The sequence below is a fragment of the Mesocricetus auratus genome, unplaced genomic scaffold (genome assembly GCF_017639785.1).
Source record: "Mesocricetus auratus isolate SY011 unplaced genomic scaffold, BCM_Maur_2.0 Super-Scaffold_6730, whole genome shotgun sequence".
Lineage (NCBI taxonomy): Eukaryota > Metazoa > Chordata > Mammalia > Rodentia > Cricetidae > Mesocricetus > Mesocricetus auratus.
This window is the reverse complement of record NW_024429184.1, coordinates 61,488,887-61,560,975: the sequence shown is the minus strand read 5'-3', so window position 1 is coordinate 61,560,975 and position 72,089 is coordinate 61,488,887. Positions and strand designations below refer to the sequence as shown.

The window sequence follows — 72,089 nt, the reverse complement described above, 5'->3', positions numbered from 1 at the left end:
TTTGCAGTGAGCTCTCTGCTATGCTGTCTCCTTCCCAGTTTCTTTCCTGGAAGCTAAACTCATGCATCCTAAAACCTTGCAGCTGTTCGCCAAAGATAGGGGCTATAAAACTCCAGCCGTAAGATGCAAACCATCACATATTTTCTCCGGCCCAGACTCCTCCAAATATTCTACGTCTTTCTCAGCTCACTAAGAACCTTCATGAGAGCTCATCATGTGTCTTGCTGCTTTGGGGCCTAAAAGTCGGCTTACACATGCTGTGCTTATTTCAAAGGACATCATCTTGCTGAAGCCCATCTTTGAAGTAAGTGGAGCCAGGCCGCCCTTTTGTTTTTACCGGGGAACAAAAGTGCAGCCTTCCTAGTTTTAACATCATCCGTTCTAATGCAGTGTGGAAAAGCAAACAGAGAATACTTTTGTTAAATCAGATTAGACTAATTCTATATGAAGTGCTTTAATGAAAAATGTTTAATGGTTGAAACACTATAACTCTGGAGTTAAAGTACAGGTGCAAGATTGATATTCTACACTCCCCAGAGAGCAAACTGCTGCGCACTGTGAAAAACCAATTAGAGTTTATAGTTGCCTGGGTTGGCTAACCATCTTTTTCATGGGAACTTTTCATTCTTATGAAATAATCATTTTGCATTCTGTTGGTCCTGAATATTGTGGGCATCCTGAGTTACTAAGAAATGGATTTATTTTCCTAAGCATTCTTGGCTGTTTTGCTGAGGTCATTGACATGACTTTTAAATGGGGCTGCAGGCCAACTCTGACTCTCACATCAGTTCATTAATTCACACAGCTGTCTCAAACCAGCACAAGAATAATATATACTGCAGACAGAGGTCCAGCGAGGGGGTGGGCTAGGCCTTCATGCTATATTTCAATCAGGAGCTGCTGCTGACATCATAAACTATGAGAAGACAGCTTACGCTGTGTGGGGAGCAGTGGTGGTGCCCCCCATGCCCCCCCCGACACACACATGGAAATGCGGCTGGTTTAATGGATTCCTTTCAATTTCAGCACATACAGAGTGGTGTACCCAGTCATTTTCGCTTTGAGCAAAGTCAGAACATTAAAGGCAGGCACTGCAAGAGTAGATTATTGGGGGAAACCCAAGCAGCATTAAAGTGTGGGGACAGATTTAATTGTGCTGATGATATATGAGCAAGTCCCACAGAAGTGCCTGGGCCCCTTGACCTTGCAGAGGCTCGGGGGGGGGTTGTTTGATTGGTGACTGTGAACTCATCCCTTCCTGGAGGTGTTTATCCAAGTGAGACGTGACAAGGAGGAGAGGATTGCAGTGTGAGGAAGGCTGGGTAGAATGAGTGTCTACTCGCACATCCTGAGTGATAGCAAACTCAGAATGGAGAGGATATGCCCTCCATGCAACTTCTGGTAGCTTTTTCTTCTTGGTCTGGCTGCAGAACTGCTGAAAACGACATGAAGCCTTATTCTGCCCATGCTGAAGAGTTTGCTACCAAACTGAACTTGGAGCTTTCTTAGACAGAACTGAGGCATCCAAGAAGGTCTGGGTCCTCAGTGCTTCCTCTGGGATATTGTCCAAAAATATATTCGCTAGTTTCACTTAAATTCCCAATTGGTTTTGGTTGCCACGGGGAGGTGAGCTAGAGCCCTCTGAACATACTTTTAGTTTTACAAATAAATCCAGCCATGGTTTTATGTCTTTGGATGTGGGGGAAGTTTATGGAAGGTGACATTTTAAGTGTGGTCCTCAGTAACTCTCTATTACAAACTCACACCGCTTAGCATGTGGCTTGCAGAGATCTCTTGGTCCTTATCTCGTCTGTACAGACAAGTATCTTTTTGTATAAGCCACCTAAAGCTTTGCATGAAACACTGACGAATCTTGACAGAGAATGAGGCTGCCAGGGCTGTCTCTGTCTTTCTCTGTCTCTGTCTCTCTCTGATTTCTTGGACAGATGTCAAACCCCATGGAGATCCTAGGGATACACAGACTGTACTTACAAACCCTCTGACAGTCTCTTAGCTGGTGGAGTTGGCTCTGTAGCTCACCCCACCCTCATCACAGAGTCTCCTACCACAAGGTAGGTGGTGTGGAGACAAAGGGTTAGTCAGTGTGGTGGCTTACAGTTTTAATCCCATTGGGGACAGAAGCAGGTAGATCTCTTTAGTTCAAGGATATCTTGGTCTGCAGAGTGAGTTCCAGGACAGTCTTGGCTACACAGAAAAACCCTGTCTGAAAAAACAACAAAAACAAACAAAGGCTTCCTCGGAAGACCTCCTCCGTCATGCAGAGAATAGAAGCCCCAAGAAGGTAGCTTTGCACTCTGTTAGCCCCCTACTTGGAAATCTGGTTAGCCAGACTGCAATTTGTGTTAAAGGATGTTTTGTGTTATGTTTGTGCACAGAAAGTATGAAGGTTACCCACAAATTGACTTATACTCATGATAGAGACGGTTTTTAAATTTTGCTTGTTAGCAGAAGGGTAGATAAGTAACAGCTTTTGTGAACAAGGAGACCATCATTAAGCAAAATTGGGTAATTTTAATTAAGAAATAGTAACTAATAAATTTAACCAAGAAGCAGGAAAACTTAGCAATAAGAATTTCAAATAGATATACACAGAGTCCATAACCATCAGGAAATTACCAGGATAGTTCTTTATTTTCCATGGATAAAGCTTCCGGAATGGGTGGCTAGCACTTGCTATTGCCCTGAGTGCATCCCTACCTCCTTCGAAGGTCAATAGATTTAGGTGAAGCCATGGGGTGGGGCCCCATGATGAGACTAGCTTTCCTGTCAGAAGAACAGGAAATAGCATCCTTGTACACGATTTCTGCTCCATCCTTTCCTTCTGTTTCCCTCCCTTCTCCTCTCTCTTTCTCTGCCTTCCACTCTCTTATGCCTTATCTCTCTTCCTTATCTCGTTTGTCTCTGTTTCCCTCCCTTCCTCTCTTCTTCCATTATCTGTTCCCTTCCACTTCCTTCTGTTCTCCCCTTCTCTCCCCTCTCTTTCCCCCACTTCCCTCCTCTCTCCTCTCCACTCCACTCCCCTATCTTGATCTCTCCTCCAGTCTTGGAAGGACATTTAAAGAAGTCAGCCCTCTGGAAACTAGGGAAAGACACTCACCAGGCTCTTAGTCCACCCTCATCATGATCTTGGACTCCTCCCCTTTTAGAACTGTAAGAAACATTTGTAGCCAAGCCAGCTGATCTGTGGTATTGTATTATATCAACTTGGAAGCTAAGACAGCAAGCTTTATTTATGGATTTGTTTCAGTGAATGACTCTTTCATAGTTATTGAATATTCTTGTTATGAAGATTTATTTCTTTTATGTATAGATTATAGGTAATCAGGCTCATAACTGAGAAATTTTATCCAAATCTTCTAATTCAGCTCTTTCCAAACTGCTGTTATTGAAAATTCTTTGTTGTTGTTGGTTTTTTTGAGACAGAGTTTTTCTGTGGCTTTGGAGGCTTTATCTTAAACACTTGAAATCACAAAGTTTCAGCTTTCAGATTTTTAAAAAATTTTGTGATATTTGTATAAATGCAATAAGATATCTTAGTAATGGGTGGAAGTCTAAAAAAGTTCACCTGTGTTAGCGCACTCCTTATACACATAACCTAAGGTCATTACATACAATATTCTCAGTGTGCCTGTATTCTGATGGTATTGACCAATCCATGAAGCCGGCTGTAGAATTTTCCAGTTATGATTGTTACATTAGTATTTCTAGTTCCAAATTTGAGAACATTTTAGATACTTACAGTTAGAATTACTCAACTTTTTACAACAGAACTTTTACAACAGAATATCAAACAGTAGAAGAAAAGTTGTAAAGTAGGGAACAATGACCAAGTCACAAAGATTCCCATAAAATGGGAATGTTCTGGGACATACAAATCTTTTATAAGTTCTTCCAATCAAACCAATCAGTGTTTTCCCGGGTTAATTAAAGGTGAAGATATTAATATGTATACTTTTCAGAAAACATGTGGCATTGCAACAATAATGTCTGAAGACCTCTTTGTCTTTTGGAATGTTCTATTTTTGATCAAATGGGAAACAGATTGGGCATGGATCATGTGTGCATTAAAAAAAGCTCATATTATGAATAGTTATTGTTTCATTATTGCAAAGATAGAAAGCCATTAAAAATCTGATTTTAACATTTTTAATAAAAGAATTTTTCTAAAGCTCATTAGGAACCATATTTCCTAATGGTTGGGCATTCTTTTTGAGAGCAGATTGGTGGTTTCTTCTCTTACCCTGGTCAGAACGACAAAGATCAACAAAACAACTCCCAACAAATCCTGGAGGGGATATGGTAAAGGGGACCCTCATTCTCTGCTGGTGAAATTGTAAACTGGTCCGCAATTCTGAAAATTATTGTGAAAAATCATCAAAAAGCTAAAAATAAATCTACCATATGACCTAGCTACAGCACTCATTGGAAAAATGCATAAAGGACCTGACTCCACCAATCCTTCCTCAGCCATGCTCACCATTGTTCTGGTCACAAGAGTACTAGTCACTTCTAGGAAATGGAAACAGCTAAATGTCCTCCATCTGACAAATGGATAATGAAAATGTGTTACATTCTGCTATAAAGAAAAATGTAATAATGAACTAGAAAAAACCGTATTGCGTGAGGAAACTCAAACCCAGATAGGCAAACATGGTAAGTTCTTCTCATTTGAGTCTCCTATTACTCAATTGTGGGTACATATCCTAGAGCAACTGCAGAGACCAGGAAAGTAAAAAGGATCCATTGCATAGGGGAAGGCTGGAGCAAATAGAGAGGGGAATGGCAGGGTACAAGAGATTTTAAGGGGGGAATGTGGAAATTAGTGAAGTGGAGAGATAAATACAGAAGGATGGGAAAGTAGCAGTAAGGATGTCAAAAATGTCGAATCATACTATTAGCTACCTAAAAATACCTGTAATACACATATTTGTATATAGATATACATATATAGTTTAAGTGACATTTCTCATCTGGCCTGACAATGCCTCCCAAGAACCATAGACCATCTATCAAACCCCTAAAAACCAGGCACAAGAAATTCCCTTTTGAGTTGTTAGAGCTGTCCAAGAGACTCTTAAACATTACAAGTTATCATTATTGCCCTTGGGTGCTTCCCAGAGGTAGAAAGTAAATCCTTATTTCTGAGACACTATGTACTTCGGACATAGAACCCTGGGGATCTGGGATGGTTCTGACCCAAAAGTCTTCTCCTGGATAACTCATTTTCACACCAGAAGGTGCCATGCAAGCTTCTAAAGGAGGGAGGTAACCAATGGCCCTGTCCAGGTAAGACACCTATGAACTACCACAACAACCAGCATGGCATGATAATCCTAACTGTACAGTAATGGCATATATATCTTGGTGGTAATTAGCAGTCAGCCAGAAGGACTTAAGACCAACATAAGATCATACATGGTTCTGGAAATAGCCATCTACCCAGGGCTAAAAAAGTCATGGATCTTAGAGGAGAACCTACAACCACCATTTTATTGAGCCAGTATAATCCATAACTGTATTCTAAATATTTTTCCTTATAACAATACCCATTGTCAACGTAACTTCTGTTTGGAACAAACAGAGACCATTACAAAAACAACAACTAATCAAAATGTAGAGTTGTTAGGCCCACTCCCAACTGATGCATAGAAGCTAGTTTGTCAGTTTTGCTTTTTCCCTTAGGGTGACTATAGGATAGGTCAGCTGTCAGAGTCCCAGCACTCTGTAAGTGATGCACATCCTCAGTGACTAAAGTCATTACTTTTGCAAGGAAGGGTTGATATGTTATGAACTACCAAACATTTTCATAGATGTTAATGAATATGTTGTGCTCTTTCTATAAGGATGTATCTGTTGATACATCTAGGGGTAGTAGACTTTCTTGTTTTCCCCCATGTTCTCTCACTGTTGAAATGCCTAAAATGATATCAGGCACAGACTTCAGTTGCTGGGGAAAATATATCCATACAACATGACAGTAGAGCTGCCTGCATAAATATCTGAAATGCAATTAGAGCAATGTATTTCTCTAAGATATTAAGACCATCTGAATGGGGGTCAGTGTTAATTGATGCATTATAATAATTGCAACAAATAATAGAAGATGTATATCACATATAAAATTATACTTGGCTGACTACATATATTAAGATATTATTTTGATTTAAACTTTATTTTTAATTCTATTCTTTACATAAGAATTTTATCCAAACTTTGTTGTCATTGCATGTGTATTTGTGCATCTATGTATTTGTTCCGAGGATAAAACTGAGGTCATCAGGATTGTGTGGCAGGTCACTCTATCCACTGAGCCACCTTGCCAGCCCTTAAATTGTTTGGTTTTGCAAGAACTCTTCATAGTTTTGCACCTTGAGGCATGGGTCTCTCAAATCTCTGTGAACATCCTATATCATCAAGGTATGACTGCCCTCAGGTTGTCCACACATGCTTGTTCCCATAGGATTGCAAATGGCAAAAGAGGGTAATTGGCTTTCATTACCCTCCTGGACAAAACTCTGTTGTCATGGACTAAATAGGCTGTGGGGAGGTGGGTTTTGATACTGAGTGTGTCGTTTCTCTTCAGTTACATTAAGTGGCGCTTGTTCCTTTCAAAGCATGGCCTAATCCGTGCTGTGAAAATGAGTCACACTCTGTCCCTCTTCTAAGTGATCAGTGCTTCTTTTTTGTTTAAACATATCCATCAGGAATTCTACTAGGAGAGGAGATGTGAATGGGGTTTCCTTAGTTTACTTTGAGTTTCACAGGGGCAAACCATTTCAACAAAAAGCCTCAAGCATTGTAGTAGCACAGCCCCGTTTCTAGCTTGAGGGAGAAAGGATATTCTAGAGAAGAAGCATAGGGCAAGGCATGGGACTTTCTGGGTGAAATTAGGGACAAATGAGTACTCAAGTGCTTTGGTGAAATGTATACGTGGGGTGTAGCAGTCATCAGGCTTCGGCTTCCTCTGCTCTTCCACCCCTGACTCCCCCACCTGCAAGGTCAGCTGCTCCAAGGGGCAATTCATAACATTACAGCTCATATTGTGGTTGCAGTTCTAGAATTGACATGAAACTAAATCAGTCTTGAGTGCTGTAGGATAACGCAGCTACCTTCCTAGTTTACTGAGCCCTCCAAGACGCCCAATAAATCTCAGAAAGGTAGCATTCCACCCCTGCCTGCCAGCTTTCTCCCCTCACAAAAGGGCCTTGAAATGGAAACAATGAAGTCCTCTTTAAGGCAGATTTGATGCCAGGAAGAAAAAAGACGTGCATGGAAGCCACGTTCTTAAATTGCCTTTTCGAACCTTGGAGTAAGCACTTTGCAAGACAGCATTAAACGAACCCTCAACCTACTGCACATTTCAAGTTGCTGGGGCCACAGGGCATGAAAACATGCATAAAAAGTTTAGTAGCTGTGCCCACAAAGTTCCTTATTGTTTCTCAAGAGCAGAAGGTGAGGTTTAAATAAAATCTAGGCCACTAATAAACATGTGTTCTCTACAAGCTTGCATTGCTTCAGCTTCTAGGGATACCCAAGGCTCTCTCGAGAACGTTCCCACAATATGGTTGAGAAAGAATCTGAGACAGATACCAACACTGAATTATATCCAAAGATAACTCAGTTTCCAGCACTTTAAAACTTAAATTTCAAATTTTAAATCAGATCCACCCAAAATCTTAGGGTATAGGGTCATCAAGTGCCATGTGTTGTGTTTGCATTTTATAGATATTACTTAATTTTTCCAAAAACTTCTTTGAATAAACTTGTTTAATTGTGGTGTGTACTTTATCCACTGTAATGTCTGTCCAGATTTTGCTACATAAGAATGCTGTAGACATTAAACTTTAGTCAATAAGGGCCAGGGGTGTAAATTTGGGGCAGAACATGTATTTATCACAAGTAAATCCCTGGGCTTGATCCCCACCAAAAAATAAAACCAACAAACAAAACATTTAAGGCAAGTGTTGAAATCAGTCGAGGCTAAATCACAAAGGTGACCATTTTTAATGGGACTGAACCTCTTCTAATCAGTTGGAAGGTCTTGTGGGCAAGACTGAGATACCTCAAAAGGAAAAATCTCTGTCTTTGTGCTGCCTGTGGACTTGAACTGTCATACCAGCTCTTCTCTGATAATCCAGCCTGCAGGCCAGCTCTGTAAATTTCAGATTTGTCAGATCCCTCAACTGCAAGCACTGATTCCTGAATACAGTTTTACTCTCTGTACTGTCCACCACCTGTATCTCCTCCTATAGCTCCTCTTTTTCTGGAGAACCCTAATACACCCCAATTTTATAACCAATAACACAAAGGTTCTTGGATGTGAAGTACTGTGTCATGGCGTTCAGCTCACTGATGTAGGCAGAGCATGGCTGCCCCTTGCTGTCTGCACTCCCATCCCCTTATCAGGCTGGAGCCCTCCCAGCCTGTGGCCAACACACATGGCAGGGGAATGTGGAGAGCGGAGTTGTTTAACCCTCTCATCAGTTTTGTCCCAAAGCTTCTCACAGCAGCGCATGTGAGGGAAGCTGATTTGCTCCGACGAATGTGGCCACCAGTGTGCTATTTCTTTCAGTCTAAACAGAGCCTCACACACACTTCATCGATCATACCTCCGCACTGAAGTGTCCCCTTAATGCCGGCCCACAAATATTATGTGTCTCAGGCAGCCCTGTGCTATCAGCCACATTTCCTGATCTACTCTGATTAGATACATAAACAGCTTCAGTGAAACAGATTCTGAGCTTTGCTGTTAAAAATAGAAGATAAGGCTTCCATAAAGATTCATCAATGGCAGAGGCGCTGTCTAAATTCCGCCTGCACTCTCAGACTCATGCTTTCTTTCTTTTTGCCATGTCAGATGAAAGATCAGTGGGCAAACATCTGCAATACATGATCAACGTGTCCAGTCCACTACTAAAGGGCGATCTTGGGGAGAAGGAAAGGTTAAAATAATTGAGAGGTGTAAGAGCACAAAGTGCTCTTACATTTGTGGCCCAGTACATGGTTGGCACTGCTTACAATGACCTCATCATTTTGTATCTGGTAAACAGTGTCACTGATGCCTACAAGGTGCAAAAGATAACAGAGGCAGTGCCCAGAGTCTCCATGGCAACGAGGAAGGTGCTGCTGCATTCTTTCCATGAAAGTGGTCCCAGGTGATCAACGGTGACAGCCTAGGACTCTGCTTATGGTCTGGGGACAGGAATGCTTTTTAAAGATGTTTCAGTTGGTTGGTCTTGTGCTACTAGTGCTTCTTGGATCACATGCTTTTGCTGGTTTTGTTGAGTGCTGTTTGTTTTATGTGTGGCAGTCAAATATTAAAAGCTCAAGTGATGGCAAGTTGTATTGAAGAGTTCATTTGGAGAGACTAGTCCAGTTTTTCAGGCTTCCAAAATGGCATATACATGTGGATATTTCTTTAGGTTGAATATCTTTCATTTTTGTTTTCACGCACTAGTGACTTCTTGTCTTAGACTGACAGAAATGAGCACCTGGTCACAGTGGAGACCTACTAATGCAGCAGATATCAGGGACCATTGACTAGCTAGGTATTAAAAACAGACACACCCTGAATCTAGAATCAGCAAGCCAGAATCCTGGTCACTCAGGTATGAAGGAGTCCCAAGCACCTTTTGGGGATCACCTTGAGCCTTTATTCCCCCAAGCATCTCCAATGACAGTTTCCTCTTTGCAAGACTCAGAATAGAACAGACAGGGCCAGAGTTTGACTGCCCCTCTCCTGAAGAAAGACAAATTCTTCTTCCAGGATGCAAAAGCAAGTCTCTGAAGGAACCCAGGCATTAGAAGCCCTTGAGAGGAAGCCTTTTGTTCAGACTGCCTTCCCTGACATAATACTGTTGTATAGAACCACAGGTGTGATGAAGTACAGGATGCCCTTACAGTTTGTAAACTGTGTTATCACGAGTTCAGTGTTTTATTGTGAAGTTCACATAACAAAGATTCCCACAGTTCGGAAGGAAAGGAATTTGATATTGCAAATTTACACTCGAGGTCTCGAGTATAATAGTAAATTATTTTCTCCATTCAAATTACTTCCTAAGTGCATGATGATGCTGAGATAACCAGACCTACCGGCAGACTGCTTAAAGCAATGAGGTGTTCACCTGTAGACCTGTAGTGTGCAATCTGGAAACAGCATGAAATGTCTTCCAGTGTATTTCATGACTATAATTTCCTGTTTATTCAAGGTAAGAGTGTTGCTACCAAAGACTGAAATAGGACTTAAGCTGTTTGCATCCACAAGAGCTGATGCTCCAGGGACCTGCTCTGTTTTAAACAAGTGCTGTTTATTCTAACTTCCTCAGAGTTGACCTTGCCAGTTTCCTTCATTAAGTTTGTGCTCTCTTGCTCTATTTACATATTTCTCCCAACACAGATCCTGTGACTAGAGCTTCTTACATTGTCGCTCCTCACCATACTGCTCTACCCTCTCCAATCATGCCACATGGTGCATTTGCTCCCATTTTCTGCAATGCACTGTCTCCTGGTAGCTGAAATAATCTGGCAGTTGCTGAGGTCTGAATTTATAAAATAAATTAGACAACTCTATGCATCCTCAAGTCATCATCTATGACTCATGTCCCTGAATCTAAGTTTAGTCAAACTGAAATGAAATGTCAGTTGCCCTAGCATTTTAGCAATTTAACCAGAGGGGCTGAACCTTGCAGTAACTGCATTCTCCCACCTCACCCCACAACAGCACAGCACCCCTTTCTCCTGTTGGGGCTAGAGAGTGGCTTGTGTTTGTATTATAAAGTCTTTCAGAATGTATCCATGAGTAATGAAGGCTTTTGTCTTCAAAGCAACTACTCAAGAAATGCTCAGTTTTCATTTCTGACTAATCTTGATATTTTTGACATGATGTTGAGTAAACCTTTCTATTTTCAGGTGTCAGAGTGGTCAGGTCTTCAGAAATGCAAAGTAAGGAGGTAGTTTAAGAAGAAACAGAGAGGAATTTGACCTGGCCTGGGGGATATGTTGGTGTGGGCAGCTACCACACATTCTGAGAGTTTCTTGCAGTCTTATGATTAGGTGTATGAGTAAACCAGTGCACAGTAGCAGGAGATAAATAGGTCAGATTGGGTGGAAAGTCTAGAGAACAATTAACTGATGACCTATCACAGTTTCTATTTCTGTGATCCTGTTTTAACCCTTGTAGGACATTACATACTGTATCAAGTCCTGAATTCTGTCCCTCTCTCTGTTCAGTTGCATCAACCTTGGAGCTATTGGCATCATTGCCGTATATTGTCTATTGTAGAAGGCTGCCTCAGATACTGTTGGATATTTAGCATCAGGCTTCCTAGATGCAATTAAAAGCATTCCCTCATCCCTTTGTTACATTCAAGTGGCCTCCACTTTTTGTTCTCCACTGAGTACCACTGCTTTCAAATATACCTCTGAAGTCATAAAGGGCAAAGTACAGAGCAAGCATCATAACTGAGGGCATATACTTCTATGTGCCACACATGGATATTACAGAAGGGAGTCAGACACTTCCTTCTTGAAAGTTGCCTTGCAAGAAGACTTCTGTCCAGTAATGAGACAGAAAACACAAAATAATTCTGGATATAGAACGTTGAATTAAAAAAATTGGTCATCAGTAGAGACATTGCCTACTAACTAGGGAACTCTTTCTCCTCATCTTCCTCCTTTTCTTTTTGAGACAGGTCTCTAGGCCAAGCTGGCTGTATCACTATCTAATTGAACTTCTGATCCTTCTGCCTCCATCTAGTAAGTATTAGGATTACAGTGATGGTGACTGAACCTAGGATCTCATACATTTTAGACAACTACTCTATCACTTAAGCTACATTCCTGACCCTTGCAAGTTTGTTTTGTTTGATTCCTTTGTGCCATATGCCATCACAATGAGATGAACTACTTACTGCCCACTCTTTTCTCTGGATGTTGTGAAGCCATAAAGTTACTATATTGCTGCTTTCAGCTCTTTCAAAGACCTCATTTATAGGTGGGACTAACCCAAGTTTGGAGAGTTCTATATAAAATGTGCCATTTAAAAATGGCAGGAATCTGGGTGTGGCTTCTCAAAGAATGAATAAAATATTTTTTTTAATTAGGAAAATTTTGGCTGCCTGGAGCTATCTTCTTCAGACTTTGTATATGAAGGTGATTAACTGTCTTTGTTAACTAACATATCTTTTTTAGTTGGTTTTCTCTTGCTAGAAGAAAGGGTTATTTTGGTTAACAGCTTCAGAAATTCCAGCCCATGAGCAGCTGACCTGTTGCTTCAGGGCTATAGCAGCAAGAACATCTGAGGAATGCTTGGTGGTCAGGACACAAAGGGAAGGGACAGAAGAGAGCCTGAGGCCTGGAATCCCTTTAAATAGCCTATCTGCTATGACCCGACTTCTTTCCAATAGACATCACATTTTGTAGGCTCCATCATATCCTGGTAGAACCAAAGGATAGAACAAAACGTCCATCACTTGGCCTTTCAGTGACATTCAGAATTCAAACTCCAGCAACAGATGTCTACTAGAAAAATCCTAGAAATGGTTTTAAGCTGGGTAAATGAAAAAATATAAATGTCATTATCATAGTCATATTTGAGGTTCTAGGAGACAGCGGGCCTGGTCTGGAATAACCTTGACACAGACTAGACAATAGGTAAAACAATGCAAAACCAGAAAGAATGGATATGGTAACAGGTTTTTTTTCCTGTGTCCAGAGTAAGGATGTTAAATTTGCATCTATGATGTTATCAATGGCACCCAACATTCATTTCCAAATAATTATCAGTCACTGCCATCTAGTGTTAACCACATGAATGGATTTTCTATATTATTTCAGTTTTGTCAATCCATTGTCCAGACCTGTACATCTGGATTAAAATGGAATATATGAACCAGCTCTATGTCATGGTCAATGTTGTGTTGTGATGTCTGTACCCTGAAAATAAATGTTTTATGCCAAACCAAACACAGTTTGTAGCTCAGGGTCCCCAGTTATTCTCTATTTGTGTTCCATGGGCTGTTGTTACCATTTCCAGACTGGTTCATGACCTTTGTCTTCAGACACCACATTCCCATAGGACCAAATGCAGGAGCTGTCAAATAGAAAGTTTATGATTCAAATTAAAGAAATAATTAAGAAAGGTACTTCTCCATTTTTTTGTAAGAGAGAATAAACAGTGGGGAAAATATAATTGCTGTGGAAGTGCGAGAACCTGAGTTTGGCTCTTCAAAACCACGTAAACCAATAGCAGTGCACATATATAATTCCAATGTGCCTATAGCAAGATGGGAGGCAGAGATGAAGAGTCCCTACAAACTGCTGACCAGTGATAAGAAACCAGAACAAGAAGGGACTGATCTCCAAGGTTGTTCCCTGACATCTACATGTACCTCTCTCTCTCTCTCTGCAGGGAGAGAGGCAGAGACAGAGATAAAGAGAATTTAAAAAGCTATTTGAGCTCCAAAAGAGCTTAGAGAAAGCTTACCCAATTGTCCCCTGTGTCTTCCTTAACTGTAATGAGCTGTTTACCTTAAATCAATAAGAAATGAAGTTTCAAACTTTTCTAGTTACTGAGTTACTCACATTCTACTACAGTTATCTTAGTGAGCTCATTGTACAAAAATATCAACACAGTACTCTTTCAAAAATATCCAGAAATAGACAAAAGAAAAGAATTTACTACTAATAATTAATGTAAGTAATCTGCTCTTGTAGAACAGTATTTTGAGCTCTATCTGACTTCATTTTGAGAAATTGTATAATAACTTCACAGACGTGAAACTAGGATACACGGCACTCAATATCACATCATATAAAAGATAAAAAGTAATTATTGCAGTACTTCTGGATCTTTGGAGTGTTGCAGATTGAGTCCACTTCAATTTTCTGGATACAAAAGGAGTAAACAAATCCATCCCTGGTAGAGAGACATTTTCTATTGTTACCAGAGTTGTTGAATAAGGAAAAGGCCTTGCTTTGTTTAATTAACCTGCTCACACTTCCTCCACATTTTAGCTTCTTAGAAACCAGTCTCATGCACCCTAAAGATAACATTTTCATCCATTCTGATATGAGCTCCCTCCCTCTAAAACTCATGTTAAAATTTCATTTCCTTTGTAACAACACAAAGAGGTGGAACTTTAAAGAGGAGATAAGGCTATGTGGGCCCAACCCTTCAAAGTGGGATAATTGCTGTTGTAAAAGGATGTATTTGGCATCTGCTTGCCCCCTTTCTCACCTGCTCTCCTCTCTATTCATGTCATGATATAGTAAGCAGAACCTTATCAAATGTTGTCACCTTGGTATTGAACTTCCAGTTAAGGCTCCAGAAATATAATTCTGTTTATTAGGAAGTAACCTGTCCCTGGTATCATTCCAGCTGCACAGAATGGATGAAGGCATTATCCAATTTTTTGTTCCAATATTAAAGTTCTCCAGAGAAACATGCCTAAAAGGACATGCATTGGTCCATAAAACATGTCGTAGCATAGCATGAGGTATTGGCTATGGAGACTAAAACTTCTCAGATATTCTGCCCATGGGAAGCCTGGCAGAATTAGGCAAGTGGTTTCATTCCGGACTCAAAGGCCTAGGAACAAGGACACTGGGGATGGACGCTGTGGTTTGAGTCTGAAGCCCTATGTTCTGGGAGCCAATGTTTAAGAGCAGGAAAAATGTTCCAGCTCAAGCAGAGCCGAGTCACCCTCCTATACCCTTCTGTACTATCCAGGCTGTCAATAGGCTAGATAATAGATGCTTATTCACCATGAAATGGTAGTCTTTACTAGTCAGCCCATTGAAATACTGAGCTGCTCTGAAAATACCTCTATAGAGTTTTGTTGGTGATGCTGTAATTGCAATTCAGGTCATTCCAAGCAAGTGCTGTGCCTCTGAGATACAACGTTTGCCATTCATTTTCGGGTTTAATGACTCCCTTGTTAAGTTAGTGTGCATGGGGGAACCATGAGGTTGCAAGGAAGAGAACCGGAAGTGTGTGAGTGTATGGTGGTGGGGGATGGTAAAATGTGACTGTCTCTTGTGTCTGAGAATAGCCATGTCTTGGGTCTTGCTGTCTTATCTCTCTTCAGATTCAGGACCAAGCAGTGCCACTGTGAACTCTCCCTATGAGAGCACTTCTTACACTGAAGTCTGCATATATGTCTGCATTGGGTGACCAGGAGATCTCGATAAATTACAGAGTCTTCTTCTGCAGCTCAAAGTGAGGTCTGAAGTTCTGGATGTCTACCAAGCTCAACGGACATGCTGCCCTTACTAGTCCACCACACAGTTGGAACTGCAAAGTTGAAGAACTATCTGATACCAGGGAAACATAATACATAAACTTTTCTTCTTCATCCTCAGGGTCAATAGTTTAAACGAGTGTGACCTTGAGCTGGAGGTGAGAGGAGGAGGGGAAAAGTCATTTGAAGAGTGGTTTACAGTGAAATAGTGACAAGGTTACATTTAAATAGCTAAGAATGGCAGACCTCATGAAGCTGGACTTTTGGAATGGTGGTTCTCACCCTTCCTAATGTGACCCTTTAATACAGTTCCTCATGCAGAGGTGACTCTCAATTACAAAATTATTTTCATTGTTAACTTCATGATTGTAATTTTGATATTGTTATGAATCATGATGTAATATCTGATATGATATGCAGGATATGATATATGACTGGGTAAAGGGTCATTCAATGACAAAGGGGTCACAACACATAGGTTGTAAACCACTGGTCTAGGTGATCACAAAGGACTCAAGGATGGTGTCACAGCCCTTCATTGCCATTTGGGCCAAGGTAGCTTTACTTTGGGGACTAAAACCCAGGTAACAGGTAAGGAAGACAAGGTAAAATATTGGTTCAGACTAACTATTTTTCTCTATGTACAAGTACAAAGTCCATGGGTTATGACTAAAAAATAAAACCCTCTTTAGTCATTCTAAAGGGATAAAGTGGTAAAAATTGGAAGAGCAAAATGTGAACAGAGATAAAAATTGATAATGGTGATATTGACCTAGGAAATACAATCATCTATTGATCCATGCCACAAGCCCTCCTATCTCAAAGACACCACCTTCCTGGCCAGGCCCTGGTCTGGTTTGGGAACTTCATTTGAGCACCTGTATCAATCTAGCATCTGGCATCCTTTGCTGACTGCCGCATCTTAGCAGGCTCTCCTGGTTCCTCGGCAACTGTGTTTTACTAACCTTTGCAGGTGGAGTGGTGAATAAGCATAGAGCTGGGGTTAGACTAATACAGGTGTGAAAAGACTTTCCATGTTTTTCTCCACAGGATTCATCTCTACCAGCACCATATTTTGATAGTTTACTTAGAACGAAAGGCTGATAACATGAATTCTTTGTCAGCAAAACCCTCCTTAGTGTAAGTAATGTTTTTATCTGAATTTGCACTTTCCCTTAGGTTCTTTGGATCAGATTCCTTCTGCTGGATCCATTTCCTTGTCTACACACTGGCAGTCTGACTCTGGAAACTACTTCTTAACACAAATGGAGAATGTTTTGTCTTCTCCTATTTTGCATTCTTTCTATTTTTTGTCAGAGATGATGATTTTATTCTAGTTTATGCAGTACTATATTTTTTAACTTTTGTCTTAGTTTATTTAGTGATTTGAGTTATTTTATAGTGTGTGTGTATGTATGTACCAGTAGGAGCCTTTTCTGTGTAAATTGTATTCTTGATTATCTAATAATTTTAAGGCATTTCTCTCTATTTTTTATGTTTTTAACTTTGCTTCAAGTAATATTGATCTTTTTTCTTCTAAGAAAAGGGGGGTGGCTTACTATCCTTACCATTGCCTGGTCACCACTTGTAAGTGTGAAATGTGAACAGCTTGACTGTGTGAATGATTGTCAGTGATCAATACAGATAATACAAGCTTCAGGTCTTTGGAACTTGAACTTCAGTGGCAATAATTTGTGAATGTGTGAGTCACTTTCTATGATTTGTCCTTGGATCTTGTGTTATATACCACATTTAACTATACCTGCATTTTTGACTTGGCAGGCTGCCACACACATGTGTACCCAGACACATGTGAACATACACATACAATTAAGATGTTTTAGGCTGTAGTTGTCTGATACAACAAAATGAAGTTTAATCCACCATGAAACTACACAGTAAACTAATGGGAAGAGTCATGCAGTTGGAAACAAATCCTCTGCCATTTGACTTTGCTAGGTAGGGGGGTATCATTTCTGTATGTGATCAGGAAGTTCTTCAGTTCCTGATTCTCCAAGTTTACTCCTGATGACACTCCAGATCCTGAAGCAGAGTTAGATAGAAGAATGGGCATCTGGAACTGAGTCTGGAGTTATGCCCAATTCTCACTGCAAGTGCTAAGTGGGCTATAAATATTTCTTAGTACTTTGATAGTTTAAAAATATTTTCTTATCACAATCGATGGCTAATTGTTTTGGGAGGATGCAAAAATATCTAAACTGTCTTTAAAAATAGCACTGTGCCCACAGAGGCCATTTAAAATAATAAGCCTATGGCTTAAACACATTAGGTCGAAGGCAAGTCATGGTCATCATTACAGGCAGAAGAAGGAGAGGCATGCGTATCAGTCCACAAGAGACCAGGAGCACAATTCAGGGGGATTTCTATGTGGAGGAACCACACAAAGTAAACTTGGGAAGAACCAGAGGAAGAGTAGTAGTAGGAAGTGGGAGATGAAGAATCATGAACTTTTGGGACCAGAAGAGGCTAAATTAGGTTAATAAAGTTGTGTTACTTCTGTGGAGGAAACAAATTTTATGATCTCTGTTCTTTAGTTAGTAATATTGGGGAAGGAATCGGTGCTATATAGATACCATGAAGCCATTTCACTATGGAGATGGTACTCCACTGTGGATATAAAGTCATAGAGCTCTTCTTTAGGAAGAATGCCTCAGCGTACCTTGATGCATGTCAATTTCAGATGTAAGAGCTGGAGAGAATGTTGGAATCTTTGCTGTAAAGTCGAATTTAGACAAGTCAAGATCTGGTCTAAATTCAACATTGTATATGTTTAATTTGAAAAACTATGGAGATGCAAGACTGGGCTTTGGGCGAAGGGGAAAAAAAGACTTGGTGTGTCAACCATGCTATGCAGAGTAACTATGATATTGACATTGTAAGGAGAAAAGTGCATAAGAGATCAGAGTCAAGAATAGCCTCAGGGATGGAAACACCACAGTAGCAGGCAGGCAGGAAGAGGCAGGCAGGGAGAGAGAAGTGAGTAGAAGAAACAGTGTTGGGAGCAGCTGCAGAAGAGAATGCTGGAAGACAAATGATTCACTTAGTTGCAAGCTTTAGGAGTTACAGACTTCTGAGGGTGTGCATGTCACCGTGCATACTTCAGTGTTCCCCATAGCATGAGGCAGTGTTTCACTTGGTGTTGTTCAGGAGCCCTGAAGATCTGTCCTATGCAGAGTTTGAGGACAATGAAGGACTTAGTATTACAATTAGCAGGTGCTTGGTCCATTGGGAATGTCTAGCTTTTGTACTTTAATGGAAAGTAGAGAATATTGCATCAAAGATGAAGACACATAGAACAGTGCCTCTTTGCCTCCATGTTATATGTTCTGTTGGACCGTGAATGTAAAATTGTCTCAGTTTATAATATGACAAGTTGCTATGCAATACCTAGTGTTGAACTTGCACTGTATGTAGTTGGTAGCAATAAGGTGGAGACCATCAAGATATCCATCTCTTAGACCATGTAAGTCCACCTTGGTGGGTGCACAAAATAAGACAGACTGTCAGACATTCTACACTATATGAACATGAGGCACAATTTATCTTGTAAACTAAGCATAACATCCAGTGGAAAAGAATAACATAAAAACCAGGCAAAAAATCAATAACACCTACATATATTGAAACACTTAACACTACCCATATAACATAGGGGCATGAATAGCCAAAGTCATGTTCATGAAGGATATGTCTTCTAGAGTTAGTGAGGGAATAAATATGAGAATGACATTACGAAGTTCAGTGCTAGGTTATGTGAATTCACATTTTCGTATTACACATTAAAAGAATAAAGGTGTGGATCCGATGAAGGCACATTTGCAATTTTCTTTTTTTATTATTTATTTTTAAATTTAGATTTAGATTAGAAACAAGGTTGTTTCACAAGTCACAAAGCTAAATGTAATAAAAATGTATATGGCTGTCTCCAAGGAATGATTGTATAGGTTTTATCCTTCACTAAGACCATTTGTATATAAGTTACTTTCTGTTGCTATGATACAATATTATGACCAAAAACAATTTTAGGGTAAACAGTTTATTTTTTCTTACAGTTCCAGAAAAAGAGTCCATAGTGGAGAAGGCATGGAAGCAGGAACAGGAATCTGACTGAATACATTTCTGGCCACACCCAGAAAGTAGAGTGTAAGCAAGGTTGCAAAGCCTCCTTAAACAGCATCACAAACCGGGGCCCAAGTGTTCAAATGCAAGAACCCATGGGCAGCATTTCTCCTTTAAACCACAACTGGCAAACTAAATAGAGGGGGAACACATAGCGACTGTAACATCATACTTATCACAATCTACTAATTAGGATTTCATTAAAGTGTCTCAGAATGATGCTAATGGGAGGAGGAAGAAGGGTGGGATTATAGGAACTGAAATGACAGTATCCCACCCCAGGTTCTAACATAGGAAGGTTTTATAGGTAGAAGTTTGCATATAATACTTGGGACTATATGCATCTGATGTTATACAGTTATATTACATTACTATATATATATCACTATAGCTATATAATTATATTATATCAATATATATTGAATAGGAATCGAATATTAACATTTGTGTCCTGGCTTAACAGTTACATTTATTCTTGCCCTTTATAATGTGTATTCTAACAACTTTGCTTTCTATTCAGTCAAATGAGATTACTCTTCATTAAAGTGCAACTTGAACATGTCGGAAAGGATATTCTCAAAACATAGTGATTACATTATATATATGCAATATATATATGTATATATATATGATTGCAGAAACTACAGTTTGTCATGCAGTGAAATTTGTTGAACTCTTGTTTCTTTGCTCTTTCCAAACTGACATTCACTGAAGTGAGTCAAGCAGTCTCCCACTTCCATAAGGCACCCCAATAAAAGTCAGGGTGGCTGATATTTAGGACTAATATATTGTTAATGTTTAATATTTAATATTATTTAGTGTGTTTTGGTCTTAACTGCATTCAACACAAAGTTCCATTTGCTCTGCATTTGTTCTAGCCGCTCCTTTTTGAACTTGTCCTGGAAAGAACAATGGTTATCTTCATCTTCTGTCTCTGAGATGATTTCCATCTTCTGGATGATGAGTTTGATAAGTTCATGCTGCTTTTCCAAGAGAGAAGTGAGGTCCTTCAGTCTGTAAGAGAATGCACGTGTCATGAACTTATTCTCAACATTCTCACCCATTTTTAGCCCTTGACTGCAGCAAGGACTAGAGACTAGAAATGTTCTGCACCAAGCACCTGTGCTCAGCTTGTAGCTCCATAGTAACCACCACATTCCTGGGGTTGGAGTGATTTTCCCTAAGTTATTGTACTACTTTGTGACTACTGTTGTTTCCAGTTACTGATATGAAACATGCATAGAAAGGTTAAGCCACCTTCCCATGGACATGGCTGCAAAATAGTTGTTGGGAATCTAAACTCTGCTAAACTGTAGAGCCCTGTTGCAAATCCTCTGTTCACTAGGTAGCTACTCAAGGGATCCTCCAAATCTTTTTATGGTTCTGTTATATGAATCCAGATGACTCATGAATTCAGTTTATGATAATGAACCCAGTACCAAGAAAATCAGCATTTAATTCTCATCCACTTACTCTTTGGAGGGCAAACTGGCTAGTGAATGGTCACAAATAAACTGAGTCCTAAAAAAATGTTTCTCGATTTTCACTGCATGAGCAATGTCCTTCAATAGAACCTAATTTCAAACACAAAATAAATGCCAGTTTCATAATGTAACTGTACCCAGTTTCACATATGAATATATATGGAGAAATACAAACCTGTATTTCTGTTTCAATATTTCCATTTCCAAACACATGTCAGTGTTTTGTACTTCTTGTCGTGTTTCTTGTGTACAAAGAAAGTAATGGAAAAATCTCTGTGGGTAAAACATGGTGGTTATTAAAGGTTAATGAAATTCAGAACTATTTCATGATCATATATGAAAATCCAGTCATCAAGTCTGGCTCAGAAGTATAAATTTTTTTTCTAGACTATCACTACAGCCTCACAAACCTCCTGGTCTACCTTAGAAACCAGCAGGTCAAAAGCTACAGTGAAGTCATCCATAAGAGAAAGATTTAAAAATACAAATGACACGGAAGGCATAAAAGGGGGAGGGAGCTGCTAAGAAAGTGCTTCATTGAACCATTTTACAAATTATCATAAAAATGTGCCCTTTCTGCATTATGTGCAGTGCTGTTCCATGTACAAGGTAGTTATTCTTTGAAATGGCTCTGCCTCGCTATTCATCACAATTCAACAACTGAACAATATTTCACATGTAGGCCTTTTAATTTTAATAAATTTTAAGTTAGTTCCCTTTTTTCTTGGTACTAGGGACAGAACACAGAACCTTGCACACACTGAGGAAGCTCTTTTACACTGAGCTGTACTCCAGCTTAACTGAGTGTCCTTTTAATCATAGTTGACTAGAGAAGGTCAAGAGTAGATGTGAAATGACCAAGAATGAGATAATTCTAGGAGTCCAGGACACAAAGGAATTCAAGTGAACTATGTATAGAAATAGAGTGGACCAGAGGGGAGATGAAGAGGTAAGGGGATATCATATATAACCAGGATGGCTGTCCCACCTAGGCTGATGAATGGTGCATGAACAGCAGTAATGAACCTTCAGGAAACACTGGGACCTTTACCCTGTGGGAAGGAGAGGGTGAAGCATGGCAGAAGTGAAGTGTGGCTTTGGGTGTGCTAAATTTAAAGAAGCTTTGAGACATATGCATGAAAACATAGTCAGTTGAATATAGGGGCCTGGACCTCACAAGTAAGCTCTCAGCTAAAGAAACAAATTACTGGATATTCTGAGTTTAGGTGGTTACTGAAACCATGTACAAGACTAGGGGATAGCATGGAGTTAAAATAAAACCTAACCCGATGTGTAGAGACTGTGATTTTTGTGACCACACAAGGTAAAATTAACCTACAAAGAACTCAGGAAGAGGAGTCATAAGAAGTGAGCAGCCTGGGCACAGCAGAGTTAGGATACAGAGCTTCTGACTTTTAGTATAGCTCTTCTCTCCTGTAGCGCACTGGCTGCCTTGGTCTTTAATCATTTTATATGTCTTCTAGACACTCTCATGTATGTTCTTTATTTTGCATCCTACCTTTGCACTTAGAAACAGTCATCTGAACATAGGTCTACACATAAATGTATGTGGCTAGTGACTAGGAAAAGCAAATGAAGAACCCCTGCCCTGCTAGACAGCTGCTAAGAGGGTATAGCTGGCCCTTCTATCTGCCTGAGCATACAGAGATGTGATGCTGTGCATGAGTAAATGTCTCCCTCCCGACATCCTGATACTTCCATATAATGGCTTGTGCACTTGCAAAAACACAACCACTTCTTTCCCACAGGCAGAGGAGGTCCAAAGCCTTCTTGGAGATTGAATGGATGTCATACAACATCACTTGATATGCCCTTCCTTAAGAATACTTACTAACATCCTGCCATGCCTGGGTCTGTTTGGATACACAATGGTGGACTTCTGATCTACTTTGCGTAGGTACCACAGTGGCAGCTTTTTCTCCAAGTTGGTATGAAGTTCCACCTAAAATGCACATTGGGTTTATTGATAGAACCATTAGTTAGTATCTAAAACAATCACTTCAAGAGTAAAATAAAAGTGAATCTCTGTGTCCTGATTTATACACAGTGACTGAGCTGGCCAGGTTTCCTTAACATGCCACCTTCCGTAGCTCAGTCACCTAGTTGTCCCTCCCTTGACTCATCCCACATGAGGCCAGAAAGCAATCCACAAGTGAAGTGGAAGAAATGACTGGAGAATTTAATGTTAGCAAGAAGATGTTTAGTGTTCAGGAGCTGTAATACACATTGGTGATACAAAGAATGAGATAACCTGTACTCTTAGGGTGTTATAATGCTGAGAGTTCAGTACTTCTGGGAAGTTTGAATGGTATCATGTGCCCAGGATAGGAGAGGAAGGGTTGTTTAGTTGGGGAGATACAAAGTGAATACACAAATGTGGTTAAATTCACAAAACAAAAGGAAAACAAAAATGCAGCTACCATGCCTACACTCCTTCTGTGGGTTTTTTTTGACATGTTAGGGGGTGCAGAAAGTTTTACCCATGGCTTATATTTCTGTTTGGGGCTTATGTTTAGTTTAATTCTCATATTGTTTATTAATTTTTGGCAGTACTGGGAATCCAACCCACATGATCAGCAAAGAGCTCACATAGTCTTCCACAGAGCCCCCAATATTGCCTTTTGTCCTGTATTTCTAGCCCTTGGTGTCTCTTTGGATGTGGTAGTTGTGACAACTGTACAACAGCACCCACTTTCTAACATAAGACCACACTGCTTGTCAACACCTAGGAATTCAATGACTTTCATAAACAGTTAGCTATAAAGACATCCCTGATCATGGTGCCTCAAATGAAGTGTGCCCCAAGTAAGACCCACTCACTAGCGTACCACTTACTTTTATGATGTACACCACGCTTTACGTACTGTAAATTGGTTTGTTTCAAAAAGTATATTTTTCCTGTACTTTGTTTACAATTCTGATTAAATATTTGTTTTTATTTTATGATAATTTGCTGAGGATCAAGCCCTTTGTCTTTAAATGCTAGCCAAAGCCTTTACCATAGAGCTACATCTCCAGGTCCTCACTATCCACTGCCCACGATGTTTCAGCTTTCATTTACCCATTCCTCTAAGCAGTGCAAACACCCTGGCAGGAAAGAAACTATTGTGAAGACAGACCTGTCTGTCCATAGGCTTCTTTGGCTATGAGACAGTTGAAACACTGGAGTCAACTTCCATTGTGAGGAAAGGAAAAGGTTGGAGCCAGGAGAGCAGCATGTATGCTAGGAAGAGTTGTCACTTGGTTTTAACAACCTGTAAGACCAGTTTGCAAGACAGTGGGGAGCCAAGACAAAGGTAAGTCAGTGGTAGATGGGCTCACACCTTGGCCATTAGTACTTAATTATATGTACTTTATTGGCTAGTTATAATTTTCTTTTCACTCTTTTTTTCTCTTCTTTGTCACACCTCATTCTTTCCTGTTGTCTATATATTTATTCAGAAAACAGTTTTCAAATACATGGCATCTGCAGTTTCTAACTACCTCAAGATTCAGTAGCCAAAGACCAATCCAGAAGTCTTTGACTTTGAGAAACTTTATATTAAAATGCCTAACAAAATAGGACAAGAGAGCACAAGAGAACAAAGCTTCATAAATCTAGTTAAAGCGTCAATATAAAACACTTGTAGGGACCCTGTGGTCACATGCTAAACTATCAGGAGAGCTCTGAAATGAACATTTGGGCTGTAATAAGAAAAAAATCCTTTTTGTATGAGTGTGCATCTTTTGGGTATATGCCTAAGAGTGGAATTGCTGGGTCTTATAGTAGACTGAGTCCCATTTTCCTGGGAAGTCTCCCTATTGATTTCCAAAGTGGCTGTATAAGTTGGCACTCCCACCAGCAGTGGAGGAGTGTTCCCCTTTCTCCACATCCTATCCAGGATAAACTATCATTGGTGTTTTTGATTTTAGCCATCTGGCAGGAGTAAGATGGTATCTTACAGTTGTTTTGGTTTGCATTTCCCAGATGGCTAGGGATGTTGAGTTCTTTAAGTGTCTCTCAGCCATTTTAGACTCCTCTATTGAGAATTCTCTATTTAGTTCCATAGCTCACTGCTTAATTGTATCCTTTAGTGTTTTGGAGACTTGCTTCTTGAGTTCTTTGTAAATTTTAGACATCAGCCCTGTGTCAGATGTGGGGTTAGTGAACATCTTTTCCCATTTTGTGGGCTGCTGTTTTGTCTTGTCGACTGTGTCCTTTGCCTTACAGAAGCTTCTCAGTTTCAGGAGGTCCCATTTGTTAATTGTTGATCTCAGTGTCTGTGCTACTGGTACTAGGTTCAGAAATATAGTGATGTTCCACTATATTCATAGCAGAATTATTTGTAATAGCCAGAACCTGGATGCCCCTCAACTGAAGACTGGACAGAGAAAATGTGGTACATTTACACATTGGAGTACTACTCAGTGGAAAAAAATCAATGAAATCTTGAAATTTTGGGGCAAATGGATGGCACTAGAAGAAATCCTGAGTGAGGTAACCCAGTCACAAAAAGACTAACATGGTATGTACTCACTTATATATGAATTTTAGACATGGATCAGGGGAGTGCCAGCCTACAATCCCACTGCCAGAGATTCTGGGAAACAGGGAGAATCCTAAGAGAGATATGCATGGTACCTCAGATAAGGGGAATGGGACAGGATCTCCTGAGCAGATTGGGAACATGGAGGGAGGGGAGAGGGGGCTGGGAAAAAGAGAGGGGGAGAAGAGGAGGGGAGAGGAGGACATGGAGGACCAGGAAGGCTGAGTCAGGGGAAAAACAGAGGAGAACAGGATGAGAGATACCATAATAGAGGGAGTCATTGTAGGTTTGAGGAGAGATCTGGCACTAGTGTGATTTCTAGAGATCTTCTACAAGGATGACCCTAACTGGCAAATTAAGCAATAGCGGAGAGGTTACTTTAAAAACCCTTCCACAATAACAGGATTGAGAACTACCTTATATGCCATCCTAGAGCCTTCATCCAGTGACTGATGGAGGCAGAAGCAGACACACACAGCTAAATAGTGAACTGAACTCCTGGAAACCAGTTGCAGAGAGGGAGGAGTGAGGAGCAAAGTGGTCAAGACCAGGCTGGTGAAACCCACAGAAACAGCTGACCTGAACAAGGGGGAGCTTCTGGTCCCCAGACTGATGACTGGGAGGCCAGCATGGGACTGATTCAGACCCCCTAAATTTGGGTGTCAGTGAGGAGACCTCAGCAATCTATGGGGCCTCTGGTAGTAGATCAGCATTTATCCCTGGTGTAAGAATGAACTTTGGCAGCCCCTTTCACATAGAGGGATACTGTCTTAGCCTGAATACATGGGGAAGGACCTAGGCCCTACCCAGGATGAAATGACAGACTTTGGAGATCCCCCCATGGAGGGCCTCATCCTCCCTGGGTAGCTGAGTGGGGATTGAGTAAGGGGTTGGGGGAGCTCCTGGGGGGCAGGGGAGGAGGAGAGGGAGAGGGAGCTGGGATTGACATGTGAAACAATCTTGTTTCTAACTTAAATAAATAAAAAAGATAACAAAAAAGAAAAAAATCGTTACATCAATCGGATTATTGGGGCACAGGCCTATAATCCCAGTACTGAGGAGGGTGAGTCAGTAGGAAGAGTTCAAGCTCAAAGTGAACAGAAAAAGTGAATTTAAGGTAGAACTCTCACACCTACACTTACACACCTTTACACACACACACATACACAGCTACACACATACACCTACATACACATGCCTACACACATGCTTACACACATACATACACACACACCTATATACACACATACTGACATATACCCACACATGCACACACTCATGCACAAATATACATATACATAGATAAGTAGACGTACACATACAAACACCATACACACCTATATACATACATGCAGAAACATACACACATATACACATACATGCAGATACATTCATATATGCACACACATACAAACACATCTACACATACACCCTCACACCAATGTTGCTTTTGGTTTGGCATGCAAATAAGCTGGTTTCTCCAGTTGGCTATAACTTCACCTGATACAAGTTGTCAAACAATTTCTCAATTTTTCTGAGTAGATTACTCCAGGGTGTTTTCTCGCAGTTCCCAATCTTTTGATTATTACCAGAGAACACACAAACAGGCACCGTTGGCAATTCTTAATTTGGAGAAATACCCACAGAATTAGCTCTTAGAAAATCAGCTATTCTTATGTGCAAGTAATCATAAGAGTGTTGATTTTAGTGTGTTTAATAATTATAATACTTACCTGCATAGCAATCCTCTTCAATGATGCATGCTTCTGGACCTCAGCAATGTCCCCAACTGCTAAACCAATCTGTAGTATGACAAAATATCATTTAGTACAACAAAAAATTCAATTAAGATTGGTCTTATCTTCCACTCAAGTGTCAACAACTAAACACCATTGACTAATGGCATATAAGCAACTAAATACCACATGCTAAATGGTATATAATATACAGAATGTGGGTTTATTCTTTATATTTCTGGAGTCTGGAAGTCTAAAATGATGGTGTTAGGACATTCAGTGTTACACATAGTGTCTTTTATATATTCTCAAGGAATATCAGACAAAAAAGTTGTAACAAGCTCCCAAATACCTTTTCCACACAGGTGTGAATCCTGTACCTGAGTCCTCTGTTCTTATGATAGAGTGACTCAAAGTTTTTAATACTATTAACTTGTTTAAACATTCAAACTGTGACAAGATCTCAGCCAAAGTGGAAGAGTGACATAAGATAAGGAGGCAGCATCCAATTCAGACTAAAGTAATGGGGATGGACCCATTGGTTCAAGGATGTCTGCTCCAAAGACCTGACACTTGAGCTGAACTTTCAAAGACTAGAAAGAGCCTGTGGTTGAGAGAATTTTCCAGGAAAAGCCAAACTTCATTCCAGAGGCGTGAAGGAAAGGGAAACAGTCTGGCAAAGATGGGAGTTGGGTAAGACCAAGATGATAGTGAGCCAAACATATAGTACAGCTGGGTCTAGACTGGATTGAGGCTTCTAATGAGTCATTACAATGAATTTAACAGGCCCACTTTTAAATCAAAATTGCCAGCTTTTAATTAGCTATCTCTGTAGTGAAAATGCATAGGAAGAATTTGGCAGAGAAATGAGACAGTAGTCTCCTCCAATGATGGCTGTAACAGAGATCAAGTACCATGAAGATGTAGGCCAATTGGAGGAAGATGTGGGAGTCAAAGACAAAGGCAGGGAGGCAGGAACTAAGAAACTTTCCATGACCCAGACACTATACCTTTGGACCATAGAAACCAGGAGGTATTAAACCTTATCTTTCTAAGTTTGCTGTCTTCTGCAGTTTCTCATACTAACACAAAGTTGACTAATACACCAAATAGAGAGATGTTAAATGGGGCTAAGAATCCTTAGTATTTGTGGGGATTTGAAAGAAAGTGTCCTCCAAAGGGACTGGCAGTAATAGGAGGTGTGGCCATGTTGGAGGAAGTGTGTTACTGTGGAGGGCAGGGCTTGAAGTCTTTTTTCCTCAAACTTTCCCCAGTGTGACAGTTATCTGACTACCTGTTGCCTGGAAGATGCAGTACTCTTAGCTCCAGTCTGACTGCAGGCTGCTATGCTCCCCTTCATCATCATAATGGACTGAACCTCTGTAACTGGAAGTGAGCCACCCTCAATTAAACGTTTTCTTTGTAAGAGTTGCCATGGTCATGGTGTCTCTTCATAGCAATAGAAAACCCTAACTAAACAGTATTATTTAATGTTCCAAGTAATTAATGGATGAGCAATGAGATATCACTTACTAGTAAATTCATGAGAACAATCGGGACAAACATTGTGAAGGCAATAAGTTGCCCAAAGGTCAGGATTGGATATGTCAATTCCTTTTTTAAGAATGGCTCTAGGAAGGCATCTCGATAGTTGATGTCTCCTAGCATCATACTGAAAGTCTGGATTAAGGAAAGCAATGGAGAGCTGAAGGCATCCTGAAAAAAGAAGACAAGAAAACAGAAAATGAAAATCTCATATCATGAAAAAGGTTTCCTGATAACTAAATGATGAGAATTATACTAAGAATGCTTTTAAAATTCACACATGTAGCTCTTAAGATACAGTCATGAGAAGTATTATTAATAAACTACAATCATCAAAAGTAAATGTAAAACACATTTTGGTGCTTAAATATAAACTTTTTGGCCAGAGGGGGTAAAAATCTAATAACATTATGCTTTTTTTCAATAAAAACATATAAGAGATATGTAAGATACAAATTATTTAAATATAGTTATTAATTTACTTGGCCATTAGGATTTAAGTATAAATATATATTTCTAATATTACTAGTGATGAAATCAACTAGAGATGTAAATATCTCACTTGGAAATTCAGGAGGACGTAAAAGCTGAGGCTAAAAGCCAATAGGAGGAAGATAAACACTCCCGTCGATCTCAACAATGTTTTAAAAATCACTTCCAACATAACGATGAAAATTCCACAGTTCTCAAACCTAGAAAAGCAAAATTATTAAAGCAGTTGCTCATTTTGGTGTCAAAGGGTGTTCCATTTGTTGTGGAATAAGTCAGATAGGAGGTTTAATAGATGAGATCACTGAGTCATTTTGGAATAAATCAATAAATAAATAAATGCAAATCTGCTAGTAATCAAATCTTTTCGAACTGACTATTGGGCTGTTTCCTCCTTCTCCTCTTCCGTCCTTCGGTCCTTCCTTGCTTCCTTCCTTCCTTCCTTTCATTATTTACTTTTTAGACAGGGTTTCTCTATGTAGCCTTGGGCAGAGTGTTTCTACCTTATTAATGCGATCTTTGCCATGTTTGCATTACCACTTGACCAGTGGGAAGGTCATTTACTCTTAGTGATAAACAGACACCATTGCTAACCAAATAAAAGAAAATGACACCAATTGTTAGGGAGGGAAAATCCATAATGAATCAAGTAGAGATTGAGTAAAGGAGCTCATGTTCTCAGAAGCCCCCAAGACAGGACACAGAGTACACAGTTACACTCATACACATTTATGACCCACACCTAGCATATTACACTGTGAAATGCTTGGATACACAAGTGCCACATCTGGCCACTGGCTTGTACGTTTCCTTTGTCAAAGATTCTTAAAAGAAGGAATCATAATAGGCAACAAAATCCCACTACTTAATATATACCAGTGTCAAAAAAATCACTTTGAAATTATAGACATGCATGCATATTATATGTCAATCAAAAATACAATTTTTGGAAAATCTTGAAGGAAATTTAGGTAAGTTGCCAAAGAGGACCAAAAATGTGGCAATATCACTGATAGTGCCTGACTTGAATCTGCATTCCTTCTGGGTCACTGCTCTTTCCCAAAGCCATGTCCTGTGGGGGGGGGCACACCTCAGTCAACATGGTTGCACTATTTACAGAGATGCAGATTAAAGCAGAGTAAACATATCCCTAGACACCAAAGACCCTGGTCCAACCTATTTCTCAACTTACTAGCTGAAACCTTTAGTAAATTACTGCTACTTAGTGCTTACATTTCTTCTTTGTTGCAATGCACATAGTGCCATTTACTTCTTGTTATCATAAACACATGCAAAAAGGATGCTTAACATCATCAACTGCTAGGATGAGAGATTGGACCACTTTCTCTCTCTTGAGTCACTTACTACTTTTAAAAATAGGTTATTTTATTCCCTGCTTTTGTATTCCTTTTAAAATACAGTTAATTTGAGTGTTTTAACCCAATGTGTATTTTTACCAAATAATGTCAGATGAAACAAGAGTAGCTAAAACCTTCATTTCCATTTTGCCCACATTTGATCTAGGCTTGTTGGTGAAGGCAGATTAGGCATTGAGGAGTCTGTGATATGTCTAGATACATTTTAATTGTTATGCTAAGGATGGCAATCTGCAGCTGGTGTCTAGTGGGTAGAAATCTGAGATGTTTCTAACTGCACAACATGTTGTTGTAGATGCGGAACTGTTCCCTCTATACGCTGATATACACCAAAAACAATGTTTGGGTCCCAAATTGAGGAGTTAAAGCCTCAGTCTACACAGAGTCCCGTACCCTTTAGGATTAACATTAAAATCCTCACATTTAAAATTCCTGGAAACGGTGAGAAGCAACTTACAAATTCACAACACTTATAATAGTTCTTTCTTTGATATTAAAAATTTATAGAATGTAAAAATCATCCAGACTGGTGTTACCTTTGAAGATATAATAGGAAGTTCATCCAGTAGAAGAATATTGCTATTGCCCCACATTGCCACTGCATGTATGCTGGGATGTTAAGAAACAAGGGCAGTACAAAGACGATACTGGTTGTGTAGATGACCCATTCCAGAGCATTGTTGTAATCCAGGAAGTAATTCTTTTTCTGGATAGAGAAGGATGGGGAATTACCATATGGAGAAACCTGGCATCTATGGATAATTATCTATGCTTTTAAGACAAAGTGTCACGTCTGTCATTCTGGGGTGACTTAAAGTCAGTGCCAGAGATGGTTGAGGCATTGCCTGTCCTAGTGCAATAGGCTTCTGATAGCTAAGAAAATGCTATATGTTTTTTCGTTTGTTTGTTTTCCATATAAATGGCATATTCCCTCTGAAGGAAAATTATTTGCTTTTTTGTTTATTTGTTTTATTTTTTTGAGACAGAATTTCTCTATGTGGGATTTCTCTATATAGTACTAGCTGTACTGGAACTCACTCAGTAGACCAGGTTAGCCTCCAAATCAGAGATCCTCCTGCCTCTACATCCCAAGTGCTGAGATTAAAGGCATGTATCACTACCTCCTGATTTAAGGGAACTTCTGAAGAATGCAGATTGGTCTTATAATTCCTGAGGTATTTCTGCCTCTAAGGACATACAATTCTGGTAAGACATTGTGAGCAAGTGTGACTATAAAGAAGTTTGAGAACTGTGCTGAAAGTTAACCAGAGAACAAATTCAAAGCCCAATGGTACATTTAGTAGAATGTTCTAGACTTAAAATTTTCCATGCCATACACTATTTAAACATAAACCAGAAAAGGGGAGATCAACTCTAACAGAGGATTTATATAATGTTATAGTTTTAATGCTATCATTTGCTTTGTTAAGTTAGAAGATGAAAGAAAATAAGAGTCTAAATAATGGACCCTAAATTGTTTAAGGTAAAACAACAATGCAACTTAACTATCAGGATTGTGACAATTTACTGGAAAAAAGGAATACACACACGCATTGAAATGTTTATGAGTTATAGTAGTAATACAAATTTGTATTAATGCCATTGATCTTTAAAACAGATATCAATGAACTTATATTATATAACAAATAAAATTTCAGAAATGTAATGCTATAAAAGATATAATTTATAAAAAATTCAGAAATATACAAAAGCCATAAATAAGAATTAAAAACTATATACTTAGAAATAAAGAATCTCTGTCTTTGCCAAAGAAAAGTTCTTTGAATACTTTATGTAATTCTTATGTCTAATCTGCACCTAACTCATTATCTTAAAAATAAGAATAAAGGAAAAGAAAATGCCATGAAAAATTGCCAAGTAAGGTGTGTAGCACATACAGATAATCCCAGGATTCCAGATGTGATGACAAAAAGTTCATGTGTTAGTTCAAGGCCAGATTCATCCAGAGTAAGACCCACAGCTCAAAAAAAATGTTTCCAAAGTTTATAACAATTTGTTTTTTCTTCAATAAAAAGAAAAAAATTCCTTTTATCTAATGATTCAAAGACAGACCTATTTGAAATGGGATCTGGAGAAGTTCTTTAAAAAGACCTATGTTTCAAATTTGAAATCAAATTTATAGTATTACAATTAAAGTTGACTATAAACAAAATAAATACGACAGGAGCAAACACAGTGAAGTCATTTATGATGATTGCGGTGGACAGACAGACCCTCCTGGAAGCAGTAATAGTGGAGCAACTCTTTCTCATAGGTGTCAACTAGGCAGTGTGATCTTACCAAAAATTATATAATTTCTACATTTTGAAGTTCCTACATGAGTCAAGCTGTGTGATTAAATATGACAAATACCATTTAAATAATTGTTTACTTCATGCTCTCTATATTAAAACAGTTATAGCTTAGAAATACAAACTGAATTATGTACCTGTTGGAAAATTTGGACCACTTCTTTGCAATATCCAAATATACTTGATAAAAAGACTAGAATCATACACATTTTTATTGGAAATGAATTCTGAAACAAAAAGTATAAGACAGAAGGATTATGAGGGGTTTGAGTGTAGGCAAAATTAATGCATACACTCGTGTCATAACATGAAGGTGGAGATCAGAGGACAATTTGAACAAGTGGGTTTTCTCTAACTGTTGTTTGGGTCCTACATATTGAATTCAGGTCATCAGGCTTGGCAACAAATGTTTTTACCTACTGACCCAGATCACTGCCTCTCTCCCCAATTTGCCACCTTAAAAACTCTATATCTTAAATACACATTTATATTATGAAAGCATAAATTCCTATCTCTAAACACATTCACATCATTACATCAACATCACCGCTATCTCCAATGCATTCCCATTATTTTATAAAAAATACATACTCACAAAATAACTCCCCCTATTACCCTTTCCCTTCATTCTCCTCAATGACATATCCATGCTAATTTTAGAGAAGTTATAAATTCTTACATTTGGAATTTTATCTAGATGTCAATTCCTTTTCAAATTCTCCTATTGACCATTTGTTAATATTTGCTCTCAACCCAAGAAATTTCTTTGAAGAAATTTGTACCATATATAAGTTGTATTTATAATAACCAAAGTCATGATATGTCAGTTTTATTGTGGACTTGTTAATACTAAAGAAAAACATGTTTTTACAGTCTTTTATTTTGAGATGTTAAAGCTTTGAAATACCAGAGTGTCTACTGTTTCCAAATGATCACTAGTTTCATTGATTATTCCAGTGGAGTTGAAGGCCATCCCAGGCTTTATTTTGACAACAAGAAGGGTCATGGGTATAAGACCAAGACAATAAGATCCTAGGTTCATCATATGGGCTCTGAAACCATAAGCACACCTGCAAAAAAATGAGCAAATCACAACTAAGTCATCTCAAATAAAAATATTTACAGACATTATGTAAAAAGTAACAATGACCTATTTAAGACATCTATTTCATAAATTCCTTGCATTTTATAACCAAAAGTTCTTCTAATTCACCTTTCTCATTTTCAGAGATAGAATCTCAGTTGCTGAGCAAATGGCAAAGTCTCACTGACTCATGGAAAGTAGAGTCTTCCATCATGTGTCTTAGCTGCAAATTAAGCCTTCCTGTACTACACACCTATTATCTCACTGCTCACTAAACTTCATGACAAGAAGGATAGTTTACTTCTCACATTAAAAATCACCCAGTTCAAAGGTATTAGTTTCAACGATAACGTTAATAATTTTTGGTGACTAAAATTGAAATCCATGTTTATTCTTCTTAAATTCTAAAACATAATATCTAAAACAACTAAAACCAATGCAATATAATTACTTAGAAGGCTTTGGGTCGAGTTAAAGGTAACATCATTTTAAGCAGAAGGACTAGTACCCACCATTTCATGAGTAAGTATTCCTTACACACAGGGTGGTTGAGAAGCTCTATGCGATTATGTTGTACCATGACCTGAAAATAAGTAAAAGGCAATAAAAACAATTGAGGATGAACTGAGCCTTTTGTTTTTTATTTATTATGATTTTATGAGTGCAGTTTTTGGTTATTTTAGAAATTTGGAGAAATCCGAACTTTCATAAAAAGTAAAATTATGCTGCCGGGTGGTTGTGGCACACACCTTTAATCCCAACACTTGGGAGGTAGAGGCAGGTGGATTTCTATGAGTTCAAGCCCACTGGGTCTACAGAGAGAGCTCCAGAACAGCTAGGGCTACACAGAGAAACCCTGCCTCTAAATAAATAAATAAACGAGAGAGGAAGAGTCATCATTTTCATACAAGTACAGCCACTTGATTTAGTGTGTCTCTTTTAAGCTCTGCCCCAATGAAATGGTATAATCTTATAAATCTTAAATAGGGTTATAGCAAAAATAGAAATTATAGATAAATTGGCAAGGGTGAAAAATTCAGTCTTACCTTTCTAGAAGGGATTTCATCAATAGGGCACATATAAGCAGTTGAAATCAAATGTGCATTTAAAGCTTTTGAGGGTGTTATTAGTAACTATTTGTGTCTATTTCAAAATTACAGTTTAATTTTCACAGAACTATATAAAGAGAATTGAATGACTTTGTGTGGATAAGAGAATCTTCCAGGTCCTCTATCTTTCACAAAAACACAGATGCTAGCATAATCCACAGACCATACTACCTTGGTGAGTGATAGAGACCCCAATTAGGAGGATCCTGCTTGCTAGATGAACATGTTAACCTAGAAAGGATATTCCCTAGAGAAGATGAATTCTAGAAAAGCCAAAACTGAAAAAATACAGTTGAGCCACATGGCAGAACTCTTCCATTTCCATCAATCATGTTGTAGACCAGAAATTCAGAGTTCAAGTGGGAAAAGTCAGTTAATAAAAAACACTAGACTTACATTGAGTATTGTAAGAGGCTCGTATACCACATCCTGGGTAGGTGTTACCTTTTTGGTCAATGATAGTGGGCACTGAAGATATTTGAAATTATACTCAATCTGTGGAAGACATAAATTTAAAATATTAGTCTAATAATTAGTCTAGTAAAGACCTTCAACTACTTTTTAAAATTCTTCTTAAGATCTATTTATTTATTTTAGATGTTATAGGTGTTTTGCCTTAATATACATCTGCATACTGCATGTGTGCTTGATGTCCAAAAATTCCAGAAGAGGGCATTGGAATCCTCTGGAACTAGAGCTGCAGACAATTGTGTGCTACAATGTGGGTGCTCGAAAATTGAACCTGGGTCTTCCAGAAAAGCAGTCAATGCTTTTAAACACTGAGCCATCTGTCTAGTCCACAGTTACTTCTTGATAAACCAATTATGCCAGCTTAAATTTTTGCTGGGAGTCAACTGGTACAACTATTAATAGTTTCAAATGGAGAAAAGCAAATTAAGTTATTACATGTAAATTATAAAAATAAATATATTGGAAAGGTATTTTTAATTTCTTTACAGAAATGAGAAAAACAGAATTATATGGTTTAGGCCCCTGTCTACATAAATTATTTGAGTCACCCAAAATCTGATGCTCTAGATTCATAATCCGGAGAAAAAAATGATTGCTTGTCATTCTGTCTTCTCAGAACCAGGAAGGACAGTATGTCCTAGGTAGGTTCACACATCATGAGAAGTGCCAGGATAACTGGTCAACCACCCCTATGAGACATGTGGTTATTTTTAGACATTCATACTTCCCACAAAATATGTAAGTAAATGAGAACACTGAAAATAACACTAAATCATGGCCTTAGAAGTAACTAAATATTTGGGGGAAATGGAATGTAAGAATATTCTCTCATAAATAACGCAATTATGAAGCCAATACTCGTTGTCTACTGTATACTATAGAATAACAGTAACATCACTTTCATATTTTTGAGGAATCTTTACAAAATACACTTCATATTATCATAATACATAAACTTACATGGTAGTCTTGACAGGACTTGTCCTCTGTGGAAGGTATCATGCAGAAATCTAAAAGAACCTTTGAGAAAGAGAATCCAGCTGAGATACTGGAGGAGCAAGTCTGTACGTGAAAAAGGACTTTATTTCATTTCTAAGACAATATACAGGATGTTCCTGTGCTTTCCTTTGCTTCATGATCCTTTTCCAGGAAGAAAAAGGAATTGGGAGTTTTCTCCAATTGGCACTGCTGCCCTACAAAAGGGCATGATAAGTTAATACCATGAATTTGCTTCCTGTCACTATTATGGTCCTTTAGGTTATATGTTCATCTGGGGTGCAGGAGCCTCATAATCAGATTCTGCTGTGCTTATCAATCCATAAACTGTTATCCTCATGTTTTAATAGATACACATATTGAACAAAGCCTTCCTAATACAAAGAAAGTAATTCTATAAGAATGACCATATATGACCACTACCAGTTAATGATGGGAGATGTCATTCTGTAAATCTGTCTCTTATTGGTTGTCAAATAAATCACTGTTGGCCAATAGGGAAACAAGATAGTTGGGACTAGGAGTCAAGGAGGATTCTGGGAAAGAGAGGCATAGAGAGACACAATGTAGCCTGCCAGAGGAGTAAGAGGTCCCGACCCCTTTCTCAGCTAAGAGAAATACTTAGTTTAACAATTATGGGTTAAATACTTAAGTCAGAGCTAGCCAGTAAGAAACCAAGCAAATGTCCAACAGCTTCATAATTAATATAGTGTCTTGTGTGTTATTTGGGGACTACAACTGTGGCAGGGCCCAACTTAACAACTTAACATTAGATTTGAGTATGAAAAAAGGAAGACATGGTGTGTGCCACATGGGAGAGGCTACTGCACATAGAAGCAGCTGGTGTTCAACCTAGTGGTTCCTGCTTTCTGAGGGTGTCATCCTAGATCTTTTAATTTGTGTAGGAAGTCAGGTGCCTGTATCATTAAGGAAGGCATTTTAGGTATAAATGTTAGAAACAAATGCAAATGTGAAGAGCTTTCATTAAGCTATCAAATATATTGTATTTGTCCTAAACTTGAATTATTTGAAGAAAAAAATCTATTTACCAAATTTCATTACATTACAGGCAATAACTGTTATGATTTTTTTGTCCAAGCAGACCCTAGTTAATTATTTGTTGACAGTTTCCCCTCATAGACTTTGAAAATTAGAAATTGTGAAGATAGAAAGTACTATTACGAGGTCACGATTACAAAAGTAAGTCCTTCTTCCACACTATGTATACATAAAGACTTTTGTTTAAGGGAGCTTACTTTCATGCACTCAGGGAGGTATTCTACCATTTCCACAATTGGACATCTATTGCTTGGAGAATAATGACTGAAAACTCGAAGACACTCATCCCATCTGTAAATAACACATAAGAGTAGCAGAATAATTAATCATTTTTCATTGTAGTTGAAACTGAATATTACACACTTGTAGAGGAAGCCTAAATTTAATTGTATTCTTAGGCATCCACTGACTGCAGTGGAGCCATGTGAACCAAGATCAATTCATCAATATTGCACTAATTCATTAGTGGGCATTAGGAATGTGCATGAAGTCCAGATTGGCTGTTATCATCTCTGTTCTCTCTCTTTAACTGTCTTTTAAAGAAAGCAGCACCCTTTTTTTCTTTCCCATTTGCAATTCTGACATGCTAAGTACTTTCAGAGGTGATTGTGTTAGGTAAAGAAAGTTTTGTTCACATATTTGAATCAGAAACTTGGTGTGATATCCATATTTAGTTCATATATATGTATGCATGTGGTGCATTGAGTTGAATTGAAAAATAACATGTGTTGAACACAGCAGTGAGGGTAGATCCTGCTATAACATTGCAGTGTGTTGTTTCTTCGCTACCATCTATAGAGATGGGACTGGATGGTACTTAGTATTCCAAAGAGAAATCTATGACAAGAAGCAGAGATGAGCTCATTTATCTATAAGATAATACGTGTGAGATGAGTCTGATGCTACTATTACCAACACGGACAGAATGTTTATGAGTAAATCTCATGTGGAATATCTGCATTATTATCAGAAAGACAGCTAAGCACTTTGATTCACTGGTGTTTCAAAGGGAATGAATTTCTCAAGACTCCATAGGCTCCAAAGGAAGGTTAGACCTGTTTTGAATAAAAACATTGTTCACTTTGTGTCCTCAAATGGGTGACAAGTGTTGCCTGAATATTTATTTGTACTGCTGTAGAGAAATTTTGTTTGAAGAGTAGAAAAGCCATCTAACGTCATCATTCAAACTCCTTATACAGGCTAGAGCAATGGCTCAGTGGTTCAGAACACTGGCTGCTCTTCTAGAGGACTTGTGTTCAATTTCCAGCACCCACATGATGCATCACAATCATCCATGACTCCAGTTTTAGGGGCCAACATGCTCTTCTCACCCCTGTAAGCACCAGGTACACATATGGTACACATACACATGCTGAAAAACATTAACATAAGTAAGTATTTGAGAAACAAGACTAAACTCCTTCGAGAAAGATTTACAAAGGTACATCTATGAAAGGTCATATGTCATAAAGGGACATTTCAGTAAATGCCATTAGTACTCTTAATTATACTTTCTATATTGTTATTATCACTTTATTTATTTACTTAGATATTTATTTATTGTTTTTGTCTGGAGGGACATGCACCACAGTGTGATTATTATGTTAGAGGACAACTTATGGAAAGGCACTTCTTTCTTTTCTTACCATACAAGTTCTAAGGCTCAACCTCAGGCAGTCAGGCTTGGTGGCAGGCATGGTGACCTGATAGGCTAGCTCCCTAGTCCTAGAACTATCTTCATCAATGTCTAGTTTGGGAGTTTGTATAAGCAAGGTCATTATCAGGCAAGTCTAAGAAGGCAGGCCAGAGTTTGCTTGACAGTGACCTTGTTGTCAAAAGTTCCCTGCGCGTGGACCCCAGGGGTCTCACAGAAGGTTAAACAGGTAGCTTTGGGCTGTCATGTTTGGTTTGTAGAACAAAGACTGAGGATAAAGCAATGCTCCTTATGTCAGCAATAACTGAACAGCAGGTGTATGTCGATTCAACGCTGAAGATGTTCTTTCCTTCTTACTTGTTCTCAGGCTAGGGGTGCATCTGGTTACCTGAGGATGCAGGTTACCAGGAAGACAGAAAGACGCATACCTTTTACTCCTAATGGTTGTGAGAACCACTTCCTTCCGCTTATTGTGCAGTGCGATGTGTAGAAAGGAGGCATGCTGCTTGTTCAGGAGGATGTCGGCGTTGTAGCTCAGAAGCATTGCAACAGCCTTGGCATGGCCTTCCCGTGCTGCAAAGTGGAGCGCTGTGTTCTTTCCGACAAAAATAGAGCACATAAAGTGGTTGAGAGCAGTAAGAGTTTTTGCCTGTTTTGTTGCCTTATTTAATTGCTGAATTTCTTTAAAAATGATCAACAAAGCTAGCTACTTAAGAGCAAGTGTATTAATTTAAACCCCATGTTCACAATGAAGATTTTTCATCCAGAGATAGAGAGAGAGAGAGAGAGAGAGAGAGAGAGAGAGAGAGAGAGAGAGAGAGAGAGAGAGAGTTGTGTATTGTTTCATGATGCTCTGTGTTGCTTCTATGGTAAGATGACCCCACAAGGACAAATGAGAAGCTATTAGAGTAAGGCTCTGATAGTAAACACAGAAGCACCTGCCCCTGAGGACTTAGCATCTATTAGAACTGTGGATTCCAGACTTGGGGTTCTACAAGCTCATTAAAAAGTCAGAGACTGGTCTAGAGAGATGGCTCAGGAGGTAAGAGCAGTGGCTGCTCAGAATTCCAGAGGTCCTTAGTTCAATTCCTGGCAACCACACAGTGGTTCACAACCATCCATAATGAGATCTGGTGCCCTCTACTGGCCTACAGGCAAACCACTGTATATATAATAAATAAATACATCTTGGGAAAAAAAAGTCAGAGACTATTATAAGGTTGCAATTTGTCAATTTTCCATATGAAAATGTTTTTTTAAAAAATAGAAACAGAAATCATGATGGCCAGTCTCAGTTATACCTCAAAGAAATGTATACTTCAACACTCTCTAAACAAACAAGGAGAGATGCAGTTTTAATTGCTATCCTGACAAAACCTAGAAGAGCATTTCAGTTGACGAACTGTCTACATCTGGTTGGCCTGTTGGCATGTCTGTGGGGGTGCATTTTGATTGTTGATTGTTGTAGAAGGACTCAGTCCATTTTGGGTGGCATCATTTCTTCAGTAGAAGTCCCTGAACTAGAAAAGATAAGAGAAAGCCATATGGGAGCAAGATGTTGTTGCTATCATGAGCCTGATCTCATGAATTTTTCTGGTTTTGAATTATTTTGTTGGAGGATTTTGGAACTTTAGATTGGAAAAGCCATTGAGTGCTCAGAGCTTAGTGGGAGTTGTTGCTATAATGAACTCGATCTCATGACCTTTCATGTATGGCATTGATGGCATTGAATTATTTTGTTGGAGGGTGGTGGAAAATTATTTTTGGAACTTTAGGTTGGAGAAGACATTGAGTGCTCAGAGCTTAGTGGGAAGTTCCTGTGTGGGATCCCGGAAGATAAAAATGCTTTTATATGGCTTCTAGATAGTGGAGGCCAGATCATGATTCAGGGGGAGTTTATTAATAACAGGGATAGGGGCCATTTATGTGATACTTTGGCTAAGAATCTGTGTGTGTGCTGATCATGATGGGGCTGAAGAATCGGCTGTGATTAATAACAGGTCACCAGTATCCAATGAAGCCTTCTGTGCTTCCTTGGGACTCTAGGAAAACATTTACTCATGTTTAAACATAGAAAGTATAAACTGTAGGCCAGTAGGGGAAGGGGAAGGCAGAACTTGATAAGGAAAACATTGCCCATTTGGGGTACAGGTTTTGAAATATGAAAAATGCAAGATTGAGGGATCATGGAGGAGTGGTTGAGGCTTGACCTCTTGTAATGGGGTGGGACCCATCAGTAAAGGTGAACATTCTGCTGCAATGGAGATAAGTCAATGCTGTGGGATACATACCAATGACACCTGCAGGAGTGACACAAGGCCAGCCCAGGCCTAGGGCAGAAACTGTGTACTGTGGATGGTAGAGCTGGAGAGGTAAGAATGCCCTTTAGAGCACAGACATTACAAACCTCAGATGTTGGACAATGGGATACAAATATTGATTTGCATTGGTGGGGTTTGCTTTCACTTATATGCCATGATGCACTTCTTCTGTGGCTGAGTTATGTTTACTGTGATGAAACACCAGAACCAATGCAACTTGGAAAAGAGAAGGTTTATTTGACTTATACTTCCATATCATTGTTCATCACCAAAGGACGTCAGGACAGGAACTCAAACAGTAGGAACTGGAAAGCAAGAACTGATGTACAGGCCATAGAGGAGTGCTGCTTACTGACTTGCTCATCATGTCTTGCTCAGTCTGCTTTCTTACAAATCTAGGACCACAAGCCCAGGGGTTGCACTGCCCACAATGGACTGCCGCTCCCCCTTCACCCCCATCAGTCACTACATAAGAAAATGCCGTGTAGCTTGATCTTATGCAGGCTGTTTCTTCATTGAAGTTGCCTCATTTCAGATGGCTCTAGCTTGTGTGAAGTTGACATAAAACGTGCCATCATATTTCTCTTTGGATAAGAATGCTGAAGTATGTAATTTATTTTTTACAAGAGCCCTCATTTGAGACTTTTAAAAAGACTTTGGGTTTTTAAGGAGTTGGCTTTTAAAGGACGGGCAACTTTTAAATTAGATTGTGTTTCATATATAATGTTAATGTGAGAACTTGGAAATAAGGAAAGGAAGGCTACAGTTTATAAGTAATGCAGTTGTTTGTATGTCAAGTTGACAAGAAGAGGATTATGGTAGCTTTGATGATCAACTTGCCACAGACTAAAGTCCAACTAGGAGCAGAGCCTCAATTAAGGAGTCCTCTAATCACCCTGTGGGCATTGTCTTGAGCAGAAATTGACTCTGCCCCCTATAGGCTGGAAGAACTTTGCTGAATAGAGAGCAAGCAGCAAGGGTGCATTCATTCCTCCTGGCTTTAAGTTCCTGCCTCATGTGCTCCCCTTCCCCGAAATGATAGATTGTAATCTGGAACTGCAAGGCCAACAAACTCCCTCTTCCCCTAAGTTTCTTGTCAGGATGTTTTATCAAAGCAACAGGAAAAGAAAAAAAGACTAGAGTAATCCCCAATAAAACACGGCGAAGTTAATCCTCTCAAATTGCTGTACTCTGTATCAGATGCCTGTCTTTAGCAATGAACACCCAGCTTCGTTCTCTTTACTTTTCTGGGTTCACAGGGAGAGATAAAATGTTAAGGTAAAACCACAGGCTTCTGTAGCTATGAAGGGGGGGGGTCTTCAACTAACACATCCCTCACTGTTCTCCACTTTCTAGTTTCCTTTTACATACTCTCCACTCCAAGAGACTACTTTTTAAAAAAATTCAACAAAAGGCTGAGAGCAGAGCGTGTGATGGAAGAGGATTTTGAAGAAGACTTTCTTGCAAGCTTGGAAATTTGTTCTATGTCAAGATTTCAATTTGGTCAGAGGGATCTGGTACCTACCCCTTCTTCATCTAGTCGATCGGTACACTTCAAGTTAGTATCGAGAATAACCTTCATGGTCTGAGTGTATCCACCCATGGATGCATGATGCAAAGCCGTCCAGCCATTGTGGTCACTGTTAAAGAGACGAGAAAAGACATGCAAACATACTTACAGATCAAACATGGAAAGTGATGCCTTTGTAGTCTGAGCTGATGGCAAGGAATGAGATGTAACAAGTCAATATTTAATGTATATTTATATGCCGGAGTTTCAAGCATGGTATATAGTTCATTTACTTATAATTGTGATTCACATGTATATATTAGTGAAGTATAAAGGATATAAGAATGTTATTAATCTCTTGAGGGTAGGAGAAAGTATAGTTAATGTGTTCTACCTATGGTTTTTCAAAGCCTGAATGAGTTTACAAATACTATTTTCAATCTTGTTTCCCCGAACATTGTATCAGAAAAATTTCCACGATAGCTGTGTTGTCCTTAAAGTCACTGGTGATTGCACAGTTGTAAGACAGTCTGTGTTGTTTCTAAGCATTCAGATCTATATGCTCTTATATGGTCAAAGGCATTTATCCTTTCCACAGAAATTAGAGATGCAAATATAGTGAAAGCTTGTCATATTGGTGGTACTTTATAAACCATGATATAGGAAGTTGCACAAGTTAATTTTGGTGCTAGTAAGTAATTGTTCGAGTTATGAGAGCCACCTTGCTATGTCAGCAATGCTATAATTAAGCACCACTGGTGGAGCTGTGTCTTCAGGTGTCCCCTTTGCAGGTCTGATGTTCTGTGTCCCTGGGCAGAGTACTCCTTTCAAAGCTGTCACTCATGTGCTACTAAGTACTCTAATGATGAAATTGTACATGAGCTTACAGATCTGGTTGCTCTCTGTCACTTCAGTGAAGCTTGAAGATAGCTCACTGTACTTGGAGCAGTGTCTCTAGGTTTTCTTTCCTTCTTGCAAAGATTGAGTATGTTTAATATTTTAACTTGGTTTTGTTAATCAGGTTAACTTTCCTTAAGTATAAGAGAATTCAATTCAGTATGAATGCTTCCCAGGGTCACATTTTTGTATTTCTCATTTATTAGACTGAAGGGAAAACCTTTTGTTCTCGAATTGTTTTGTGTTTGTATGTGTGCATATGTGTACATACATGTGCTCACACACAAAACATAGCTATATATATTTTTAATTTGTAGAAGAAAATGAAAGAACAATGACAGAACACAAAGAAATATTTCAAAGGTTTTTGGAAATACTTATTCTGGTAACAAGGTCATATATTTCCAATTTGAGAATTATATTGAATTCCACTTTAGTGTTTCAGACATTATGCATGCTATGAAAGATTAAGTGAGGTAAATAGATTTTATTTATTGATAGCCAAAATTTTTTACCATAATTTAAAATATTACAGAAAAAAGTCTAACATGCCTAAGTTTAAAACATACACAATTCCATGCATTCATGCCTCACCTAAGAAACAATGCTCCTTTCTTCAGAAGAAGTTGAACGACTTTATCATGTCCATTCTTTGCTGCCAGGTGAAGAGGGGTCATTCCATGGAGATCCCCTTCATTCAAAAGCCTAGTGTCACTCATGTCTTGTAGAAGCCTCTGACATGTATTGATGCGTCCATAGCTTTAAAAGGTCAGGTTCATATGCATAAGACAAAATATAAGATAGAACCAAACATACTCATGTGTTGGGAGTCTGGTCCTCACCTGGCTGCAAAATGCAGGGGTGATTTCTTATCTTTGCTTTTGGAATGAATGGACACATTGAAGCCAAGGAGGTTATTTACAGAGACTGGGACTCCCTGCCTACATGCATAATGGAGAGGCGTACACCCATCATTGTCTTCATCCATCACCAGCTCCTTAATATGTTGCATCTGTGGGAAAAGCATTTTAATATAACTGCCATCATGCTCACAGGGTAGGTTTCAAACTATTGTGTAACATAGCAGTTTCTAATCTATTCCTTGAAGACAGTTCTGCAAAGAACATAAAAGCAGCTAGAGGAAAATAAATATGAATGAAGTCTCATGCTTTGTCCCTATATCATGTCATGTGAAGACTTTGAGAGACCTTACAAGTAGGTAAAATAATTAAGGCTTCATTCTCTAAACTATTTGACCATGATCCCCTCTTCTCTTCCCTTCCTTGTTTCCACAAACAACACTTAAGAACCTAAGATGTTATGTTAAGCAAAAGAAAACAGATGGAGGTCTTGAAATTAGATTTACTTAATTTTGAAAAATAGATTAAATGAGAATATAACAGGTAATTAGTAGGTCAATCTATGTAATAAACATTTACTTTTGCTTAAAAAGGTTAAGGCCATGCGTATTTTGCTTTCTTACTAAACACAATAACAACATGAAAATCTACTTATTCTAAGAAATATGATACATCACATGCACTTAAATAGTTAAGCAATAAATATTAGCTGGCTTATTAAACATAGACCTGTCATCAGTGTGTCGAATGCATTGACTAGTTTTCTTAACTGATTGTGGAATATTACTCATTCATCTTTGTACATGGCTTCTCTGTTCACAAGCAATTCACAGAAGTGAAATTGTAATGGGAAATGACTGAATATAAGTGGGCCCCAGTTATAGGTGGGAGTATAAAACCCCCTGTAACTTTTAAAACTCAGCCTGGATTATCATCATCAACTAATTATTACCACCCCCACTTCTATGATGAAAATATGAAAAGTTTCTTTTATTTGAAAACAATTTTTGAAATCTTAGGATGAACTCTCATAATATACATGGCAACACAATCAGTTTATTGAACTGATTTTATTGAACACAATGAAGTTCACAAAAATTCGTGGGTATACAACACCTGCATAAACTCTGGCCGCAAATGTTTTAGTCCATAAGGCTGTTGAACAGTCAAGTGTAAAAAGTTGCGCCCCAGATGATCTTTTATGTCTACCTTGGCACCTGGGAAAAAAAGCATAGAAAAAATGTAAAATCTCCTTATGTGTTTATAGCATGGCCTTTGGTGGCTTCTCGAATTTCCAAGTATTTAACTTACAGGCAACTATGCTGAGGTGGGAGAATTGAACGTATTTTAAAACAAGTCTACTTTACGATGTGTGTGTTTGTGTGTATGAGTAAAGTGGTGAAAAATATGATACTTTACATTTCTATGTGAATCCTCAAGTTTTAAGTGTAAAACTGAATATGGAGTGATGAGGATGGAAGAAGATATGAACAGTCCCTTTTGTTCTCACTGCACCAGGCTTGTCTGCAATGGGGACAGTGATAGCAGCTGCACATATGTCTGCTGTGACAGAAAGCTTACGTGTTCAGAAAACTCCTGGTATTTAATAGCTGTCTGATACATATTATATGATATTGCTATCAATTATCCTTTCAATATTTTTTGCTGGGCTGAATAGTATTCAAGGCTTTGAATACTTTCCATTGACCTTGGTCTGCACAACATGTGTCCCCATGCCTGGTATGAGACAAACAGTTAACAAATGTGTATCTAAGCAGGCTGGTTTGCTTCCAATTGGTACCTTTAGAGAGAAGCAAATTCACAATATTCCAAGATGCAGAAGCAGTAGCTAAAATAAGTGGAGACCGTCCTTCCGAATCTGTGCTGTTGATGTCTGCTCCCTAAAACAAAACACGTCATTCAACAAGAAGACTATGAGTAGACGAAGCAGCAGCTGACTTTGCAATGTCTAGCTAGTGTAGAGTGTCTGTATTACTTTAGCACCCAATCTTAAAACTAATCATAGGGTTACATGACATTTCTCTAAAACTTAATAACATTAGAAATCAAGACAGTCTCTCATAATCTCAACAATGAAGTTATTTTCCAATTTTAGGTTCTTGATTGACATCTGCCAATAGATCAATTACTACTCAAGTTCTTAAAACAAAAGTCTCTTAAATATACTATTTTAAAATACTATTTTAGTCCCCACTGTAAGAAAAAATTTTTAAGATGGGTGGTGGTGGCGCATGCCTTTAATACCAGCACTCAGGAGGCAGATGCAGGAGGATCTCTGTGAGTTAGAGGCCAGCCTGGTCTACAGAGGAAGTTCTAGGACAGGCTCCAAAGCTACCAAGAAACCATGTCTCAAAAAAACCAGAAAAATAATTTTTAAATGTCTATAATTTTTCACATTTATTGCTTGTGTGATTTTTAATTAATCAATAAAAAATAACTTACTTTATTTGAAATACATAACCTGAGACAACAAAAGTGAAATTATGAAGGTAAGAGTTTAACAAACTTCCATATGAAAGACTCACCTTTAAAAATTGCTTTTTGTTATTTTTCTGTGTTATGGAACTATATTACACATGATAAAAAATTATGAATCTTTAAAATGTCCATGGAACAAATTCTGTACTTTGAGTAAAGTAGCATAATCAGCATAAGCTTTGAGTCAGGTACTTATTTTCCTTTGCTGTTGCAGAGCATTGGTGACAGTAATGGGTAATGGCAATGGGTGTGGGTCAGCCATGATTCTCTTGACAGGGCATTTGCAAGAAAACACACAAGGCACAAAAATGTGGCATCTAATGAAGCTCTTCCAAATTTTTCTGTGTAAATATCACAAGTTCAGTGGTTACACTAATAACCCAGGAAGTGCTAACTACTATAAGTGAAAATTTATTGGTTGTCCTTGTTGTGGGGATAAGAAGCCCACCACACAACCACCCATGTGCAGACTTGTGAAAATGCCAGTCAAAAGCTAGTCAAGTCTGCTTCTCCAACATATCTTCAACATTTCTTTTAACTTCATTGCTCTTCGTGGTTTAGAAGATGATGTTGAGGAGATGGGGCTAAAAGCTTATATTGGTAGATGAAAGTGACAAAAATGGCCTGTTTGTACCCAACAGTCCTAAGAGGACCCATTCACAGGCCCTCAAAGGAACTTTATTTGCAACAGACCCATGAACTCTAAGCACAAAAAATTGACAAGGACATCAAAATATACACCCCAGTCCTTTTAGTTTCATAGGCTAACTACTGTGCACCCACAGGAAAGGCAATCTTGTGAATGTGTCAATCGGCCTTCTGGAAACTTTGGCTGCTCATAATTTTTTAACTTCCTTCTTTGCAAGCCTTTAACTCTCACCCCACATTCATTTTTAATACAAATTTAATACAATTAATAAGCAAAATTCTTATGGCCATGATTAAAATAGCACTTCAAAAATTGTATCATATTTGTTTGAGCTTGAGCCTAAGATTAAAATAAATTTAATTTCCACAAATATTTATATTAAATTTGAAATACACAGATATGTTAACCAGGAACTTTGGTTTCTTTTAGAAAATCCATGCTGTATTTTTAAATGATGTTTTCAAGTGTAAGTAGTAGTTTAAGAAAATTAGGCCTGTCAGTTGAATAATTACCATTGAAATTAAGTAGTCTGCCAGGTCGTGGTGATCAAACAATGAGGCTCTGGAAAAAAAAAAAAAGAATTAAGTTTCTATTGAAATAAATGAGAAAACTAAAGATGCTGTATTCAGAAATAAATAAATTTAACTGGACACTGAATAACACAATGTTATATTTAAGAATTCAGATTCTGAGTAACATACTTTTGAAGTAATAAAAAATCAAGAAAAATAAAACACAGCACAAAAATTATACTCTCATTTATGAACTGCCCTTCCTAGAAAACCTTGCATTCTGAAGTGAGTAGCAACATCTTCTTAATCAAGAATAAAGAACTGGTGGGCATCATTGTGACCATAGGGACCATGCAAGAAGTGCCTACAACATATTTGTAGCATCCACAAGGTCTGCTGGGAGGGTGGGCGGGGCTCCTCTACAGCAAAGCACTGAGGAAGCACGAACTTTCCTGAGCTCCTCTGAAGCCTGTACTTACTATGGAGAGAACTGGTCTCTTTATGGCTATCTCACAGCAGTCACAAGGCAATGCTTACTAACAACAACTGAAAGCCACCAGTATTTATTAAAAAGTCACTGTACAGATGTGAACACTAATGACTTAAAACTGGTGTTTTCTACTGAATCTGAATCACACACTGTTCACATTCAAGGCCCTCAGCTACTCTTAACCTTTTGTCCATGCATAAATTTCAGAACACACTTTTGAGTGTTACCAAAAGTTCTCAAGATAAAGCATGGAGGCCCCATATTCCTACCATAATTGTTTCTTAGGCATATTCATATTCTAAAACTATGTTATGAAAAGTCAGTGGATGTCCAAATTAACTGAATCAAAGAAATGTAATAATGTCCTAACTCACTTCAGTGGTTCTGGGCTATTAGAATCAGCCCTGGGAGTTCCTACAGGTTTCTTATGTGAAGCACTTTTCATTTCATTTATTTATTTTTATTTGTGTGTGTGTGTGTGTGTGTGTGTGTGTGTGTGTGTGTGTTACTGTGCCCATGTAGAGGTCAGAAGACAATTTGCAGGAGTCATTTCTCTTCTTCTACCACATGCATCCTGTGGTTGAACTCAGATCTTGGAGACAGACACCATCTTCTACTGAGATACCTTGCTGGCCATAAGTTTTTGTTTTTGGGTTTCTAGTGGGATTCTTTTGGATCCTCAATTCATGCTGATTCTTTTTTCATAATCTTCCTTTGTCACCATATGCTTTATATTGATATAATTTAACATTCATTTCTTTATATCTTTGAAGAACTGATATATTTTAATTGTCATTCTTTTACTCTTGTTCTGTATTTCATATATCATTGAAAGTAAATAAATCTTTGTTAGTTTGGGGGTTTGTTTTTTGTTTTGCTTTTTAAATATTTTCCTCTTATATTATAAAATTTTAGTTTGCAGATTCATCCTGTGTGAGATCCTGCCTATAAATGCATATCTGATCAGATCTAGTGGTTTTGCTCATCTAGGTATTCACCCCCCTCCCCGGGTCAGAAGTACATCTAATACTGACAGCTTGAGATTCTTTTTCCAGATAGATACGCAGCTTTCCCGCTCCTGTTACCAACTGAGAATTTACCAGCTCTCTTCTGCCATTCCAAGCTTCTACTTTATCACAGTTATGGTGGCGAAGAGGGAGACAGACAGATACAGAGAAATGATGCTATCAGTTACACAGCGAAATATTTAATCCTTGTCTTCCCAGTGTACTTGAGTCCCAATCTACACATCCTGCTTCCCTGATCAGCATCCAGGGAACCTCCACCACCGAAGCAGTTCTTTGGGACACTAGTTAGGGAATTTCCTATAGCTCTTTCGAAACATTTGTCCACTCGTGGGTGGAGGCAGAAGAGATCAGAGGGAAAACAGTGGAGAAGCTCCATGGATCTGCTCCATATTGGTCACTAGTGCCAGAACACACCTGAAGAACTGAATTTAGAAATGGCTTAGAAAGTCTTACTGTCAGCTTCCTTAGCCCTTCCTTGAGGATCAATGACTGATCCAGAATATGTCACTGGCACTTTTGTAAAGTTCCATTTACTATCTTACTTTGATTCCTGAGGGATATTAGAAATTCTATTTGAAGCACAACATCACTGTGATTAATTTCCTTCTGACCTTGTCAATTTTGTGTTTGACTTCAAGCATGACTTATTTGCAAAGCATTTAGCTACTGCAGCTTGCTGTGATTTTAATTGCCAAAAGCATCTTTTTTGAGCCTTCCCACTTTTGTTTCTATGTATCTTTACTAATGAAGAGAATTGCTGGCATTGTTGAATCTTGTTTTTATGACTCATTCTGCTGACATCATTTGACTGGTGAAGTTCATCTATTACTCAAGTTTTTACTCTTAGGCATGATTTTCCACCTGACATTTTGGTAATTGTCCATTGATTTGTATGTTTTTAGAAACTTGTCATTAGTCATTCATTTTTACCACTATTAATTTATTCATTTTTGGGGTTTTCTGGCTTTCTCTTGTATGTGATTCTTTACCTTTCATGTATAGATTTTGTATATGGGTGTGTTTCCATGATAATAGTTACCATTTTCTTTAATCATTACAAAGATATTTCTTACAGGTTTGTTGAAGAATTCTTTTACTTTCTGGTCATTTGAGGAGAATGATTCAACTTTAGAGCCTTCACTACCACACAGGCTTATTTTTCCAAGCAACATATACTTAATATGGGGATTGCAGATAGGCTACTTGCCTGTGAAGCAGGGTCTCATGGTTGCCATCAACTGCATTCACAATGTCACTGCTCCCAGTATAGGATGAGATCATGAGTTTAACGATGTCAGTGGCTCCCTGGGTTGCGGCAAAATGGAGGGCCATGCACTTGCCATTCTATGAACAGTGTGGATGTCAGCATCAGCTTAAAGCCTATCTTAAGGATCTAACACATGTAAATTCAGCAGTAAGTATATTCTTCCCAGATCTAGGATGTCAGAAGGTGAGGAACCACACCATTTGATAAAAACCAAGAGGTCTCACTAGCAAAGAGTACTTCCTAGCAACCCAAGTGCTCTTGGCGTACACTTCCATCACCATCATTTGAACACCATTTTCTGCTCAAGGAGTATGAATCCCTTTCATTACTGAGGCAGTTGAATAAAATGACTTCATATGAATAGGGCCATTTCTGATTCAAAGAATTGAATGGGAAATGATGGGAAGAAGCTTCCTATGATTAATAACCAATTTCTGCTCCCTCCATAGAGGGAAGGCCTTTAAGGTAGCTAACTCAGAACACTATGAGACAAGTCCCTGTGGTCTATGTTATTCATCAGATTAGGACCCAGGCTCAGTTAAATCTCTTACATACATATCTTTAGAAGTGAATTAGGTGATCCTTAGTTAAAATACACAAGTCTTTAGACTATAACTCAAGACATTCATGAATGGGCATCAGTGTTCCTGGTTGGGAATATTAATGCTATTATCATTGAGGTCAGGCCTTAATATAGCTCATGGCAGTTAAGTGGGAAATGCTCATTACTACATCTGCTTTGTCACTTGATTTGGAATATTGAAATTTATAAAATTAGAGAACAGTTTCTTCAGCATGACCAGAGGAACATTTTATGTGCATTCTAATCTTCCCTGAGTATAGAGGTGTCACAAAACACTTGGGAAATAATGTATGGAAAGTCTCAAATCAGAGAGCCACATAGACTGAACACTTGCCTCAATCATGTCGATGTGTGCACCATTGTCTAGGCACATTTTAATCATGTCCAAGTCACCACTTTGAACTGCGAGGTGGAGTGGGCTGGCTTTCTTATGATTCACAAAATTAATATGAGACTCTCTTTTGTAGCCATGTTCTTCACCTATGGAAGAAAACACCATCAAAGATGAATAGTAGAAATAAATAGATTTCTAAAAGAAAGGACATTTAGAATTACATAAAGGTCTATGTATAAAGTCTACCCCTTTTCAAATAAAGGGTATCTAAAGTTTTCTTTACTATGAAGAAAGTATCAACTCACCATGCTTTAGTATTAATTCCATGCATTTTTTGGCACCTGAAAATGCAGCCTGGTGAACAGGGTAATCTCCCCATTTATTTGATTTACACAGCTTAGCTCCTTTTTCTAACTGGAGGTAAAGGAGAAAAAAAATCAGTGACACAAATTAAGTGGCAAAGGTAGGCAAGAAGTTCTGTACTTATAACAGGCCATTTCATCTTGCGGAGTGCATGGGAGAACATACAGAAAGCTCTGTGGATATGTAGTCTAGGCAAAAATGCAACTACAGAACCTGGTCAGACTCCAATGGAGACACCTTACATCTTACAAAGATGAAGATACACCATGACACAAAAATATCAATCGGAATCTCCCAACAAGCTCAACATATTTTTTAAATTTCTTATGAAATATTTAATTTTTAAGACACAGGTTATTTGAGTCATATTTTCAATTTTAAGAACATTGCTTGTGACCAGCACAAGTACCAAGTGAGATAAATAAGAACAATTTACATGGCATTACTTATGGGAAAGTCTGAAGCAGGATGACCCATCATGTTAAAATTTCAAACACCAGAATACTCTGGTATTCTTTCACTTCCTTAACTATCAGGAAATATTTGTATGTTCTTTCAGTTCTGAATAGCAGGTAAGTAAGCCAGAAACACTTGAAAAAGAGCCAATTTGATGAAATTCCTGTAATGCCCTCATCGGGGGCTCTGTGTAGAGCAGAAGCATCCCCAACACAGGTACTTCCTATGTCTTCGTGTGTCACACCTGGGACACTTTACAGAGGTATGGCAGGTTTTCTGGATTCAGGCTCTGGGGAAACCATAACAACAGTGCCAATCTTGGGAATGGAAATGAAATGTTTCTTTTCTGCTCTCAGGAGTCAAGTAACTCTGTAACTGATCATGTTCATGTTTTACTCTTTGATCCCTTGAAAATTCCATGGTTTATTTTTTCTTTGTAATTTTATGTATATGGGTATTTTATCTATATGCATGTCTGTGAACCATGTGCATCCCTGATGCACACAGACTAGAAGAGAGTGTTAGAGCTCCTAGGGTTACAGATGACTGTAATCCACTTTGTGGGTGTAGTAGTCAAACCTTTGTCCTCTGGAAGAACAACCTGTGCTTTTACCACTGAGCCATCTCTTCAGTCCCAGCATCAAATGGTTATAGTCCCATACTGGTTGTTATGTTTTATCCTATTCTAGTCCTACTGCCAGATTCATCTTAATCCCTGCCTAGATTTTCTTTTTACCTTGATATTTCTTGTTTTTTTCTTCCATGCTTCATTTTTAGTATTCTGTACACAATCTAGGGTCTGTATTGGATTCTAGAGTGTATCCACATAAAAAGCACTGAGAACTAAGTTCTTTAGACTTATTTTCTGTATTTCCTGTTTTGCTTCCTAAGTAACAGTTTGTGACAGATTCCCAGAAAGAAAGCCACAGAGAGTGATAGATTTACAAACCAATATCTGCAAAGCTTCACTGTTGTCTTTGGCACACGCGGACATAGAAGCTGTGTTTCCATTCTCTCCTTCTAAGTTGATATTAGTGGTGTTGTGCTCAACCAAGACCTGGACAAAATGAAGAAGTCATTATTAAAGATCTAAGCCTTTAATCCCAGCACTCAGATGCAGAGGCATGCAGATCTCTATGAGTTCAAAGCCAGCCTGGTCTACAGAGCAAGTTCCAGGACAGGCTCTAAAGCAATGCATACAATCCCTGTCTCAATAAATAAATAAATAAAATAAAAGAGCTAAGCTGCTGGTTTTTATATAAGGTCATGTCCCCTGGTAGACTTGATTGCCAAATACTGTGTCTGACTCATCTTTTGCAATTCCTCTTCCATAAAATATATAATACATAAAATACCATGATAAAACTCAGCCTGGGCTTATAATCTTTTCTTTTTTTCCCCAGTACTGGTAACTGAACCTAAATGCTCACACTTGCTGGACAATGTTCAACTACTGGGTCATTTTCCCAGCCTTATTTGTATATTTCTTTTCAATGTTGAAACAGGGTCTCATTCATTGCTCAGGGATGTCTTACTTTACAATGTACTTTATGCACAGACTCGGATTTACTATCCTTCTTCATTAGCCCCTGTGCAGCTGGATAAGAATCCTGCACCAATTGACCTAGTAGTTAAATTGGGTTTGTCATTATTGTTTGTTTATGTGTTAAAGTTTAATCAAACCAGCTGTTTCCTAAAATCCTCTATTTCTTTGAAATAAACAACTTCCTAGCAGAACTCCTTCCCAACAGAGTGTTCCAGTGTGACGTTCAGCAGATGAATTAGGCTAACTAATGAATTCTGCTCATGAGAGAAAACTTGAGCTTCAGTTTAGTGCATAAGAACAAATAGGGGGAACTCTTTATAGGTAAAGAGAAATTAGAAGGAAAGGATCTTTCCCCAGACTTCAGACACCTTCAGGGTTCATTCTTCAAATCCAGATTCACATGCAAAGGAACCCACCAAGGTCTACTAGAAGCATTCTCCCCATCCTTGCCCCCATATAATTGCAGACCACAGATCTGTGCATGTAATGATTGTGCTGTCATAAGCATAATCTTTCAAAGGCTGAGTTAAATTCTGGGCGGCAGTGGTCACAGAGAGAGTTACTTCAATTCACTCATGACCAGACATGTCCAGACACTCTACAGGACTCCCCAAGGTAATTTGATAAGAATCCAGGAAATCTGAGGAAGAGCTTAAGCTACTGAGACAGATTAAGCCACAAGGAAAAAGACCATTAAGAAATTAGGCCATGACAAAGCCCCTTGGTGAATGGTCCCCAGAGAACACTACCTTTGTAAGAACTGGAGGTGATTCATAGATGAGTGTTTTGACTTTTTAAAACTTCATAACCTTATAGATAATGGTGGATATTCTAGGGGAAAGCTGGTAGATTAAACAGTGAAAATCTTTTTGGACTTGAAAACGTTGAGTAGATACAGGCTAGACCATGGGCATAGCTAGAGAGGTAGACTGGAGACAGAATTGCTGTCCACACACAATCTCCTTCTCTTCCTACTATTGTCACCAACTAGGCAGTTAAGAACACTATTAGACATGGATATTAGGAGAAAAAAACCATCCAAGGCAGAAACAATCTAACTCTCCAACAACCCTAGTTTTTTCTCTTGGTTTTGTGTTGTTCAGGACAACTAGTTTTTGTTGTTGTTTCATTTTTATCTATACACTGATTTCACAAATTACTTATGGGCTTTATTTCTGAACTTTTATTTCTATGGCTGGGCTGAAGAGTTTCCTAATTAATAGTAGTTTATCAACAATTACCTGCCTTTGAACTCCCAAGTCATGCTTTTAAAGACAAGATAAATTAAGCTAATGACCATTTATTTATGAAAAGAGCCTTCAGAGAAATCACCAGAGCGCTGTGAGGTAATAGAAGGCACCGCTGTGCAGTCCCTGCAGCCACTAATGGCCCAACCTGGAGGGAAGCAGCACCTGGTGGTGAGTTAACCTGGCACCACTGGGTGGTCCCTGCAGCCACTAATGATGGAAGCAGCACCTGGCTGGCGGAGGATGCAAACAGCAGGAAGAAGGCAAGGAGCCTGTTTCCATGGACTTTTTCCAGCACTTTCTCAGGGGGGTCCTGCCCAGTCTTCACAGTTACCAGTTCTTCAGTCACCATCTCTGTTTATTCATTCTTCTGTTTCATTCAGATAATTACCATTTATCAGGACGGTATCATGAACTATGATTTTGTTCAGACAAATAAGACAATGTCTCACCTTTAGAGATAACTAGACAGCCAGGAAAGGGGACACATCAACATTTAAGGACACTGTCATGTCACAAAAGTTAAGGCAGACTTCAAAGCCAAACACAGCAGACTCAATGAAAGGGGCTCCAGTCCCTATCCACATGCTAGAATTCAGACCTTCCCTAGAGGCGATAAGAAAGTTTTTGTGGCAAAGGAGCCTTGTAACTTTCCTATGTGGTTAACTGATATTTATCTTAGGTGTGGATTAGCATATCCACTAGAAGTCATCACTTCCAGTTTTGTTAAGTTCCAAATAGCCTAAGCTTCAAAGTGACATTCTAGAACAGTGGTGGTCAACCTCCCCAATGCTGTGACCCTTTAATACAGTTCTACATGTTGTGATGACCCCCAACCATAAAATTATTTTGTTTTTACTTCATAATTATGATTTTGCTACTGTTATGCATTATAATATCTTAATATAAATATCTGATATGCAGTATACCTGATATGTGACCCCATGTAGGGGTGGGGACCCACAGGATGAGAAAAAATGCTCCAGAACATAATTCATCTATAATAATCCTCTTTGAGGAAGATCTGCCTTCTGATGTACCTGTGATTCTATGAGGTGCAATATAAATGCCATGGGCTAAATCGTACCCTTTAAATATTTACCTGGGATTCCTCTAGTTGAAGAAATTCAATCCTCAAAAGAAAAATCCCACATACAATCTCTGTATCTGTTGCATTTAACAAAACTGACATATCATAACTATGCCTTCTGCCGTCACTAGGTTCTAATCCTTTACATTTTAGTCATAGAATGAAAGAGATCCAAATGGCAAAGCCTAGAGCTGGAGTTGTGCAATTTTAGGCCCTTTACTCAGCTGTGGAATGAAGATACTAATATTCCTAATTTATACATGGCCCATTGCCATCCTATCATCATCATCATCATCATTCGTCACTAGTCCCACAACCCCGTCATCGATTATTAGTCTTTGTCTCATTACCATCACTCCTCATCATCATCATCATCACCATCATTTGGTGAGATATAAACATCATAGTTATGTTTCATTTGCCATTGCATGGCGTTTGAAGTTGGCCATTCTGAACAGGAAACAAGTCAGATGTGGATTCTGGCCCGTTCTCCAGTGTCAGCCCCACTCCCAGATGGCCAGCAGCCTCACCTTAGTCATTTCATTGTACGAGGACTGTACAGCTATGTGGAGAGGTGCCATCATGTTGTTGTTTCGGAGGTTTGGATTTGCTCCTTGGCTAAGAAGAAACTTCACACTTTCAACTTGGTTTTTCTCAGCAGCCCAGTGTAGTGGGGTATTTCCACTACTATCCATTATATTCAGCACTAAAGAAATAACAAACAGTGCATTAAATTTTGTTTGGGATGTATTTAATACATCTAGAGTAACTAACTACCCACTTCAAAATTCAGTGTCAAGTGTTAATAAAAACCAGCTAAGTTGTCTTGGAATATAGAGATAGGATATTGTTTTAATTCTCAAAATTATCCAATGGATACTATTTGAGAATATATGATAGTATGTACAGATCTTACAAATTGTGTTTAATTTTCTTTATGTAGTATCTATAAAAATAGATCCTTTTGTTACTAAAATTGTATATGTATATTAATTTTGTAATTGTAATGTAATGCTAACACTACATCAGGCCAGATCCTAAATAGATCCTATACGACTGTAATTTAACTCAAGCTTGCAATTGCCCAAAAGAATATCCCCATGACAGATAGGCACAAAGATGAAGATGCTTAAACCTAGAGAGGTTGAAAGTCCTCTTGCTTCCAGCATTGCTACTAAGGATTTGTGTGAATCACTCCACTGTCTCAGTTAGACTTGGTAAAAAAGACATAGACATATAGGCAAATATGTACTTATTTATATGCATATTTTATTCTGTATGTATAAAAAGCACACTCCTTACAAAGCTATGGGGAGAATAATATTCGGTCACATCTGTAAAGATCTTAGCAGAGTGTGTGGCCTACCTACTACAAGGATTTCAAAATGTTCATGAGAAAGTGGCAGATCACTTATAAACTCTCGTGATAGTGGACATGCCTTCCACGTATTTCCACGTATATATGGTGCTATTTGCCTTGTGAGTGCTGTGTACGAATAGACTGTTCTTCATTCTGCATTGCCCTGTAGCTATGATAAGGTAGTCATGGTGTTGTATCACTGAGTCTGAAGAAAAGGAAAAGCACTCATGCATGAATTAGACTTGGTACATCAACTCTAGTGGGAACCATGAGGCAGCCAGGTGTCCTATCTGTCTTTTCAAATTTCCTTTCTCTACTTTTGTTCTCAACCCGCTATCTCACTACACACCTTAGACCCCATTCTGCTTAAGGAAGACAAAATATTTGATTCCGCATCAAACAATTAAACAGTTTCATTCACCAACATGCAGCTTCATTTGTCCACTTTTCATGATTCATTTTCCTGTAATCACAGGGGCTTTCAAAAGTGGGGCTTTCTTGTTACCTCCTTTCTAACTCATGTCTTTGTAGCAACTGATCTATCTAACTTATCGTACCAATTACTTCTCCCCTGCCTGTGTCCCACCACTCTCTTGTCCACTCCACTCTACCTCTGCCATCCATCTCTTTCTGTCAGTTCCCCTAGCTGCCTCTTATTAACAATCCCTGGTCTCCTAAACTATGTTCATGAAGGCTCTCAATCTCATCTACTTCTTAGGCAAGGCCCTAGCCTGGTGGCTCCATCTTTAGCAGTTCTGATTGTGTGTTCTATTTCCAAGAGGATATGCCCAGGATATGTAAGCTCAGAGTAATTAAATCTCACACTCCCACACTGACTTTGTTCCTGTTTGGTCTGGTTGGTCAAGCTGTTCATCTACTCTCCTAAAGTAAAACTCAGCACAGTCCACTCCAGCTTCCCAGCACATGTCCTTCACATTCATGTCGATGTCACAGGCACAAATTTCCTGGTCATCCACAAATCTAAGAGGATGATGACTTCATGAACCTGCACGGCAATACTTGGTTACCTTCACAGGAGGAACCATGGATGATCATCTTCATGAGTTCAACTTGACCTTCTGCTGCTGCATGATGCAAAGGGGAGATACTTTCATCCTCATATTTGCTTAGTTTTCTTCGGTTCTTCATGAAGTCTTCTAATCTATACGTGTCTCCTTCAATGTCCACCTAGGGGAGTATAAAAAGTACATTGCCTAAAACAAGCATGAAAAATTTTTAAATATAAAGTTAGTCACATAATAGCCTTAAGACTTTACCTCTGTGATGCTCACAGTAATACCTTTCTTATAGAACACAGTACATAGAGACATAAAGTATGCAAATGCCTTTGCATTGATAAATACATTAAACAAATGTTTCATTTTCTTGACCATAATTTTACATATGTTATAAAAATAATGGCCTCAAGAAAAGTTTTGAAGGAAATTTACAAAATGTGCTCTGAGAAATTATGTATTCAAAAATACAGAGGGCTTTGCTTTGCTGGGTGAAATGTATTTCAGTTACAGCAAGAGGAGTCAGAAAATAATGGGGCTGAGAATGATCACAGCATAGGGAACACATGTGTGGAAATGTTTATCTGAAAGTCCTTATTTAGTAGTTAATAGACCAAGGTAAATGCAGTAACAAGTGGAGTCTATGAATGAGAGGGTATTAAATCTAGTTTTGTACCTTTTTTGGCCCCTCCTGCCTGTAGTCAGTCTCCACCCAAACCCTCCTTACACACTGAAGCTAGGATCATCCTGAAGCAGTATCCCTTAAGGGACTTGTTCAGGGATCTAAAATGGCTGCCCTACTCCTGAGCATGAGCAAGCCCTGCTCAAATTCAAGAATTTCCACTTAATATCCATAATGACAACAAGCAATTCCCTTATTCGGCTATTTGAAAGTTCTAAACATCTGCCTTACACAGAAAATGGAGAACTTTTAAAAATCAATCATTACAGAAATATGTAGCTATTTCCCAATTGTTTTTTTTTTTACAAGATTTCCATCTAGAATTACTAACTATTTGCAAGTGAATAGCTAGGCCCTGCTTTCTGGAGGCTGTCATTGAACCTGCTGTGAGGCTGAGAATAACAGAACATCCCTGGTCCCCTTGCTTCTACCTACTTAGTATTCAGGTTGTAAGTGTGAGTCACTACACCAGGTAGGTTTTTAGGTTTTAGCCACTTTTTAACAGTAACTTTAGCTCACACAACTAGGCCCTCTCCAGGACAGTGTTCCAACTCAAATGGATTCTAAGACAAAAGTTTGAGAAACATTCTGGTTCTTTCCTCCTCTTTCATTTTGTTCTCTTTTTGCAATGTTTGCTACACATTTGTATGCTTCATTTTTCCTGATATGTTCATATACATAATTTTTTTCTTCAGAGAGGAATAGAAGAAAGGAGCTTTCATGAAGAATATAGAGGGACATAAAGATTTTTGCTTGCTTTTTAAACCAGGGTCTCATGTGTCCCCAGGTTTGGCAGCAAACTTGCTCTATTACTGAGGTTGACCTTGTACTTCTGATTGTCCTTTTTCTACTTCTTGGGTGCTAGAATTGTAGGCTTGTACAACCACTCATGTTTATTCTATGCTCAAATCCAAGCCTAGGTCTACTCCATGCAAGGGAAGTACTGTACCAGCTGAGCCATACCTCAGCTCCCTATAGACTTTTGTACAGACTAGGAATTGTTGAGTTTTAGTTTCCTAGAGGTTTAAATGCACAAAATAGGAAAAATTCACAGAAGTTCATGGCAGTTCTGAGTAACACCAAGATTCAATTTATTTATCATTGTAACTTCCAGGTTTTCAGACATTCTGCCAAGTAAAAACATTTGCTGTCTTTTGCCTGTCCTTGGTACCCTTTTCCTCCTGCTAGATTGCCTCATCCAGCCTTAATATGAGGGTTTTGCCTAGTCATATTATAACTTGTTATGTCATGTTCTGTCTATGCCCTGGTAGGACTGCTGTTTTCTGAAGGGAAGAGGAGGAAGAGTGGATCCAGGGGAGAGGGGAGCTGGAGGAAGGATTGGGAAGAGTAAGGAAACAGAGAGAAGGAAAAAAATGGCTAAGTTGTTTGCAAAGCTATTTCTCAATAAGTACTTCATTACAAAGACCCAAACTCAAATGTACTACATACAAGGCAGTAGCTTCCCATAGATAGCATGATAAATTTTTCTCAAACCACAGAAATAGTCCCCAAACAAAAGATCAAGAAAGTTGCTTTGAATTTTCCTTGTGGCTATGATTGGTCATATTTGTCACATAAGTGCTATCAAAACATAATTTGTTATTTTAAAGAAAACTGCAACACTTCACTATTGCAAAGAAAAAGTATCAAATAGAGCAGTGACAAATTAGCATATTAAAATAAATTCACTAAATGTGAAGAATGGGGAAACTAAAATATCTAAATTTCCCATTTTAAATTTTATTTCTCTTGCCACATGATAGAACCTAAAATAAACAAACAACAACAAAACACCTGTATGCTGGCAGTATCTTGAACAAAAATGTGGCACTTTCCAACAGCAAAACAATGCCATGTACTCTTAGTGACTTTAGGATAGTACAAAGTCATCCAGCCATTCTCAGGTATACACATAATCAATAATTAAACTGAGGTTCTTGAAGAAATGGGGTTTTCCTCCTCTTAATGCCTTGCCTTCCCAAAGAAATTGCTCACCTGAATCAATTTGAAAGCATTTTAGCACTTCAATTTGAAGTTCTTTGAATGATAATATGGGATACTGTTGCCCATCACCAGTGCTGGAAACAGCAATTTACGAGTCTGTTCAGTGATATGTAGTTGACATAAACCCTCCGTATTCTTTAGAGAAAGGACCAGATAAAGAGTTTCACAAGATGCTATTGAGTTCACAGTGACTGACGAAACAGCCTATAAACATGTCACAGGAACTCATGAAGTTAAACTCATGTTAAACTCTCTCTATTCAGAGACTGACATATCATCAGGAAATTCCTTATGAAAGTTCTTAAGACAGACCTGAGATACTCATAGATAAATTGCTATATAAAATAAAACCATTTGATGCTTCTGACTTTTAGTACACTTTGATTTTGTTTTTTGTAATGGGATATTTATTAAGAAATATCTTTGAAAACAATTTAGACAAATGCCTTACTTGGTTGCAAACCAAGGACTCGCTTTAATCTCAGTTTTATCCCAGAGCTGCAATGCTGTTTCATTATTTCTTGCCAGGTTGTAAATGTAAGCCTCTGGTGGGTTATATATAATAATTAATCTAGTAGTTTCCTGTTTTGAGTAAGCTCTTTAATTACAATTTCTATGACTATATTCAATTCACTAAATATAGATCATTTTTATAGAAGTTAGTTCTAAATTAAGCCCTTCAAATTAGAGACTTCAGGCCCATCTGTTTTAGTCGGCTTGAATGCAATATATCTAGTCATAATAAGATCAAAAGGGGAAGAAAACTAAAGTGAGAAATTATATATAACTAGAGCGTGCTTAAATGTCAAAGTGTTTTTTAAATATTAACTCAAGTTAAAACCATTGAGTTAGTCAATGAAACTAAAGATACTAAAATAAAAACAAAGAAACTATAGGGCTGGGTAGCAGAAATTCAACAAATCTCTAGAAAACTGAATTTACATGAAAGATTTTTTTGAAATCTTAAAATTTCTTTCTGCCCCAAATTAATTGTAATGATAGCATCCTAGCCCTGAAAATCACCTATGATGTGGTTCTTCCTACTGAAAGGAGAGGCCTTGGTTAATATGCTAAGTTGAAGTGGGATGGGGAGCAGTGTTGAATCTGGAGTCCTCCTGTATGCGTTTCTGTGAGGTAGGATGCCTCTGACTCACATTGGCAATTTTTTCTACCTAGAACGCAGTTGGAAAATGTGTATTGAAACTAAATCTGTTGTTATACTCTTGTCTCTGTTAGGACAAAGCTACCAATAGACTGAGAAACCACATCTACAGCATAGATTAAAAAAGAAAGAAAAGAAAGCTAAACAAAACAGCAAAACAAACAAAAGCGACCTAAGTATGACTCAGTACGTAAGTAATTAAATAAATTATGATGTGTTCCTCACAATGGAATGCTGTGAAATGGTTATTAAAAAAGAAAAGGAAAGATAAACTTCCAAGTATGGAATTGGGAAGTATTCTAAAATTTTCTTCATGTGTGAATCAAAGTGCAATCTCTGTGAGCTCATACTTTTGTAAGTTAAAGAAAGCTCTGTGAACGTTTGTTTGCTCAAGCATTTCGTTTTCCCCTGAAAAATGGGTAAGAAACTATTAGCGTGGTTCCGCGGTGGAGAGGAATTCGCAGTGGGTATTGAAAGCCGGGTTAATATCTTGACAAGAGAGCCCCTCCCTTCTTGCTATCAAGCTAAGGAACTCTAAGGGGTTTTTCTGGGCAGCCTACAGCCAGCCTCTACCCTTCAGAGCAGAGTGGCAGCATCAGCATCAGCAGTTAGGCAGTGAGTGCAACTTTCTTGTGGGTCAGAATACCCAGAGAACTGAGAACTCAAAAGCCCCCATCACTGCTGTCCTCCGTTCAGAGAACCCAGACACACCCACTGCTGGTCTTGCCTCAGTGTGTCCTCACCAGGCACCACTCGCTAGCGCTGAGTTGTTTCACTTTTAGACAAAACTGTTTCTCCACCCCAGCACTTGTTAGATCGCTATCTGACTACCAGATCCTCAGTGGCCGAAGCTCCACTTCAGTTCCAAGGAAAAAAATCTGCTTAAACGTCCAATTTTGTCCTGGATTTATGCAGTCCCGGGATTGTAATTCTGTTACATATTAAAAGTACTTCAGGGAAATATCTACTCTGCATCAATCCATCTCCTGGCAAGATGGGATTAAGGAAACAAGTAAGCAAAACAAAGGACCCTCGGGCAGTGTCGCGGCGCTTGAGCACCACTTGTGGTACTCAGTACCTGATACTTTCATCTCCTGCCTGGTCCACACCCACTGCTTCCTAAACTTGTGTAGCAAATGTATCAGAATACTGCAGGCAAGTAAAGCCTCAGCCTCTGCTTCCCACACTGCCCTAGTATGCTCCAGACCACCGATGGATTACCCAGTACCTTAAAGGAGTCCTTGGAGTAGTCCATGTCTTCCTCTACGCCACGATAGACAACGCCCTGGAGCTCCTTTCTCTCCTCCGGGCGCAGCATTCTCTTTAGGCTGCACTTCATTGACTCCACCTGGACGCCAGCTGGTGCAGCTGCTCCCCACAAGGCGGCACCTGGTGACTGCGCACTGTGACCTGGAGCTGAGTTTTGGGACCTGCACCCGGGCTCAGCTGGGGAGATGCCTGCTTTAAAGCACAGCTCTGCCACCGGGAAGAAGGGAACTTCTGTTAAGTGTTGTCCCTGCTGGGCTACTTGTAGAGCAAGCAGCAGGCGGGGCCGGGGATCCAAAATGAACCACGTGGGCCCAGGTCTTGCCTCTTTAGAGTGAGATTCCAAATTGGTGCGGATCCAGTGAATTTGTCAAAAATAAAAACAGCATCTCAAAGAAGTGGCGGGGGAGGGAGGAGTGGAGAAGAGAGTGTGGTACAGGAAGGTGGGGAGGAAGAGAATGTAATCCGGAACTGTTAGAAAAATAATTCCCCCAGAGTTACACTGGAGATGTAGCCCAATGGGTCAAGTGCTTGCCTAACCTTCAGGAAGCCCTGGGTGTTATCCCAGTGTTGCATAAAAACAGGCATAATGGTGCAGCACCGCTAACAATCTCACATCCTGTAATCCCTGTGCTGGGGAGATGGAGGCAGGAAGATCTGAAGTCCAAGGTCACCCTGGATTGCATAGCAAGTTTCAAGTCAATCTAGACAGCAAACTCCTGGGCCTCACTCACCCATGCCTATTGGAGGGAAGGGCTCTTGGATTGTTGGGAAGTAAGATTTCCAGCAAAATTTCTCTTCCCAGATGGCGGGATATGGTGATTACACTTTAGAATTGGAACTAGACTGAGTCCTTTTGCGTCTTAGATCTCATTTCCTGTAGATAACAGTATTAAAGCCACCTTATGATTTGATGCATTGACGTTTAAAAATGGTAAATAAAAATGGCAGGTTAATTATAAACTGCTATTGATCTGTTGGAGGGTGTTTGCCAGCAGCATTGAGGTCTTTATCTTCCGGGGTCCGACCTGAATTCACACATCAACAGCATAGGTGTAAACTCTGCACAAAGAAGGGTGTTCTGCTCCATCAGAGAGGCAAGCTCTGCGCTAGACACAACCCCGGGACTCCTGCAACTGCTGTTTGCCCAAGAGAAGAAGGCAAGAAACACCTTGTCAAAGAGAGCTGAGTTTGCACAGGACAGAGTTTTGCTCTAACTGGCTTTTGCTTTAACAGAATGAGCTCCTTTAAGATCCTGGCACATCTGATTCACACCCAACCCAGATCACAACTGCCTATCCCCAAACCCACAGGAAGCAGGGCCAGCCACAACACAAGGCTATACCCAGGAGAGGATTGTGGTCTGTTTGACCCAGGAGTTACATCGGACTGAATTTAGGGATGAGTCTAATGGGCTTAATGGCATGGAAAGGCCTGCCCTGTAAGTTTTCTCATTCATACAGCAAGCTGTGATCAATTTCACCCCTAGTGTGGGGATGGCAGTATCTGCCAGTCTGTGAGAGGAGATAGCTGGACAATGGGTGGAGGATGAAGGTGTTGAACCTCATCACTCACAGCTTCACACCAGTGGCCACTATCAGGAAGGCCAGGCGAGATCCATCTGAAGTAGGTGATTAAGGTAATTCATATGGAAAATCTAATCAAGGAAAGCATATGCATGCTAGTTTCGATTATTGGACAAACAAGAATTTCTGTTATTATGAATGACTGTGGTTAACTGCTTCTGTCCCAATACTTAGTTTAAAGTGGGACAGAAGTCAAAAGAGAACAAAGGAATACATCATAGTGGGCGTGGTTGTTGTTGTTGTTGAGGCAGAGGGAGGGTGGAAGAAGGCATCAGAGGGCTGTTAGACTGAGAGAAGAATGTAAAGCCAGGGAATTCCAACTATGGAAAGGTGTTGGGAGAATGGGCCCCAGAAACCACATCACTTTCAGTCTATCCCTTGGTGACAAAATTCCTATGGAATGGCACCTTCTGCTGGGACTCCCCATTAACATACACCCACACCCAAAGAAGGTGTGGTACTCTAAAGAATGGGTCTTTCCCTGCTTGCCCCTCCCTGGTTTAATGCTGAAAGACAGATGGTAGCATGACTGGACTAATCTTTTCCTTCTTTCTGCTAGGAAATCGAAATGTTCATTAATTTTCTTTTTATCTTCTGCTGGACTTGTCTACTCGATGGCTTTTTCAATCAGAAGTTTCTGTGGCCATTTCTTACTAATTAGTGCATTATTTCCTGCTAAGTAAAAAAAAAACCATAAAACAAAAAACCCTCTTTTCATAAATGGGGCTTCCTTTCCTGCAAAATACTGAACCTTCAAGACACATAATACAGTCAGAACAAGACATTAGCTGGCCACTTACAATTAATTTAATTATTGATGAGTATAATTAAAGTAAGTGATAACTTTAAAATAATGTAGTTATTCGAGGGCAAAAAAAATCTTTGTAGATGTTTCCAGAAGGTGTATTTTATTATGAATTTTTATGTATAAGAAAATGAAATGATTTTACTTAAAGTCTCAGGGGAACTCTGGCAATTCCAGGTTAAAAAAAATTAAAACAAAAATCACAATTATCCAACGTTGTCTTTATCTTGTTATAACAAAGTTGCTTGACTTGGCCAATTAGTCACAAAAATACTTATATTTTTAGTCATTACTTCAAATATATTTTGTTAGTACCCACAATTAAAGGTAAAACTGGCCACTTTAGTCTAAGCATAATAAACTTATTGAGATAGAGAAAATTTTATTGCATCCTTAAAAAATACATTAAGTCTACTCATGGTTAATGTACAATTTGGTGTATTTTAATAAACACGTACAATTATATAACAATCAGTACTCCAGTTTTAGAATACCTCCATCAATACAAAATTTCCCTAAATCCAAAGGCAGCCAGCACCCCTTCCCACTGGTAGCAAAACCAAGTTTGACCTGTCTGTACCCTAGTTTCTGTCTTAAAACTGTGCCTTTTCTAGAAACGTCAGACACATGGAGGCATGTACTATGGAAGTTTTTTCTATGATTTCTGCTTAGGGTAATGGACTTGGGGTTCACTAACAGTACCGAGTATGGACAGGCTCTTCATTCTTATTCTCAGTTATATACTATTGTGTGACTCTATCTCAATTTTCTTGATTTGTTTGGCAGTAAATGGTCATTTGATTATTTCTGAATATCACTATGCAGCTCTTTTTCTAGATATATATTTTCATTTACTTGGTTAGACACATAGTAATGATATTATCTATTTGGATGATATATGTTTAGTCTCATATGAAGTTGGCAGATGGTTACTTAAGTGGCTAAACCACTTTACATAGCTCCTAGTGTTATAGGAGTATTCCGATTACTCCATGTTCTCAAAACTTAGCATTATCAAGTTTTTATTATGGTCATGTTAGTAGCATGGCATATGGTGACATCACACTGACTTTAATTAGCACTTTCCCAATGGTTTATATTGCTTTCCATGTTATAATATATTAGTCATTCATTTGTCTTCTTGATCAAACACTTATTAAATGTGCCCCTCTTTTAAAATTAAATTGCCTTCTTACTACTTAGTTGTAGAGGTCTTTATTCTTATCAGATAAATGTTGCCATTTGTTTTCAGAATATATGGCTCTTATTTTCACAGCGACATCTTCCGAATGTCAAAATTTTAAATTTTGATGTAATTCTAATTAGTGAGTCTAATGTATTGTGCTTTGGAGGCTTTATTTAGGAATGTTTGCATATGCTGATTCCAAGTTGTCTGCAATATTTTTTTCTGGAAGTGTATATAGTTTTAGCCCTATCATAGATCCATTTTAAGTTAAATATTAGTGTAGTGTGTGGTACAGACCCATATACCTTTTTTAAAAAAGTTAGATGCACAGCTGTTATCATTTGTTAAACATAACTATACTGGGGGCTGGAGAGATAGCTCATAGGTTAAGAATACTGGCTGCTCTTCCAGAGGTCATGAGTTCAATTCCCAGCAACCACATAGTGATTGACAACCATCTATAATGTGATATGATGCCTTCTTCTGGTGTGTAGGAATACATGCAAGCAGAACACTGTATACATAATAAATAAATCTTAAAAACAAAACAAAATATAACTATACTTATCTAGAATTTCCAGGGAAATATTGTTAAAGTATTAATTTATCATAAATCTTGGGTTTATTTCTATTTGGTTGTATTGTATATACCAATTCATTAAGTCTGTACTGAAGACAGTATCACATGGACTTGATTTTGTAGCATCATAATAGAAAAATTTGAAATTGGATGACCTGAGTCACCCAGATTTGTTCTTCATTTTCCATTAAGTTTTCAATATTCTAAATCTTTTGTGTCTCTATACAAATTCTACAATCAGCTTTTCAATGGCTATAAGAAAGCATGCTAGAATTTTTAAAGATAGTATATTTGAACTTATGGCTCTTATTAATGAAAATGCCATGTTTGAATGTTGAATATTCTGACCTATGAATGGTATTTTCCTCAAATGTGCAGCTATATCTCAACTCTCTCAGCAACAGGTTGTATGTGTTGGTGATGAACACTTCTGTTTAATGTGTTCTTAATACTTTATTAGCTTCAACAATTTGAAATGTGATTTTTGTCACTTTTGCTTTGAGATGGTCTGAAGTCATTACAGGGAAATTAAACTGAATTTTCATATAGGTCTTGATTACACATTACAAGTCTTGTTCATCAATCCTGGTAGTTTCTCTTTAAGAGCTCATGGAAATTTATAAATATAAATGACAACTGAGAGCCAGCAAGGGTAAAGGTGCTTGCCTTAGATACTTAATGATCTAAATTAGACGTTTCCAGATCCTATAATAGAAGCTTCTACATATGCACACACACTTGTGCACATACATAAGGAATGGTGCCACACACCCCTGGTCCCAGTAGGTGAACAGGAGGCAGAGACAGCTGGTTGGTAGTTTGAGGCCAGGTTTGAATGAACAGGGAGTTCAAGGCCAGCCTGAATTACACAGTGAGACCCTGTCTATAAAAAAGAAAAACCAAGCAGAAACAAACTATTATGTCTTATGATGATATCATCCTTCTACACCTCTAACTAATCTATACGCACTCTGGTACACTTGAATAGAAGTATGAAGAATGCTCTGGTCTCCCAACTGACACCCATGTTTAAGGGTCCTGGTTTGGACCTAGGCTGGTTCCCCAGCTGTCAGACTGGTGTTGGTACATGCCCACTTGTTCAGGTCAGCTGTTTCTGTGGGTTTCTCCAACATGGTCTTAATCCCTTTGCTCATCACTCCTCCCTCTCTACAACTGGATTCCAGGAGTTTCAGTTCAGTGTTTAGCTGTGGGTGTCTGCTTCTGCTTCCATCAGCTACTGGATGAGGGCTCTAGGATGGCATTTAAGGTACTCATTAATCTCATTATAGGGGGAAGGGCATTTAAGGTAACCTCTCCACTATTGCTTAGATTCTTAGTTAGGGTCAGTATTTATCCCTAGTGCATGGACTTTGGGAGCCCATTCTCTATAGTGGGATACTCTCTCAGCCTAGATACACGGGGGAGTGCCTAAGCCCTGCCCCAAATGGTATGACAGACTTTGAAAATCCCCCATGGGAGATCTCACCCTCGATGGGGAATGGAGGGGGGAGGGGAAGGGAACTGGGATCAGTATGTAAAAAAAAAAAAGAGTGTTTTTAATTTAAATAAAAAAAACAAAAAATCAAGTATGAAGAATGGACAATAGAGTTTGTCCTCCCATCTTAAAGGGAAAGTATTCACTATTAAATATATTAATGGTAGGATTTACATACATGTTCACTAGATGATAGAAATTTTCAGAAACAATTCATAGTTTCTAACCCATGTACTCTTCTGCATAGTATAATCAAATATCACATCTCCCTATTCCCTTCCACTCTGGATACGAATGAACTCTTCCCAGTGTATCCCTGCTATAAAGTTGTTCTGCTGTGTAGTTACTGTGTTGCCAGGTCATCTACAACAAGCTGGTTCTTGTGTCCAAGAAACCTGGGTTTTATACAGTAATTCCCTCCCCAAGGCATGAGAATGCTCATTCTGGCAATTCAGATATCCAAAATAAGATATGCACAATGTTTCCTTTAAGAAAACAAAGGGGAAGGAGAGAGGGAGGAAAGGTGGCAGAGAGGGATGCAAAAGGAAGTTTTTGACTTAGTGAAAGAAAAAAAAACAAGAACTATGCCAATAACTATGCTATGAATATTTTCTTGTCTGTGAATTGTTAAGAGTGAAAAGTAATATACATTAGTCTTTGAAATAACAACATAAAGCCAATACTTATCGCATATACAAGTGCTGAGTTAAGATGAAAGGGTTAACCCTCTGTTGAGGCATCCATTTACGTTTCAGAATACCTAATGCAGAAGTACCAGAGACCTACTCTACTGCTTTCTAAAATACTTTGCAGAATTCACCAGGACAGCTCTCTTTTCTTTCTGAGGAGATATTTCATCACTGCTGTGACTTGAAACATATCCAGTGGGGTCCAGAGTTTGAACACTTGGTCCTGGTGCTGTTTGGGAAGGCTGAGCCCCAGTCCCTTCAGGAGGCTATTAGTAGTGGGAGACAGAGCCCTGGTGGAGGAAATGAGTCACTGGGTGTGGACTTTGAGGTTTAACAAGACTCACATGTTGCACCAAGAGGGTAACCCCCTGAGGTTTCATAGCCCACCCCCATTTCCTATCTACTCCAGCTTCCTGACTTCAGATGCAACATGACCTGCCCCATATCAAGGTTCTGCTAGCACACTTTCCACACTAGGATACTATGTCCACTCAAAATATGCTTGTCTTCCTTTGATGCTTTTCTGGCATTTGGCCACAGCAGTAAGAAAAGTAATTTATACAATCATAAATTCAATGTTCTTAACTTCTATAGAATTTATGTTTGTGTGAATTTTGGTAATACATGTTGTTTGAGAAATTTGTCTATTTGTGGACATAAACCTGTCCACAAAAATCCTCCAGAATCTTAGTTTTGTAATAATGGCCTTTGTTGCATTCCTTTTACAATATAGTTTGTGTCCTCTGTTTTCTAGCCAACTATCATTTTTATTCATCTTTCCAAAGAACAGACTACTGAGGTTCTTTTTCTCTACACTATTTTCCTATTTTGTGTTTATTGCTTTTAGTGTTCTTCCTCTCTGATTTTCTTCCAATATAACTAATATAGTCATACAATAATGTCTGAGAGTGCAGCTCATCATTAGGGCACTGCTGACACACACGAGGTTCTGGAAGAAGAAAAACCACTTACAAACCAGTGGCTAAGCATTGCATAGTTGGAGCTAGAAATCTTGCTTTGTCTGCTTTTGTTTGTGGTTTCTCCATTGACTCATAAATTACTGTTTGAAGCCTGTTGTTGGATTTCCAAGTATATAAATTTTCCCCAAATTTCTTTCTGTAGTTAATTTCTAATCTAATATCATTTTGGTCAGAGAATGTATTTAATGTACTTTAAATTGACATAAACTTAAATGCTGACTTTTAAATTTTTGCTTTATGGTGAGCTTGTGGTCTATCCTGAAGATTAGTCAATATGTACTTGAAAAGAATGTGTGTTCTGCTGTTGTTTGTATAGAACTCTGAACACATTATTCTGGCGCGGTGACTAATAGTGTTCAGGTAT

At 38.7% G+C, this 72,089-nt stretch overlaps 1 protein-coding gene across 1 annotated transcript; it reads right to left on the bottom strand.

The window, feature by feature from the left end:
* Nucleotides 1-19,301: 19,301 nt before the first annotated feature.
* On the bottom strand, nucleotides 19,302-64,745 carry Trpa1 (transient receptor potential cation channel subfamily A member 1). Its single transcript, XM_021225257.2, has 27 exons — nucleotides 64,367-64,745; nucleotides 59,303-59,462; nucleotides 57,445-57,620; nucleotides 53,981-54,088; nucleotides 52,518-52,626; nucleotides 52,213-52,358; nucleotides 51,236-51,372; nucleotides 48,511-48,559; nucleotides 46,652-46,751; nucleotides 45,967-46,067; nucleotides 44,833-45,002; nucleotides 44,585-44,749; nucleotides 43,109-43,223; nucleotides 39,691-39,857; nucleotides 37,806-37,899; nucleotides 36,514-36,573; nucleotides 35,479-35,577; nucleotides 34,486-34,556; nucleotides 33,797-33,959; nucleotides 33,027-33,116; nucleotides 31,114-31,283; nucleotides 29,275-29,404; nucleotides 28,701-28,883; nucleotides 27,165-27,233; nucleotides 22,737-22,847; nucleotides 21,060-21,157; nucleotides 19,302-20,414 (listed from the first exon to the last, which is right to left on the bottom strand). Exons 1-27 carry the CDS (start codon nucleotides 64,475-64,477, stop codon nucleotides 20,216-20,218), a joined length of 3,351 nt encoding a protein of 1,116 aa, XP_021080916.1. The 5' UTR covers nucleotides 64,478-64,745; the 3' UTR covers nucleotides 19,302-20,215.
* Nucleotides 64,746-72,089: the final 7,344 nt, after the last annotated feature.

Bases quoted from the DNA above. Each gene is read 5' to 3' on its own strand.
- Trpa1 (XM_021225257.2), bottom strand. From the start codon at position 64,477: ATGAAGTGCAGCCTAAAGAGAATGCTGCGCCCGGAGGAGAGAAAGGAG. The intron at 28,884-29,274 runs GTGAGATATTTA...TTCTTTTTTCAG, and splicing joins ACGTCCTCCTGAATTTCCAA to GATGCCTTCAGCTCTCCATT. The intron at 27,234-28,700 runs GTAAGTGATATC...GTCATACTACAG, and splicing joins TTGTTCTCATGAATTTACTA to ATTGGTTTAGCAGTTGGGGA.